At 38.9% G+C, this 72089-nt stretch overlaps 2 protein-coding genes across 2 annotated transcripts; both read right to left on the reverse strand.

Annotated features, from left to right (window-relative positions):
* Nucleotides 1-14515: 14515 nt before the first annotated feature.
* Nucleotides 14516-47617, reverse strand: LOC110627562 (clathrin light chain 1). The gene is made up of 4 exons (XM_043962299.1): nucleotides 47613-47617; nucleotides 46900-47475; nucleotides 15536-15689; nucleotides 14516-15383 (listed from the first exon to the last, which is right to left on the reverse strand). The coding sequence occupies exons 1-4, from the start codon at nucleotides 47615-47617 to the stop codon at nucleotides 14724-14726; spliced, it is 1395 nt and encodes a 464-aa protein (XP_043818234.1). The 3' UTR covers nucleotides 14516-14723.
* Nucleotides 47618-51868: 4251 nt separating this feature from the next.
* LOC110627980 (putative [ribosomal protein S18]-alanine N-acetyltransferase) lies at nucleotides 51869-53383 on the reverse strand. The gene is made up of 2 exons (XM_021774405.1): nucleotides 53074-53383; nucleotides 51869-52559 (listed from the first exon to the last, which is right to left on the reverse strand). The coding sequence occupies exons 1-2, from the start codon at nucleotides 53312-53314 to the stop codon at nucleotides 52330-52332; spliced, it is 471 nt and encodes a 156-aa protein (XP_021630097.1). The 5' UTR covers nucleotides 53315-53383; the 3' UTR covers nucleotides 51869-52329.
* Nucleotides 53384-72089: the final 18706 nt, after the last annotated feature.

The raw sequence follows: 72089 nt of genomic DNA on the forward strand, positions 1-72089 counted from the left end.
GTTGTAGATGGAATTCTCTTAGTAGAAGGGCCTCCTCGTGACTTTTGGAATTGAGCTGGTGGTGTTTGAGGTGGATTTGGACTTCTTTTCTTTTTGAATCTGATTTTTCCCTTTTTCCCGCTCTGCTGTCGGTTTCTGCTGTCAATGTGATTGGGGCAGGTGATTTGGGCAAATCACTTGCCCCAATCGCTTTTTGTGAGTCAGTCCAGTTTTTAGCTTTCTGTCTCTGCGAGTGATTTGGCCAGTCTCTGCGAGTGATTTGGCCAAATCACTTTGACCCCATCACTTTTCCAGCCTTTTCTGCACTTTTTCTCCAATTTTCCAATTTCTTCCTTTTCTATAAAAACAAGATAAAAACCATAAATTAAGCTGAAAAATATGTAAATAAGCAATAATAAAGATAATAAAAATGTGGCTATTTTATGTTTGATCAAATACCCTCACACCTAGCTTTTTGCTTGTCCTCAAGCAACACATAACTTAGTCAATCAAGCTCCTTTTTCCTTTGAGCCTAAATACCACTTAATCAGCCCCCCTAGACTCCTAAATTGAAGTATCACAGTATGGAATACATGCACTAAGGTTGTTCTCTCTTTTCCTTGTTTCTTTTCACCTACCATGCCCAAGAGAAAGGTTTTTGTTTCAATCATGCTTTATTCTTTTGTTTTAAGCTTGATGCAACCCTCTAAGAGTAACTTGCCCTTTTTAGGCACACTTTTTTATTCAGCAGCACTTATTCTTTTTCTTGCATGAAAAAGTCACCAACCTTTTTACGCAAAGGTGAATATTGGTGATACCCACCCTCGGTTACTCAGTTAGTCACTTGTTCAAGTGGCTACTAGCTCTGTTCATAGTTTATTTGACCATTGGAACAGGTTTAAGATTTGTGCTTTATGCTGGTTTTTTTTTTTCTTTTCATAACAGTTTGGGCAAATTAGCTCATAGGGAGTTACACTAACTTTTTATTTGCATGTGTTTATATTTTTATTTTCCTTGACCACAGCAAATTTAAGGATTCAATTCAAGAAAAGAACTTCCTAAGTGAAGGTAGCACACTGTAATTGATTCAATTTAGGCTTAAAGGGGTGGAAAATCAATGGAGTCATGAGATAGGAAGCTCTTTTAACCTTGTTATCTATGCTTAGTAGAGCAAAAGCTAAGACAAAATTCTGTGTGTGTGTGCAGAAAGTGAAAAAATGTGTGCAAAGGAAAAATGTGTGAAAAGAAAAAATTTTGGTGTGTGTCATAGGGCAAAAAGATGCAAAAAGAAACAAAAAGAAAGCAAAAGATAATGTAATCAATGCAAAAATAACCGAACAGTACTCCCACACCTATTGCAAACATTGTCCTCAATGTGTAAATATATATAAAAAAAACTTAAGAAGGAAAGGGAAAGGGACTTCCTGGCCTGTGGGTGATTTGGGCAGGTGATTTGGGCAAATCACTCGGCCAAATCACTGGCTGTCATGATCTGTGGGCAGAAAATTATCCACCAGCAGTTGTAGCAGGTGCTCCATGTGCTGCATTCTGTCTTCTATTCTGCTGAGACGAGCCTCCCCCGAATGGTCTTGAGGTGCCTTTTATGTCCTCCAAGGTCCATCCTATGGTTTTCTTGTGCTTTCTCAATACTTGTGGGAGGCTTTCTCCATCTTGTTGGCTTAGCTGATTGACAACTATGACTGGTAGTGTTTTTTCAGCTCCCAAGTAGGTGTATTTGAGGTGCACTAGTAGAGGTTTCAGATCTAGTGCAGTTGCTGTCTGGTCTGTTGCTTGCTGTCTGCTCACTGATTTGGGCAGATTGCCTGATGCTGGGTCTGGTGATTTGGGCAAATCACCCTTTGTCATGTCTGTCTGCTCCAGTGATTTGGGCAGTTCAGGATCTGCCTGTTCTGGTGATTTGGGCAGATCACCCGCAACCAGTAGTGAACAGTATGCAGAGTCTGTGTTTTTTTTGGAGCTGCTGCTGTCCATTTCTTCAGATCTGCATAAATCAGCATTGAGTGAGTCATCTAGATCAAAATCAAAGATTTCTTGACTTAAATCATCAATAACATCAAGACCATAAACAGGAGACACATCATTGGGGAATTTCATAGCATCATAAACATTAAACTTGATAACTTCCCCTTCAAACTCCATGGTTAATGTGCCATCATGCACATCAATTTTGGTTTTGGCTGTGCTTAAGAATGGTCTTCCAAGTAGGATGTCAGAGATGGTGTTGCCCTTATCCTCCTCCATGTCAATCACATAAAAATCTGCTGGGAATACTAGTTGGTCCACTTGTACCAACACATCTTCTAGGACTCCTTTGAGGTAGACAACAGATCAGTCGGCCAATTGGATTACTATGCTGGTTGCCTTGAGTGTACCTGCATTTAACAAGTTAAAGATGGAAAGGGGCATAACATTAATTGAAGCCCCAAGGTCACACATGGCCTTCTTTATCCCTATGTTGCCTATTTTGCATGAAATGGCAAACATTCCTCTATCCTTACATTTGGTTGGAAGCTTCCTTTGAATGACAGCTGAGATACACTCCCCCACACTTACCTTTTCACGTTCAGCAAGTTTCCTTCTATTGGTGCATAGCTCTTTGAGAAATTTAGCATACCTTGGTATTTGTTTGATAGCATCAAGTAGAGGTATGTTGATCTCTACCTTGCGAAGTATCTCAAGTATTTCTTTTTCCTCTTTTTCTTTTTGAGATCTTGCAAATCTTTTGGGGAAGGGAGGAGGTATCTTGAATTTTTCTGCTGGTTGCTGTTTCTGCTTTTGACTGGACTCTGCCTGATCTGTTGATTTGGGCAGATCGATTTTTGCCTTCTCTGGTGATTTGGGCAGATCACTACTGCTGGGCAGTTCAGTCTGCCTAGCGATTGGGTCTGTGATTTGGGCAGATCGATTGCCCTGATCACTTTCTGGCAGATTCTCTTCAGTGATCTGTTTTTGCAATTTTTTAGCCCTACTGTCTTGCAGCTCTTTTCCACTTCTCAATGTGATGGCACTAACATTATGTCTCGGATTTATTTCAGTTTGGGAGGGTAGCTTTCCTTGTGATTCAAGCTTACTCAAGGATGAAGCCATTTGTCCCACTTGTTGCTCAAGATTTTGCACCGTATTTGCTAGGGACTTCACAATCTCTTCAAGAGGTGCATTGGACTTTTGAGGTGCAGCTTGTGGTTGATTTCTTTGCTGGTGGCTTGGATATTGATTGCCCCTCGTATAAATGAAATTTGGATGGTCCCTCCAACCTGGATTATATGTATTTGCATAGGGATCATACCTTCTTTGCCCATTAAAGCCTCCAACAGCATTGACTTGCTGGTCCTCTTCTTGAAGGGAAGGACATAGATCAGTTGGGTGGTTGTTGACACATATTCCACATGGCTTGGGCTGTTGAATCTGCTGGACTTGTTGGGATTGACCCACAACAAGGCTACGGACAGCATTGGTGAGATCAGAAATTTGGGATGCTAAAATGGATGTACTCACCTCATTTACCTTTCTTGGTGGTTGCTCTTGGTCTCCAAATTGCTGAGAAGTTGCAGCCATGGTGGAAATTAAATCCCTCATCTCTCGAGGTGATTTATCTCGAATTGATCCTCCACATTCTGCATCTATAAACTTCCTTTCTGCAGGTAGTAAACCTCCATAGAAATACTCAATGAGAGACTTGTCAGAAATATCATGCTGAGGGCAGCTTGTGCACAGCCTTTTGAACCTCTCCCAGTACTCATATAAGTCTTCAGAATGCTTTTGCCTTATACCACTTATTTCTCGACGGGTGCCAATGGCTTTCGATGTTGGAAAGAATTTGTTCAAGAATGCTCTTACCATACTGGCCCATGATGTGATGGATCCGGGTGTCAAGTAGAATAGCCAATCCTTGGCATAGTCTTCAAGAGAGAAAGGAAAAGCTCTAAGTTTGACATGGTCTTCTGAAATTCCCTGAGGTCTCATGGTTGAGCAGACAATGTGGAATTCTTTTAAGTGCTTGTGGGGATCCTCATTTTTAAGGCCTCTAAACTTGGGAAGGAGATGGATCAGACCTGTCTTCAATTCAAAAGGTGCTGTCAATTGGGGATAAGTTATGCATAATGGTGCTTGGTCTTTAGCTGGCATATCCAGCTCTCGGTGTGTTCTCTCCCATGGCTGTGGTGCTTGGACAGGCAGGTTTCCAGCTTGAATTTCAGCTTCTTCACGTGCAGCAGGTTGTTCTGCCATTGCTGGATTTTCTGCAACAACCCAGAACTCAGTTTCTGGTGCAATTTCAACAGTAGCAGGTGCGGCAGTAGGTGAATTTGTTGGTGCAGAAATTTCAATAGCAGCAGGGGCAGTAGCAGCTCTGTTTGATGGTGCAGTGGCAGATCGGATGGTAGATTCCAGATTTGTTGGTGTTGCTGATGAAGATGCTTTTGAGGCTTGGTTCCTCAAATTTGCTTGCTTTCTTAAGCTCTTGGCGGTGCGTTCTATCTCCGGATCGTAAAGAAGGTTTTCTTTACGGCTAGACCTGGTCATAAAGGGAAAATACGTTAGTTTAAATCAATTCTCCGGCAACGGCGCCAATTTTTTATAGCGGTTGTCGAAGCCGTAAAAAATAAACCTATTAAACAATCAACAATTAACTTGTAGATAGTGGCAATAGGGTCGAACCACAGGGAATTGACACTAAGGATCTTCCTAATAATGACTAAGGAAAAATAACAAATAAATAAAAGAGGGGGGTTTTGTTTTGATGATTAAAACTGAATAGCAAGAGAAAGCAATAATTTAAATAGATGAGAAGTTCAATGGGAAAGAGATTCTAGTTGAAGTATGAATCTATTTCAGCCTGTTTAGAATTGATCATTGATTATTTAAGACTCCTATTTTATTTTAATAAATTAGTTTTAGTTATGGAAGACGCTTCTCACAACCAAATTCCTCCTTAGTTCTAGAAACCCAATTCTATCCTTGCCAACCGCGTGGTCAAGTCTAGATTATGCAACTAATTATATTTGTGTTCAAATAATATAAGCAATTACGGACCTAAAATATTCAAACAATTTATTACTCAAGCAATTTAAAAGCAATGGGCCCTTATTGATTCTAAAAGCAAAGTAACAATTATAGAAAAGATCAAGTTGCATAAATATTGAAAGCAAATAAGAGTTTAACAATGCAGTTTTAAATCTCCCAATTCATCACAAATCTGAATTTCCTCAACTTCAACTAGAAAAGAATGAATTTAGCCACTCATGGTGGACAAAATACACAAAGGAAAGAAGAAAGGAAGAGAAGAAGAGTCTGCTGTAATTCTGCAGAATTTCCGAGGAGGAGAAGATGCTTTGCTGGTCTGGAGGCTGCCTTCTTATAGTTGGAGAGTCCAAGTTCAATTAGAGTTTGGAATTCCTATTTTGACTTGGTCTTTGTGGTCTTTAATTCCTCTTTTGTCTTTGAATTTTGTTGTAGATGGAATTCTTTTGGTAGAAGGGCCTCCTCGTGACTTTTGGAATTGAGCTGGTGGTGTTTGAGGTGGATTTGGACTTCTTTTCTTTTTGAATATGATTTTTCCCTTTTTCCCGCTCTGCTGTCGGTTTCTGCTGTCAATGTGATTGGGGCGGGTGATTTGGGCAAATCACTTGCCCCAATAGCTTTCTGTGAGTCAGTCTAGTTTTTAGCTTTCTGTCTCTGCAAGTGATTTAGCCAGTCTCTGCGAATGATTTGGCCAAATCACTTTGACCCATCACTTTTCCAGCCTTTTCTGCACTTTTTCTCCAATTTTCCAATTTCTTCCTTTTCTGTAAAAACAAGATAAAAACCATAAATTAAGCTGAAAAATGTGTAAATAAGCAATAATAAAGATAATAAAAATGTGGCTATTTTATGTTTGATCAGTCATCTCAAAGAGATTGAGAATAATAGTGGGAGATCATTGTATTTTATAATGATCTTATGTGAATAAGTCACATTATTTGTCTTAACAGTCAGATGCAGTTCTGTTTTAAAAAGTGTAGCTTTCAGAACTCAGATTTGAACATTAAGTATGCTCAAATTATCATCTGTACGATATCTTAAATAGAGACATATGCTCCATTATGAATAGAATGTGATATCGTAGCATGTAATTCATACCACATGTGCTTGTGATCAATGATGGGAGTACAAACGCTAATCTCTGCTTGTTAATGTGTGAGGTCCTAAAGATTATGAGTAATCTTACTAATATCCTTAGGACTTTGATATGTTACTTAAGTCTTAATTTGGTGTTTGCTATCTTAGGATATTATCAGATGATTATGAATGATGTGATCTGATGAGATATTTCTAGAAAAATAAATTGAATCAAGGTTGAGAGTATCGAGATACGAGGAAGATCATGTGAAAGTATCACATTAGTTTTGTATTCATTGATATGTCAATTATGTTTATTTGTAGATAAAACATAATAATGATCATTGAGATTATATGGATATTTAATATGATAAATGATCTAAGGTATTGCATACTGAAAATACTTTGAATTTCGCCATTTGAGCGATTATATTACCCTAATAGACATAATATTTGAGCTCTCAAAGTATACACAGGTGTAATACCCGGCTAGAATCCGGCATCGGGATTCCTGCCTTCCGGCGGAATCTAGGGTGTTGGATCTCTCTAGAAGGGGTAAAATGTGTTTTCTCAAATGTCTTTACTGATTTCATGGTTTTTAATGGAAATGAATTGAGTTTTGAAAAGAGAAAAGACCAAGGAGGCGTTTGCCAGGTTCGGCCGCCGAAAGTGAAGTTCGGCCGCCGAACATGGAAAGGCTTCGGGAGTGCCTTTGGCCTCCGAAAGTCTTGTTTGAACGAGCCAAGGTTCGGCCGCCGAAAGTCAAGTTCGGCCGCCGAACCTACATGAGATTAGGGGGCACGTTAGGCCGCCGAAGGAAGTTTAGTCGGCCACCTATAAGAGGCCCTCAGACCGAAAATGGGAAAGTTTTCTCCCCATTCTCGTGCTCCGGTGTGTTCATGTCCTCCTTAAGTCGTTTTCATGCTTTTTCTTCAATCCTTCTCGTTTTTATGAGTTTTATGTGGATTTTGAAGAGTTTTAAGCTTGGATCAAGGATTTGGAGCTTGGAGACCCCAGAGCTAGTTTCCTCCACATCTCCAAGGTTCGGGTCACACCAACCCTCGGTCTCCAAGAGGTTAGTGTAGATCCTTGCTTTTCCTTATGTTTAATGAAGTTTTAAGTAAGTTTTAAGGAGATTTGATGTTTGAGTTTGGGTAGAAATGCATGTTTAAGGTTTATGTGGGTTTTATACCCAATGTATGTTATGTGATGTTTGTGTTGAGGAGTTTATGTTAGTTTATGCTCCTTTATGCTTGTGGGAGTGAGTATGCATGATTGGGAGAGAGTATGTGAGGATTTGGGTATATTTGAGTTTGGTTTTTGGCTTGGCAGAATCGGACCTGTCGTCCAGAGGGGACCAGGTTCGGCCGCCGAAAGGAGTTTCGGCCGCCGAACCTGCATGGGAGGCAGTCTTTAGGCTGCCGAATGTGCCCCCGAAGGAGGGACTTTCGTTTCTGTCCTAGGGTTTCGGCCGCCGAACCTGCCGCCGAACCTACCCGAGTTTCGTCTCTGGAAGGGACTTTCGGCCGCCGAAGGTGCCGCCGAAAGTGCCCTGTCCAGCCGTTTCTTGGGCGTTTTCCATGCATGTTTAAGTGATGTTTAGAGGGGTTTTTGGGGAGTTGTTTATGAGTTGTTAGAATGTGTTTGGCACCTCATTCGAGTCCACCTGTGTAGGATCGGACCCGAGAGACCGAGGAGGCCATCAGTGTTAGCAGTTGCAGAGTCAGTCAGCGTCTGCTAGGAGGTGAGTAGAACTAAACTTAATCTTTTATGCATAAAATCTAATGCCTAAAGCATGTTCATGCATCATGATTATATGTAGTAGGTTGATTGCACTAGTTTCACGAATATGACGCATTGCATTATTTGATGTTGATGGAGGAAGGGTGGACCGAGGCGACTTCAATAGCCCATATCTGTCACGAGTCTTGTCTTAGTCCTTTGAGAGCCGGACAAGTACATGTAGGAAAGTCCATGTGAGCTCTCTGTGGACCAGACACCATGTCATGTATGTTACAGGCCTTTGTGAGCTCCTATGGGGGAGCCGGGCACCGACAGAGGGATTTTTGATGTCATGTCCATCCTCTGAGAGGAAAGATGCATGCAAAAAGACAGACTCTCAGAAACCAGGGTCCGTGGGGAATAAATATTGCATAAGCCCCGAGGCGGACAAGATTATGTGATTTCTCTGTGTTATGATGCATTTCATGAAAGCATGTAATTAATGAACTGTTTTCTATGTTTCTACTCACTGGGCTTTTTAGCTCACCCCCCTCCCCTAACCCCAGTGTTGCAGGTTTAAGTCAGAGCTCAGAAGTCAGCAGGGTAAAGATAAAGTGACGTGTGTTTGTAATAGTATTAGAGTAGTACTTTTAGTGTGGACATGTATTGAAATTGATATTTAATGATTTGTAAGAGAAATGTAATGTAAAGTATAGTAGAGTTATGTTTATTGGATTAGTACTGTGCTTGGCCCTGAGACTTGGTTAGTCCCTGTGTAATACATGATGTATGTTATGCTAAATGTTGAGTCATGTTTGAACTAATCTTGTGGCATGTGTTGTTTACCACGTTATGTAATGGATGAGGACCCTAGAGGAGGTCTGATGTTTGTGGTTTGAGGCATGCACAGGTTAGGTTCTAGTTCTTTGGATGTAATCCCAGCTTGATGTATGTTATGTTGACCCAGCTAGAGTTTTGATGAGGGCTCTAGTAGGGGGTTCTTTTATGTTTCAGTTATGTTGCATACAGGTCGAGCTCGGTAATTACATCAGATGTTCCAGTTTTTATGTTAAAGTTTTGATCATGTATGGGATTTGACCAGGTGATAGGAGGTATGTTTGGCTCGCTACGGGTCCCGGCGGCCTTAAGCCGATCTGGATCCTAGCGCCGGTGGCGGTTCGGGCCGTTACAGAGGGGTATCGGTTTCCGGGCTGTTACAGAATGGTATCAGAGCTTTGGGCCTCGAGAGTACGGTGTGTTGCACATCGGAAAGAGGTTGGCTTAGAGGTCATAGAAGGGCAAGCACAATAGGAAGAATCATGTCCACTAGGATAGGATGTTGAGTCCTGTCTTGATGATGATGTGTAATGCCATGATTTTATGCATGTGCATTAATGTTATGTATGATATGCTATGTATGTATGTATGACATGTATGTAGGTTCATGTGTTTTCATATGAACCATATGATGCTAATGATTGATTGTATGCTCGTGTGTTGTTCTTTAGAGGAGCCAGAATGCGAGGTGCTCGTCGATCTGTGGAATCGACTGGAGTTCCATCTGAGAGGGAAGGTATGGACACCTTTCCCCCTGCTCTGCCTAGAGCGCAGTCGTGGGGAGTTAGCAGATGGGGAACATCAAGGGACCCTGGAAGGTCTTTTGATGCAAGCATAGAAGGAATGGCTCCAAGAAGGATGTCAGCTAGTATGAGAGAAGTAGAGTCGGATGTTCAGAGAAGGGATGTCAGTATGGGAGTCAGAGTACCTGAAGAAGGTATGGGAGATTCTTAGGAGGATGCTCAGACTCAGGATTCCAGGATCTCAGGTTCAGGAGGGATTGATCCCTCCACTCTGAGTACAGCCTCCACGAAAAGTAAGAAGTGGGGCAGAGGCCTCAGAAGGTCGAAGAAGAAGTTTTGGCAAAATTTGAAGGCTAGTTTGGGTTTTGGTGGCTCAAGCTTTGGCTCAGGCAGTTCAAAATGCTTGAGGTGCGGAAGGCCGCACAAGGGAGTCTGTCTCGCGGGGACGACAGCATGTTACAGGTGCAGACAGGAGGGGCACATAGCACGTGAGTGTCCTACTGCGCCCTGGTTGGCTCAGCCCCAGCGGACCGATACAGGTAGAGCAGCTCAGCCAGTAGCTCCAGCCGTGTGTCAGGTTAGTGGTCGAGGCAGAGGAAGAGGGTCAACCTTTTATTCGGAAGGTTCCCATGGAGAAGGTCCGTCAGCTTCAGCTCGGATCTTCACCCAAGCTCAGCAAGAGGCAGACACATCGAACATGGTGGTGCCAGGTATGCTCACTTTTGAATGTTCTGATGTGTATGTTTTATGAACCCTAGTGTTTTTCTCTTTCTTTAGTTGCTCTAGGAGCCGTCGAGAGGTTGAGTTGATAGCTTCTGGGCTAGAGTGTTCTCTTTGGTCAGTAGACTCTCGTGTGATTCATCTGTGGCAGAGTCAGTCTGCCGGTCCAGTTCTATGACAGTTGAGGGTAGATGCCTTCCACCCAACATTGAGGTCCTGGACTTGACTGTCTGGACGTCAGTTTAGGGTTGGACTGGTTTTTCTACTCGTAGTGCTATCTTGGCCTGCAAAGACAAGGTAGTCTGGTTTAGAGGACAGGATGGGTCAAAGATTTTCTTCGGAGGGGACACAGTAGGGATGCCTAGAGGTTTGATGTCAGCCTGTAAGGTTCGTAGGGTGCGTAGGAGGGGTTGTCAGAGGGTTCTAGCTCTTGTTTGAGAGTTCAGCAGTCAGGTCGGGGAACCAGCCTCAGTGCCAGTTGTTAGAGAGAGTTCTTAGATGTCTTCCTAGGCGAGTTGTCAGGTTTACCATCTGTCAGGGAGTTAGAGTTTGGTATAGGAGTGGTGTTTGGACGCAGAACCATTTCTACCCTTCCCTATAGGATGGCGCCTGCATTGAGGGAGGTAGCAGTAGAGTAGAGGCGAGACTTGGTAGACAAGGGGTTTTGTCCGACCTAGTACCTCACTCTGGATTGCTCCAGTATGGTTGTGGGAAACGAAGGATGAATCCTTGAGACTTTGTAACGACTGTAAGCGGTTAAACAAGGTCACTACCAAGGGCAGGTATTCCCATGTAGGATGGATGATCTATTGGGACAGCTAGTAGGAGCTGTTTGTTTTCACAGATAGATCGGAAATTCGGGTACTACCTGTGAGAGTTAGAGTTAGTTTTGGGTTAGTAGTGAGAAGAAGCCAGTTAGTAAAGATGAGAAGAGAAGAGTAAGAACAGAGAAGGAGGAAGATAGAGAAGGATCAGAGTAGCGCAGCAGAAGCTCGTGGAGTTTAGGAACCTGGGAGTTCTTACTCCAGCGTTTGGTGTCTCTCTTTGGAGAGAAGCTTTAGGATTCGCTTGCTTGCTTGCATGCTCGTGTTTGTTGTTTTAACATTCGGGGACGAATGTTTTTGTAAGGGGGGTAGAATGTAATACCCGGCTAGAATCCGGCATCGGGATTCCTGCCTTCCGGCGGAATCTAGGGTGTTGGATCTCTCTAGAAGGGGTAAAATGTGTTTTCTCAAATGTCTTTACTGATTTCATGGTTTTTAATGGAAATGAATTGAGTTTTGAAAAGAGAAAAGACCAAGGAGGCGTTTGACAGGTTCGGCCGCCGAAAGTGAAGTTCGGCCGCCGAACATGGAAAGGCTTCGGGAGTGCCTTTGGCCTCCGAAAGTCTTGTTTGAACGAGCCAAGGTTCGGCCGCCGAAAGTCAAGTTCGGCCGCCGAACCTACATGAGATTAGGGGGCACGTTAGGCCGCCGAAGGAAGTTTAGTCGGCCACCTATAAGAGGCCCTCAGACCGAAAATGGGAGAGTTTTCTCCCCATTCTCGTGCTCCAGTGTGTTCATGTCCTCCTTAAGTCGTTTTCATGCTTTTTCTTCAATCCTTCTCGTTTTTATGAGTTTTATGTGGATTTTGAAGAGTTTTAAGCTTGGATCAAGGATTTGGAGCTTGGAGACCCCAGAGCTAGTTTCCTCCACATCTCCAAGGTTCGGGTCACACCAACCCTCGGTCTCCAAGAGGTTAGTGTAGATCCTTGCTTTTCCTTATGTTTAATGAAGTTTTAAGTAAGTTTTAAGGAGATTTGATGTTTGAGTTTGGGTAGAAATGCATGTTTAAGGTTTATGTGGGTTTTATACCCAATGTATGTTATGTGATGTTTGTGTTGAGGAGTTTATGTTAGTTTATGCTCCTTTATGCTTGTGGGAGTGAGTATGCATGATTGGGAGAGAGTATGTGAGGATTTGGGTATATTTGAGTTTGGTTTTTGGCTTGGCAGAATCGGACCTGTCGTCCAGAGGGGACCAGGTTCGGCCGCCGAAAGGAGTTTCGGCCGCCGAACCTGCATGGGAGGCAGTCTTTAGGCTGCCGAATGTGCCCCCGAAGGAGGGACTTTCGTTTCTGTCCTAGGGTTTCAGCCGCCGAACCTGCCGCCGAACCTACCCGAGTTTCGTCTCTGGAAGGGACTTTCGGCCGCCGAAGGTGCCGCCGAAAGTGCCCTGTCCAGTCGTTTCTTGGGCGTTTTCCATGCATGTTTAAGTGATGTTTAGAGGGGTTTTTGGGGAGTTGTTTATGAGTTGTTAGAATGTGTTTGGCACCTCATTCGAGTCCACCTGTGTAGGATCGGACCCGAGAGACCGAGGAGGCCATCAGTGTTAGCAGTTGCAGAGTCAGTCAGCGTCTGCTAGGAGGTGAGTAGAACTAAACTTAATCTTTTATGCACAAAATCTAATGCCTAAAGCATGTTCATGCATCATGATTATATGTAGTAGGTTGATTGCACTAGTTTCACGAATATGACGCATTGCATTATTTGATGTTGATGGAGGAAGGGTGGACCGAGGCGACTTCAATAGCCCATATCTGTCACGAGTCTTGTCTTAGTCCTTTGAGAGCCGGACAAGTACATGTAGGAAAGTCCATGTGAGCTCTCTGTGGACCAGACACCATGTCATGTATGTTACAGGCCTTTGTGAGCTCCTATGGGGGAGCCGGGCACCGACAGAGGGATTTTTGATGTCATGTCCATCCTCTGAGAGGAAAGATGCATGCAAAAAGACAGACTCTCAGAAACCAGGGTCCGTGGGGAATAAATATTGCATAAGCCCTAGGCGGACAAGATTATGTGATTTCTCTGTGTTATGATGCATTTCATGAAAGCATGTAATTAATGAACTGTTTTCTATGTTTCTACTCACTGGGCTTTTTAGCTCACCCCCCTCCCCTAACCCCAGTGTTGCAGGTTTAAGTCAGAGCTCAGAAGTCAGCTGGGTAAAGATAAAGTGACGTGTGTTTGTAATAGTATTAGAGTAGTACTTTTAGTGTGGACATGTATTGAAATTGATATTTAATGATTTGTAAGAGAAATGTAATGTAAAGTATAGTAGAGTTATGTTTATTGGATTAGTACTGTGCTTGGCCCTGAGACTTGGTTAGTCCCTGTGTAATACATGATGTATGTTATGCTAAATGTTGAGTCATGTTTGAACTAATCTTGTGGCATGTGTTGTTTACCACGTTATGTAATGGATGAGGACCCTAGAGGAGGTCTGATGTTTGTGGTTTGAGGCATGCACAGGTTAGGTTCTAGTTCTTTGGATGTAATCCCAGCTTGATGTATGTTATGTTGACCCAGCTAGAGTTTTGATGAGGGCTCTAGTAGGGGGTCCTTTTATGTTTCAGTTATGTTGCATACAGGTCGAGCTCGGTAATTACATCAGATGTTCCAGTTTTTATGTTAAAGTTTTGATCATGTATGGGATTTGACCAGGTGATAGGAGGTATGTTTGGCTCGCTATGGGTCCCGGCGGCCTTAAGCCGATCTGGATCCTAGCGCCGGTGGCGGTTCGGGCCGTTACAGAGGGGTATCGGTTTCCGGGCTGTTACAACAGGTCACATAGTCTAATTGTTAAATATGAAAATTGCTGTATATATGTCATCATGCCCTATCAGGTGTGAGTGGGAGATGAAAAAAATTATACACCCAAGATAGAGGTGAAAATAAGAAGCCCAAAATAAGATTTTGTATCTTATTTATGATAGCCTAGTTTTAATTTATTTTATATAAATTAAAAAAATTAAATTTTAAATTTTATTTTGCCATGTAATTGCCTCTGAGAGAGTGGTGAGGATAACAGTCCACCAACTCCCATTCTCTCGAGTTAACCAAAAGAAAAAGCTCTTTCTTTGTTCTCTCTCGGTTCTCTCCCCCAGCTCTCAAGAAATATTTTTTCCTTCTAAAAATAATATTTTTCTGCTCTCTCCATCTAAAAGGCTATCTACCATCAGAACAGTTTGATGGGAGAATAAAAAGTTTGTTCTTGTTTTTTTCTTCTGGATGGGCTTTTTTCTTGTGGATGTCAAGCTACCTCCTAAATGCGTTGGGTGACCTTCTGTATTCGTGTGGAACAAAAGGATGTCGATCGTAGAATCTGAGGATATTCAGGTACTTAGGTTCTTATGGAATACGGTAACTCTAAGACTGTGAACTATATGCACAGTTCATAGAAAATACATGATTATGTATGGGCTGTATGATACAAAATGAAATGTGGTTTATATTTTAATTATTTCAATCCTAGAAAATTTATGGATTTTTCAACAAATGGGAAGGTTATAAATATGACCATTAAATGCAAATATGAATTAAATTTGTCTAAATAATGAATCAATGGAAAAATGGGAGGTATAATAGTGAAGGGACAAGAAAAAGAAACCAAATTTCAATGACGCCCAGAAAATCCCATAGGAGTTAAGGAAGAAGTTTGCAATTGGCAATAACCTAGATCTAAGTCAAGAAAACCTGACGGGGCTACAATTATTCTTTTAAAAATGGTTATGCAAAATATATAAAGAACAACAAGAAATTAAAAAAAAAATGGTGGTGTGTCATCATTCAGTTGTTGGTGGATCATTTGCAGCATCTTTATCTCCCTTAGCACCAATCGGTGTCTCTATTTTAGATGAGTTGGAAGCACCATCATCTTTAACAAGTAAAGCAGGCTGGGTGTGTGGAGCAGTTTCTGTTGTAGTAGGTGGTGTAGTAGGAGGTGCAATAAAATTTTTCTTATCTTTATCTTCATTCCCTTCTTTTGCATCCTTGCTATCTTTCCCTTCCTTTGTATCTTTGCCCTCTTTAGTATCCTTCCCTTGCTTCCCATCTTTCCCATCCTTCATATCTTTTCCCTCTTTAGTATCCTTCCCTTGCTTCCCATCTTTCCCATCCTTCATATCTTTGTCCTCTTTAGTGTCCTTCCCTTGCTTCACATCTTTCCCATCCTTCATATCCTTACCATCTTTTGCAGGCGGTGGAGGCATCATATGAGTTGGAGGAGTCTGTTTGAGCTTTGCAAAAATTTGTCTCATCCTTGAAAGGTCAGTGGGTTTTCCAGGTTTTGGACCTTGAATTACCATGATTGAAGCTCTGCTATTAGGATCTTTCCTACCTCTTTTTTCAATATTTGGCACCTCTCGAGGAATGATTTCAGCAATGGCTTTCCAATAATGTTTGTCTGCTTCTTTATGGAATTTCTCTTGGTTAGCCAGGTACAACTGTAGAGAATGAGTCATTTTATTACAATAATAAAGCTAAAATAAGTATTACAATAATAAAGCTAAAATAAGTACAGAAAGCATATGCAAACTAAAGTGCTTAACAAAAAGAAAAAAGTAAAAGCACGAAAAGTGACTTTCAGATGTCATACCTTCTCTCTTTCTCTATTGTGAGCCTTGTTAGTTTCAGAATTAAGTTGCCTTTTCTTATAAAATTCTCTTACATATTCTTCAGCTTCATTAATAATTTGATTTCGCATTTCCTTCTCTCTATTTTCTTTTTCCTCGAGATGGAGTGCGTTTTGTCTGTGCGAGATAGAGGTAAGAGATTATACTATCTACAAATTTCATGCCCACAATTACATGCAACAAATACTAACAATGAAATGGTTTCTAGAGAACCTTTTCACTATCCTATAAATATAAGATCAAGCAAAGCAAACATCAGTTTACACTCTCTCAACAACTGTAATGATTTGATCAATATATGTTTGTGCTTTATCTTTCTATCTAGTTTTTTTTTTAGTTATTATTGGTTGAACCCTTGTTAGAAATTATCATAGAAAGGTAATTGAAAATAAGACATAAAACAAGCTAAAAATGTAACATCCTCTGGGCCCACACCAGTGAATATTGTCCGCTTTGGGTTCACTCCCAGTGTCCTTCCCCTCACGGTTTTATTTCTGGGTCAAGGGATTTACTACTCTGTCTTCCCAAAACGCGTCCACTGGGGTCTCTTGGGGCTTGCCCTTATAAGGCTTCCCCCCTCCTTACCTCTTTTCGATGTGGGATACTTTTAATCCACCTCATGGGGTTCCTTCCCCCCATAAGGCCTGAGCGTCCTCGCTCAGCACACCTGTAACAGCCCTGAAACCGAACTGCCACCGGCAATAGGATCCAGATCGACTTAAGGTCGCCGGGACCCGTAGTAAGCCTGCTATTCTGTCTGTCTACCTGTGAAATCCCATACATGATCATACAGTGGCTGTAAAAACATAAACAGTTTCTTTAGGCTTAACCTGTGCATGCACTCTCTGTGTGCTCTACCAATCCCTACTAGAGCTCCTCATGGCTCTAGGCGGATCAAACTCATCATGTTAAGCCTGGTTTTGCTCACAACCATACAACACATAAAGCAACATACATAAACTGATCATGTGACTCCACAAAGGGATTACAAGTCTTATAAGTCAAGCACCATTCTATATACTGTACATATACACTATCTCTATACATTTACATGTCCACACTAGCTATTACACCACTCTGTACTCTTCCTGTACCCTGCTGAGTTCTCTCTGACCTCTGAACCTGCACAACTGAAGTTAGGGGAGAGGGATGCGCTACTATAGCCCAGTGAGTAGAATAGGAAGAAAATAACAGGTGATAAAACATGCTCTCATGGAATGCATCACATAATCACATCACCTCGGCCGGACGGATCAAAACTCCCTCTATCTCATCTGGGGTACCTAAGTACCATGTGCCTGGTCCCCGTAGGGCTGTTCCAGGTCTTTGTGTGCCTGGTCCCCGTAGGGCTGTTCCAGGTCTTTCCTCTGAGGGCTAATGAATCCTCACGAAGTCCGTGCCGTCTCACATAAACAATGTATAAGGAGCAGTGCCAAGTACAAGGAAAATGCAATGCAGCATCTTTGTGTACACTAATGCACTCACCCTATAGCATATTCATGATGCATGAAGCATGATAAAATATTTAGTTCTCATATTAAAACATTAAGTTAAGTTCCACTGACCTCTGGTTATCTCTGAACTCACTCTGCAGGTTCTGACACTGGACTCACTGCTGACCTCCCTGATTCCTCTGGTCCGTACCTACACAGGTGGACTCAAATGAGGGACCAAACTCACTCAAGAACATCTCTAAGAACCTCCCCCAAAACCCCTCTAAACAAACCAAAACTATCACATAAAACATGCAAAAGAAAGCTAGACAGGGCACTTTCGGCGGCAGGTTCGGCAGCCGAAACCCCACTCCAGAGACGAAACTCATGCATATTCGGCGGCACCTTCGGCGGCCGAAGGTCTCGTCCAGAGACGAAACTCACACACTTTCGGCGGCCGAACTCCCTCTTTCGGCGGCCGAAAGTCTTTGTCTAAACCGAAAGCCTAGCTTTCGGGGGCAACCTTTGGCAGCCTAAACTGCCTCCACAAGGGGTTCGGCGGCCGAACCTTCCTTCGGCGGCCGAACCTTCCTTCGGCGGCCGAACCTGGTTTTGCCCGAAGGGCCGAACCTGGTTTTGCCCGAAGGGCAGAACCCTGCTCTGTTTCATGCAAACTTTGCCCAAAAACCTACAAACATGCATCTCAACTACTCCCAACTAGCATATACACATATATATGCACAAAGGGGTCTAAAACTACCCTAAAACCCCAAACAAACATAGCACATAACACTGAATCATGTGTGAACACCTCAAAACACCAAAAACCTCACCTAAACCTAAACATGCATACTACACATACAAACTGTATAAAACCTTTTAAAATCATCAAAGAAGCTCAGGATCTTCACTTACCTCTTACACAACTTGAGGATGAAGGATCCTAACGTGGAGATATGAAGAAAAGCTCTGCCAAAGCTCCAAGCTTCAAAACTTGGTTCTTTTGCTCAAAACCTTCATAAGTCACCAAAACTCTTAAAACTCTTGAAAGATTTGATGAAAATCCTGGAAAACATGAAAGTCAACGTGGGAGAGGCTGAAACTCACCTCTGGCTGCAAGTGGAGGAGAAATAACCTCCTTCCACCGACCCTTGGCCCTTTTATAGGTGGCTGGCCAGACCACCTTCGGCAGCCGAACGTGAAGCCGCAACCATGCAATGTTCGGCGGCCGAAAGTGACCTTCGGCGGCCGAACCTTTGCATTTCTCCCTTGTTGCTTTTCTTTCAAAACTCAAGTCTTTTAACACTTCAAAACATGAAAACAAGTGAAAATACCTTGGAAAACATATGCATTACCCTTCTCGAGGGTTCCGACATCCGAGATTCCACCGGACGACAGGAATGCCGATGCCGGACTCGAGCCGGGTATTACATTCTCCCCCCCTTAAGAACATTCGTCCCCGAATGTCCCTAACACAACATAAACACATAGAAAAGGGGAAACTAACCTCAAAACAAATATGGGTATTGCTGGAGCATGGACTCCCGAGTCTCCCAAGTGCACTCTTCTAGGTTGTGGTGGTTCCACAGAACTTTCACCATTGGTATCTCCTTGTTTCTCAGCTTTCTGATCTGGGTGTCAAGGATCCGCACTGGCTGCTCTACATAGGTGAGATCCCTTAAGATTTCCACCTCAGGTTCACTAAGAACCTTCTCTGGATCTGACACAAACTTTCTCAACATAGAAACATGCCACTGACCCATAGAGGACACTCTATCTCAGACACTATCAAACCCAACCTCTCTGCAGCTCTAGAAGAAATGAAAGAGTGAGAAGCACCGGGGTCCATTAAAGCATACACCTCTGAACACCCGATGATGAGATTACCTGACACCACCGTGTTTGACGTGTCTGCCTCCTGCTGAGTCAGGGTGAAAATCCGTGCTGGGGCTGACGGACCTGCACCTCGGGAACCCATCCCTGATGAAGAGGCTGCCCCTCTTCCTCTTCCTCTGCCACTGCTTGGTGGTATGGCTGAAGCTACTGGCTGTACTACACTGCCCGTACTCATCTGCTGGGATGGTGCAACTAACGTCGCCTGAGGACATTCCCGTGCATAATGTCCCTCCTGCCCACATCTATAGCAGGCTGTGGATCCCAACTGACAAGCTCCTCTATGTTGTTTGCCACACCTCTTGCACACTGGAAAATCTGCGCCAGAACTGGAGCCACTACTCATTCCCAGACCCGACTTAAGCCTGTTCCAAAACTTGCCTCTCTTTCCTCTGAATGTCTCCCATCTCTTCTTACTTGCACTTGTTGTACTCTGTGAGGAGGAACCTGGTTTAACACCAGAAGACTGTGCCTTGACTACACCTTGACTCATGGCACTGGCCTCCATCTTTCTCGCAGCATCCACAATAGAGTGGAAACTTTCCTTCTCCGCATGAAGAATCAAAGAGAAATACCTGGGATGAAGCCTTGTGGCATATCTCTTTGCCTTCTTCTGATCTGTATCATATGCCTGACCGACATATGGCAACAATTCCAGGAACTTATCTGTATATTCATCAACGCTCATCTCCTCCGTCTGTCGCAACTGCTCAAACTCCACAACCTTTAGTTCCCTGGAACTATCAGGAAAAGCCCATCCAGCAAATTCGTTGGCGAACTCTTCCCATATCATACTCTCAAGTCTCGGGTCCACATAGTTCTTGAACCATTCTCTAGCTTTCTTGCACTTTAACGTGAACCCTGCCATCTCAATGGCTCTACCATCATCTGCTCCCAACTCACTTGTTATCATTCTGACTGCACTGAGATACTCAAAGGGATCATCTCCTGTATTGAATTTAGGAGCATCCAACTTTAAGTACTCGGTCATCTTCACCTTACTTCCCCCTGACGAACTGGGTTGCTGTGCTTCCACAACAGGGGCTACTGGTTCAGGAGGTGGTGGTGGAGGAACTGGTTCCCTCACTTCAGGCTGTACTGGACTTGGATGTACAGGTGGGGGTGGATACATGTGATATGGTGGATAAAAGGAAGGATAGGGCATATATGGCATGTAGGGTGGATATGGAGCAAAGCTGGAGTAATCCGACGTGCCTCCCATCGGATACTCTGGGCCCTGAGGAAAGGGTGGATAGCCAAACCCCGAGGCCTGCATGCCTCCCTGGGACTCCCCCATACCTTCTTCTGACCTTCCTACACCTATGCTTACATCTCTACTCTGATCCTCTTCCATCACACCTCTTTCTTCTACTGACCTTCCCCCTCTGCTTACTCCTCTCCTGCTCTCGTCAGAAGACCTTCTAGGGTCTCGTGACGTTCCTTCCCTGCTTGACCTGTGAGATCTTGCCCTTGGCAAGGCAGGTGGACGAGCAGCTGTACCCTCACTTACCGGTGGGACTCCAGTCAATCTTGCGGATCGACGAGTTCCTCGCATCTTCACTCTCTGGGAAAACAACAAAGCACATAATACATAAGCAACACATCAAAAACATGCACATGCATAACTCATGGCATTGCACATCAGCATATCGACAGGACTAACATCCTATCCTCGTGGACATGTTTTTCCTATGATGCTTGACCTGCTAAACCTCTCTATGAGCCCAACTCTCTCTCTATAGGTCCGACCATATGAACCTAGGGCTCTGATACCAATCTGTAACAGCCCGGAAACCGAACTGCCACCGGCACTAGGATCCAGATCGACTTAAGGTCGCCGGGACCCGTAGTAAGCCTGCTATTCTGTCTGTATACCTGTGAAATCCCATACATGATCATACAGTGGCTGTAAAAACATAAACAGTTTCTTTAGGCTTAACCTGTGCATGCACTCTCTGTGTGCTCTACCAATCCCTACTAGAGCTCCTCATGGCTCTAGGCGGATCAAACTCATCATGTTAAGCCTGGTTTTGCTCACAACCATACAACACATAAAGCAACATACATAAACTGATCATGTGACTCCACAAAGGGATTACAAGTCTTATAAGTCAAGCACCATTCTATATACTGTACATATACACTATCTCTATACATTTACATGTCCACACTAGCTATTACACCACTCTGTACTCTTCCTGTACCCTGCTGAGTTCTCTCTGACCTCTGAACCTGCACAACTGAAGTTAGGGGAGAGGGATGCGCTACTATAGCCCAGTGAGTAGAATAGGAAGAAAATAACAGGTGATAAAACATGCTCTCATGGAATGCATCACATAATCACGTCACCTCGGCCGGACGGATCAAAACTCCCTCTATCTCATCTGGGGTACCTAAGTACCATGTGCCTGGTCCCCGTAGGGCTGTTCCAGGTCTTTGTGTGCCTGGTCCCCGTAGGGCTGTTCCAGGTCTTTCCTCTGAGGGCTAATGAATCCTCACGAAGTCCGTGCCGTCTCACATAAACAATGTACAAGGAGCAGTGCCAAGTACAAGGAAAATGCAATGCAGCATCTTTGTGTACACTAATGCACTCACCCTATAGCATATTCATGATGCATGAAGCATGATAAAATATTTAGTTCTCATATTAAAACATTAAGTTAAGTTCCACTCACCTCTGGTTATCTCTGAACTCACTCTGCAGGTTCTGACACTGGACTCACTGCTGACCTCCCTGATTCCTCTGGTCCGTACCTACACAGGTGGACTCAAATGAGGGACCAAACTCACTCAAGAACATCTCTAAGAACCTCCCCCAAAACCCCTCTAAACAAACCAAAACTATCACATAAAACATGCAAAAGAAAGCTGGACAGGGCACTTTCGGCGGCAGGTTCGGCAGCCGAAACCCCACTCCAGAGACGAAACTCATGCATATTCGGCGGCACCTTCGGCGGCCGAAGGTCTCGTCCAGAGACGAAACTCACACACTTTCGGCGGCCGAACTCCCTCTTTCGGCGGCCGAAAGTCTTTGTCTAAACCGAAAGCCTAGCTTTCGGGGGCAACCTTTGGCAGCCTAAACTGCCTCCACAAGGGGTTCGGCGGCCGAACCTTCCTTCGGCGGCCGAACCTGGTTTTGCCCGAAGGGCAGAACCCTGCTCTGTTTCATGCAAACTTTGCCCAAAAACCTACAAACGTGCATCTCAACTACTCCCAACTAGCATATACACATATATATGCACAAAGGGGTCTAAAACTACCCTAAAACCCCAAACAAACATAGCACATAACACTGAATCATGTGTGAACACCTCAAAACACCAAAAACCTCACCTAAACCTAAACATGCATACTACACATACAAACTGCATAAAACCTTTTAAAATCATCAAAGAAGCTCAGGATCTTCACTTACCTCTTACACAACTTGAGGATGAAGGATCCTAACGTGGAGATATGAAGAAAAGCTCTGCCAAAGCTCCAAGCTTCAAAACTTGGTTCTTTTGCTCAAAACCTTCATAAGTCACCAAAACTCTTAAAACTCTTGAAAGATTTGATGAAAATCCTGGAAAACATGAAAGTCAACGTGGGAGAGGCTGAAACTCACCTCTGGCTGCAAGTGGAGGAGAAATAACCTCCTTCCACCGACCCTTGGCCCTTTTATAGGTGGCTGGCCAGACCACCTTCGGCAGCCGAACGTGAAGCCGCAACCATGCAATGTTCGGCGGCCGAAAGTGACCTTCGGCGGCCGAACCTTTGCATTTCTCCCTTGTTGCTTTTCTTTCAAAACTCAAGTCTTTTAACACTTCAAAACATGAAAACAAGTGAAAATACCTTGGAAAACATATGCATTACCCTTCTCGAGGGTTCCGACATCCGAGATTCCACCGGACGACAGGAATGCCGATGCCGGACTCGAGCCGGGTATTACAACACCGTACTCATGAGGCCCAGGCTCTGATACCAATTGTAACATCCTCTGGGCCCACACCAGTGAATATTGTCCGCTTTGTTTTCACGCCCAGCGTCCTTCCCCTCACGGTTTTGTTTCTGGGTCAAGGGATTTACTACCCTGTCTTCCCAAAACGCGTCCACTGGGGTCTCTTGGGGCTTGCCCTTATAAGGCTTCCCCCCTCCTTACCTCTTTCCGATGTGGGATACTTTTAATAGCCTTATAAGGGCAAGCCCCAAGAGACCCCAGTGGACGCGTTTTGGGAAGACAGGGTAGTAAATCCCTTGACCCAGAAATAAAACCGTGAGAGGAAGGACGCTGGGCGTGAAAACAAAGCGGACAATATTCACTGGTGTGGGCCCAGAGGATGTTACAATTGGTATCAGAGCCTGGGCCTCATGAGTACGATGTGCTGAGCGAGGACGCTCAGGCCTTATGGGGGGAAGGAACCCCATGAGGTGGATTAAAAGTATTCCACATCGAAAAGAGGTAAGGAGGGGGGAAGCCTTATAAGGGCAAGCCCCAAGAGACCCCAGTGGACGCGTTTTGGGAAGACAGGGTAGTAAATCTCTTGACCCAGAAACAAAACCGTGAGGGGAAGGACGCTAGGCGTGAACCCAAAGCGAACAATATTCACTGGTGTGGGTCCAGAGGATGTTACAAAAAATATCAACATTTATACAAGGTAATTGATCAAGAAAAACAAAGTTATTAGTTTAGAAGTTTTTTGGATTTTGATGAAAACATAACAAACACATGATAGAAGAAATGTGCTTAAGAGCAACACAGTGGGGTAAGCAGTTGCAATGTGCATCAAAAAATTGCATTTTTAAGGGCATTGTCATGTTAAATAATCAAGATTAGTACAAATATCTGAAGAAATAATGGTTTATCATAAAAACTAATCCAAATTTTGATGCCTTCCAATGTGTTAAAAATAATATTTTTTTTTCATGACTTCTTCTAGAAGGTTTGAGTATTTAATGTTCATTGGATATCTAAAAGTCTTATTGGATAATTAAAAGTTATTTTCATTTTCTAGGTATGTTCTTCATTTTTTGTGCTTCTCATTAATGCTATACTTTTTCATAAAGTTTCCTATGCATATAAATATCATTTCTATCAATGAAAATTTAAGATATTTTCTAGCAAATTCTATAATTCTCTTCATCTTTCATCTATTCTCCATCTTTTTTTTTTTATCAAACTCTATCAATTGGTATTATAGCTTTATTCTGAAGGGATTATGAAGATTATTCAATCAAGTGTTAAAGTTTTTAAAGGTTAAAGGAGTATAAGATGTCTTCAAGCAACATCTTTGGTTGATGTCTTCAAGCAACATCTTTGGTTGATGTCCTCCTTAAATTTTTAGGAAAATTATCACATATGGTCAATAAAGTTAAAGACTTATCTTCAATCGTTAAACTCATGGGAAGTTATTGAAGTAGGTAATAATCCAACACCTTTTGACAATAATTTCACTGCTTCTCAAAGCAAGGAAATTGAAGAGAACAAGGCAAAGAGACCAAAAGCTCTAGCTTTGAGGCATTGAAAATCAATCAAATTTTTGAATTTAAAAAGAGAATTTGAAGGGAATGCTAGAGTGAAATCAATCAAATTTTTGAATTTAAAAAGACAATTTGAGGCATTGAAAATGAATAAAGGGGAAAGTGTAAAGTGTAAAAGATTTCTCCTCTAAGCTTCTTAATGTTGTTAATAAAATGATATTGTTTGGAGAAGATTTTTCGGATGAGAAGGTGACAGAAAAGATCTTGATAAGTCTTCCTATGAGGTTTGAGTCCAAGGTTTCTACAATTGAAGAATCTTATGATCTTAAAACTATGAGTGTTTCTGAGCTTTTAAGCAAGTTGCAAGTTCAAGAGCAAAGGGCTATTATGAGGCAAGTAGATGTCATTGAAGGTGCTTTTCAAGAAATGGAAGCAAGGCAAGAGATAAGAGAAGAAGGGAATAAATGACAAGGGTGACAAAGGCAAAGGCATAGCAATGACTTCAGATTCAGAAAAAATGGGGAAGTTTCCTCTATAGCTCTCTTTCTTTAATGTATAAAGAAGGCCTAGCAATGGGATTGCCTAGTATAAAACAACCTGATAATGTGTACTCTTATTATTAAATCGGGAACCAACATCGGATGTCTTTTTCTAATGGATCTTCATGGAGAGCTAAGGAGAGATTGGACCTTGTTCACACTGATGTATGTGGCCCTATGAAGGATGAATCTTTGAGCAAAAGTAAACATTTTGTTTTATTTACTAATGATCTAATCATAATGACTTGGATCTATTTTATAAGTCATAAATCACAAGTATTCAGTGTATTCAAAAGATTTAAGAAGATGGTTGAAACAAAGTCCGAATGCAAACTTAAAGCATTGCGGTCAGATAATGGAAAGGGGTATAATTCAATGGAATTCAAGAAGTTTTATGATGATAAAGGAATTTCTCATCAACTTTCAATTGCTTACACTCTTGAGCAAAATGGTGTCACTGAAAGGAAGAACAAAATTGTTCTGGAGATGGTAAGATGCATGCTAGCTAAAAGAAGCTACCTAATTCATTTTGGAATAAAGCTGCTCATAATCAGTTTATTTGCAAAATCGACTACCAACTGCTGCTCTTAAAGGAGCAACTCTAATTGAAGCTTGGAATGGTGTTAAACCTTCAATTGTTCACATGAAAATCATTGGCTCATGTTGTTATGTTCACGTTTCATCTATCAAAAGAAGCAAGTTGGAACCGAAGTATGAAATTTGCATCTTCTTGGGTTATGCTACCTAATTCAAAGGCTATCGAATCTACAACATTAAGGAGAAGAAGGTTGTTATTAGTCGAGATATGATTGTGGATGAAAATTCTTTTTGGAATTGGAAGAAACAACAAGTTGAAAAATGTTCTAGCTCAAATAAGGTCAAGTTTATCTATGTGGTAGCTAATGATGATGTAAAAGCCAATGATGATGAGGAAGTTAGTGATGATTCTCCTAGTTGAAGTAAAAGCAATTCAAGTTCAGATGATGATAAGCCATTAAATCCAAAGATGAAGTCTCTTACTGAAATTTATGAGGGATGCAAATTTACAATTGAAGAGCCAATATGCTATGAAGAAGCAACTAAGGAAGAAGGATGGGTCAATGCTATGAATGAAGAATTAAATATGATAGAGAAGAATGGAACTTGGGACCTAGTTCCAAGGCCTAATGGGAGAAATGTAATTGGACTCAAATGGTTTTATTGAGCTAAGTTGAATCTTGATAATTCTTTAAACAAGATCAAAGCTAGATTGGTTGTGAAGGGATATGCACAATAGCCCGGTGAGGATTATGGTGATACTTTTGCTTCAGCGGCAAGGCATGATATAGTTTAGGTGCTAGTGGCATTAATAGCTCAATACAAGTGGAAAATCTATCACCTTGATGTAAAATCTGCATAATGGTGATTTGCAAGAAGAAATCTATGTTGATAACCTCCTTGCTATTCCACTAAAGGAAAAGAAGAAATAGTGTACAAGTTTCACAAAGCTTTGTATGGGTTAAAGCAAGCTTCTAGAGCTTAGTATAGCAAAATAGATTCTTATCTCATTGAGTGTGGATTTAGGAGGAGTCTTAATGAAGCTATTCGATATACTAGAGGTGGTGATAATGAAAAAGAAATTAATTATTTCCTCTATGTCGATGATTTATTAATAACAGGTGACGATGGTGATCAAATGAAGAAGTTCAAAACTGAAACGGAAAGGCTCTTTGAGATGACTGACTTGGGTAAGATGAAATACTTTCTTGGTATGGAAATTCACCAAAATTTTGAAGGTATTTTCATATCTCATGAAAAGTATGCTAAAGATCTTCTCAAGAAGTTCAAAATGGAAGGGTGCAAGCACATGTCAACTCTCTTGATGGTTAATAAGAAATTATCTAAAGAAGATAAAGGTGCAAGGGTTGATTCTTCAACATATAAAAGCTTAATTGGGAGTCTTTTGTATTTGACCATCTCAAGGTCTAATTTAATATTTTCAAGTAGTCTACTTTTAATATTCATGCAAAATCCAAGAGAAACACACATGGGAGCTAAAAAAGGGTTCTCCGCTATATAAATGGAACCATTGATCATAGAATATGGTTTGAAATTGGAATTCCTATGAAACTAAAAGGATATTCAAATAGTGATTGGGTCGGTAGTATTGATAATTTCAAAAGCATTTTCGGGTATGTATTCTCACTTGGCTTGGGTGTTTTCTCACGGAGTTCAAGAAAGCAAGATGTAGTTATTCTTCAGCAAAAGCAGAGTATATTTCTACTGCAAGTGCTACAAATCAAGCAATTTAACTTAGAAAGGTGATGCGAGACTTGGAGATTATTCAAGATGAAGCTGCAACAATTTGGTTGGATAATAAATCAACAATTTCTATGGCTAAAAATCCAATATTTCATGGTAGAACAAAGCACATCATAGTCAAATATCATGCTCTAAAGAAAACAGAAGCTAATGGAGAGGGGAAACTCAAGCATTGCAAGTCTAAAGATCAAGTTGTTAATATTTTGACTAAAAGTTTATCTAAAGCGAAATTTGAAGCGTTTAAATTGCAAATGGGTGTTGTGAAAAATCTTAAAGATGAGTGTTAAAATTAATTTTATTTTCATTATTTCTTCTAGAATGTTTGAGTATTTAATGTTCATTGGATATTTAAAAGTCTTATTGGATATCTAAATTTTATTAGATAACTAAAAGTTATTTTCATTTTCTAGGTATGTTCTTTGTTTTCTGTGTTTGTCATTAATGTTATACTTTTTCATGAAGTTTCCTGTAACGACCCGGAAACCGGTACCACTCAGTAACGGTCCGAACCATCACTGGCACTAGGATCCAGATCGGCTTAAGGCCGCCGGGACCCGTAGCAAGCCGACTATACTCTCTGTGTACCTGATAAATCCCATACATGATACAAAGATACTCAACAATCCTGTAAAACTTTGTAGGCTTAACTACTGCTACTCAGATATAGCAATCTGAAATGGCCCTCAGGGCCTATACCAGGGACTACTATCTGCTGTGGATCAAGGGATTAAAACCCTTTTACTCTGTAACACAATCCACTGGTATCACATCAAAGCCATACATTAAGCCTAACTCACACATTTCTCATCAAGAAACGTAAAACAGGATTCATGTACAAGGGATTAATCATACTTCACACTATAGCAAGGATACTAGGAAAAGCACAAGTCTATCCAGTATACAACAGTACATATCTATACACATTACATTACCACTAATCTTTGAGTTACATCATGTCCACTACTTTATTACAACCATACATTCATGCATATCTTCCCTCTGTACTCTTGCTGACTTTAACTTCCCATAGCTATCTCAGAACCTGCAAAACTGGGGTTAAGGGAGTGGGATGAGCTACTACAGCCCAGTGAGGAGGAACAATAAAAACAGTTCATTCATTACATGCTTTCATGAAATGCATCACATCACAAACATATCATCTCAAGGATGAACTTGTCACCAATAGCCCTCAACTACATGTGATAATCTGACCAACTGTGCCAGGGAGACGATGTCATCACCTGGTCTACTCTTATCTCTGCTCTGATATCATAACATGACCAACTGTGCCAAGGAGACGAGGTCTCACCTGGTCTACACTTAACTTGATTTGACAGCCCAGCTGTCTCACTCATAGTACCAGGAGCGACCTGGACTATCCAGGGGCGACCTGGTATGGCTATCTCATGCCATAAATCTGTATCTGCTCTCTGTCAAGGGCTAAGGATCATCCAACATTCATCCACATAAACAACAACGTATATGCAATGCATCATCGTCGTGAAGTCTAATGCAATACAACCTAATACATAACATGGCAGTTTATGATGCATGGATCATGCTAGAATCGTGTCATTTCTCAAGAGAAAATATGTAGTTTAGTTCCACTCACCTCTAGCCAATGCTGGCTAACTCTGGGCCAACTCTAACTCTGGAGCCTCCTCGGTTCCTCGGTCCAATCCTACACAGATGGACGTAAATGAGGTACCAAACATACTCTAACATAACTATGAACATCTCTCCAAAAACCCTCTAAAACATCACAAAACATGCATGCAAAACAAGCAAAGGAAGGCTGGACAGGGCACCTTCGGCAGCACCTTCGGCGGCCGAATGTCTCCTCCAGAGACGAAAGTCAGGCATGTTCGGCGGCCTAACTTGGACTTTCGGGGGCCGAACCTGAGTTTAGCCAGAACTCAGTTTCGTGCACAAGGACGCCTGCCAGTCCCTCCATCACCTGTTCAGACCTCAACACATGCATTTAACCCTTCTAAAACATGCATAAACACTTCAACAAGCCTAAGGGAGCTTCAAATAACTTTAAACTCCAACAACAAGCTCACAAGACACACATCAAACATAAAGGATTCATAAACCCTATGATGCACATCTCATGCAAACTCATGCCTAGCTCCCTTTTCCCTTTACAAAACTCATAAAAACATCATAAGAACCATGGATCAACACTTACCTCTTGAAGAACAAAGGCTGAGATGATCCAAACTCAAAGATATGGAGAAACCAAGCTTCAAAAGCTTCAAACTCCAAAACCTTGTTTCAAGCTCACAACTCTTCAAAACAAGGGTAAAACTCATTAAAACCGTGAAAGATTTGAAGAAAAACCATGAAAAGACTTTAAGGAGATCAAGACCTCACCTAGGTCAGAAGGAGAGAAGAAACCTCCTCCTTTTTCTGCCATTCGGTGCCCTTATAGATGAGCAACCGCCTCAGGTTCGGCTGCCGAATCGCATGCAAAACTATGCAACCTTCGGCGGCCGAACTTAACCTTCGGGGGCCGAAACTAGGGAACTTTAGGCGGCCGAACTTAACCTTAGGGGGCCGAACATGGCAAAATGCCTCCTTGGCCATATCTCTTCAAAACTCAATCCTTTTCTACACTAAACCTTTAAAACACTTGAAAATATTTTAAAAAACTTTCTCTTACCCTTCCAGAGACCTCTGACATCCTCGAACTCCCCCGGACGGTAGGAATTCCGATGTCTGAATCTAGCCGGGTATTACATTCTTCCCTTCTTTAAAAACATTCGTCCTCGAATGTTAAAACAACAACACTAAACATACAGGGAAACAAAAAGAAAGCCTAACATCGTTCTCTACCAAGAGACACAGATACCCCTAGAGTAAAACTCCCGGGTTGGCTATACTGTCTGACTTTGCTGACCCTTCACTGCTTAAGCTATGTCTACACTAATTGTTTACCACGTACACAATCGACTTGACTCTTTCATATGACTACTAACTTTCCTTTTCTTTGCCTTTTCTCAGCTTATTCACACTCCTCTGGTTATACTACCCTTTACTTCTCTTTACTTATCACTTCTGTCAGTACACAACAACTGACTTGAATCTTTCATCTGACTACGGATCTTCCTTTCTCTTTGATGCTTCTCGGCTTTATAACTCTACGGAAATGCTAGATGACTTGGCTATCACGTTCTCTCTCTCTACTTACTTTCAATGTTATATTGTGACACATCACAATGAAACCGACATGCCCTGAAATTGCACTCAGCTTACAGAACTTGACCTCTATGCCATGTTCTCTGAAAATCTACAACATTTCGTAGATAACGGGCATGCTTCTCTGTTTCTCTAAACTATTCTACGATTTTGCTGCGCACTCTGATCCTTGCCCGCTTTTCTTCTTCTTTACTATACTGGTTTCTTCTCTTTTGATCCCTTTTTAACTACACTGGACTATCTCTAGCGCTCTAGCTCTCTAGCTCTCTAGCTATCTGTTTCTGTAGGATAACTTGAAAAGCAACTTCTGACTGAGGGCAGCTAACATCTCATCTGCCTCACCTAGGACATACTGTCTTGTATACTCAGAGTCGCTGAGCAGTTTTACCCCTTACCTCTGGTTTAGACTCTTCACTATCATAAAGATCTCACCTCTACGCAACTGCTATATTGACTTTTCTCTAACTGACTTTGGCCATATAATTCCCAACTCTTAGATCTATTATGGAAAACAACCAGCTTCTACTAGCTGGTCCTATAGATCATCCATTCTGCATGGGAACACCTGTCCTTGGTAGTGATTTTGTGCAACTAGTCACAGTTGTGACAAAATCTCAAGGTTTCATCCTTCGTTTCTCACAACGATACTGGAACATTCTAGGGTGTGTGGTACTAAGTCGGATAGAATCCTTTACTACCAAGTGCACATTATTCTACTATCTCTCTTCATTCTGTAACTGCTTTTCTAGCTCTTATAGGTTTCAACTCTTACATGCTACAGGTATCATTCCAAAGGAAAAGGTGAAGATGCATCTAGTCTCCATTCTCACGTAACTTTCAAACTCCACTGGGTTTACTAATGGTAAACCTGCTAACTCGTCTGGGATAACATATAACACTCTTTCTCTTTTCCTGTCTATGAATACTGAGGCTGGTTCCCTGACCTGGCTATGCGCTCAAACAAGAGCAAGAAAACTCCTGACTAACTTCCCTAACGAATTCACGAGCCTGTAGGGTTGATATCAAACTGCTGGGTATGCTAAACTGTCCCCCTCTAAGGACTAACTCTGACCCATCCGAGCCTCTGAACTCTGAACTGTCCTACCTTGTCTTTGCAGACTTAGGTAGTACCTCAAGTAGCTAGCCAATCCGCCCTAGGTTGACATCATCAGTCACCCCTAGAACCATAAGGTCAGCTGGACGGCATCTACTACTCTCAACAAACTCTGAACTGAACCGACAGACTGACTCTGCCATAGATGGATCACACTCTTGGGCCCTCTGACCCAAAGAGAACACTCTACGCCAGAAGTTATCAACCCCTCCTCTATTTATGGCTCTCAAAACAACAGGGAAAGAAACATCAGGGTCCACTATAATCTACACATCTGAACACCCACAAGTGAACGTATTTAACGTCACCGTGTTCAATGTGTTAACCGCCTACTAAGTCAGGATGAAGATCCAAGCTAAAGCTAACGAATCTTCCCTCGAGAACCGACCAAAGAAAAGGAGAACTCTCTTCTCTTGCCTCAACCCCTGTCCTAAAACATGGCTAGAGCTACAGGCTGAGTTACACTACTAGAAGTCATCTGCTGGGACTGTGCCAATCAGGGCCGCAGTAGGACATTCACATAACATGAGTCCTTCCTGCTCGCATCTATACATGCCGTAGTCCCATACCAACAGACTACTTTTGTGTACACTCCATGCCGCACGTATCCAAACCAATCTGAATTAAAGCTCAATCGCCACCTAATCCCAGACTAACCTGAACTCTCTATTTATTCTCTGCTCTCTTCTCCCTTATATACTCTTCTCTTTGCTTACTTTTCTCTTACTTACCTTTATTCTTTTTCTTACTTTTCACCTACGCTCTGCCTTATTTCTGTACTTAAGGTCTACCCTCAGAGATGAGAGATCACTCTCTCTCTACTTGGATTTCTATAATCCACGGCTATTGCTCTCGAGTTCTTTCCCGGCGCACTAACCTTTAACGACTCACTCGTCTCTGACCATCTAACTCTATTACACTTTACTATTTTCACATCAACTGTTAGTCTATACACATCAGAACACTCAAAAGTGAGTTTACCTGGCACCACTGTGTTCCGTGTGTCTGTCTCTGGCTGATCCTGGGTGAAAATCCGAGCCGGAACTAACGGACTTCCACTTAAGGCACCTCCTGAAGAAGGGACTATCCCTCTTTCTCTACCTCTGCCCTGTACCGAGGCTGGCGCTTCTGGTGGAATTATATTGTCTGCGGATGTCTGTGGGAACTGTGCTGACATGACCGTAATGGGACACTCTCGTGCCATGTGCCCCTCCTGTCCGCACCTGAAACATGCTGTTGTCCCAGCCCGACATACGCCTTTGTGCCTCCTACCGCACTTCACACATCTAGAACTATCCCAACCAGAACTCGAACCCTCGCGACAACCTATGCCAAACTTTACCCTATTCCAAAACTCTCTTTTCTTTGACCCTTTCAGGCCTCTCACTTTCTTTTTATTCTTTGCAGCAGCTTCACCCAAAGGAAAATGATCACTAGTCTCTGGGTAAGTTTCTACACTCATGTTTTCTGTCTGCTCAGGCTGCACAAATTCACTCTCCTTACGCTCCCTTGGGCTATCTGGACAAACCCATCCTGTAAACTCTGTAGCAAACTGCTCCCAGGATAAGCTTTCTACCCTCGGGTCCACATACTGGTTGAACCATTCCCTTGCCTTCTCACATTTCAATGTAACCCCTGCCATCTGTATGGCTCTACTCTCATTAGCTCCCAACTCATCGGTTATCAGCTTAACTGTAATACCCGGCTCGAGTCCGGCACCGAAATTCCTGTTGTCCGGTGGAATTCGGGGTGTCGGAATTCTAAAAAGGATAGGATTTATATTTTACTAGGTGTTATAATGTGTTTAAATGTTTTAAGGATTAAGGGAAGTGAGTTTTGAGTTGAAATGACCTAAGGCAGTTGAGCCAAGTTCGGCCGCCGAAAGTAAGTTCGGCCGCCGAAAGTGTTTGGCTTCCGAAGGGAAGTTCGGCCCCCGAATGATGCATGATGTTGCATGCGAGTGGGCAGCCGAAATTGAGTTGGCCAGCCAGCTTTTGGGCATCCTTAGTCAGCATTTTGGACAGGTGTTATCACCAGTTCATGTCCAGACGTTGGCCACGTCTCCCCTGGTTTATTTGCTGAGTTTGAGCAGCTCATGCAGAGTGTTTGATCGCTCACAAGGGTTTGAATGGTTTGAAGCAAAAAGTGAGTTTTGGAGAGTTAGTGAGGGTGAAGAAGAGTTGAGCCGTTTTCCTTTGTTTCGATCACTCATCTTCTTGTTCTAGGAGGTAAGTGATGTTCTTGTTTATGTTTTGATGTTTTCTGAAGGTTTTAGGGGGATTTGTGGAAGGAGATGTATGCTTAGGTATTAATGCTAGTTTTGATGCTTTATGCCTGTATCTATGTTTATGTGTTATGTTTCCTTTGTTGTTTGGGGTTATTAGATAGTTTTGGACCCCTGTGACCATATACTTGAGTATATGTGAGTGGAGTAGAGGAGGTAAGCATGTTTGGAGAGATTGAAGTGAAGGAGAAGATGGTTTGCCGTTGAAGCTGAGTTCTGGATGAACTCAGGTTCGGCAGCCGAAGGTTCATTCGGCCGCCGAACCTCCTGCATGGTGACTTAGTTACCACAACTTGCCCCCGAGTGTTTTTGCATGTTCGGCTCTATTTGGGGGATTCGGCCGCCGAAGGTGCCGCCGAAGGTGCTTGAGTTTCGTCTCTGGAGAGGACATTCGGCCGCCGAACCTGCCGCCGAAAGTGTTCTGTCCAGCTTTCCTTTGCTTGCTTTGCATGACTATTAGAGTGAGTTTAAGGGGAGTCTTGGGAAGTTTAATAGAGGTATTGATACGTTAGTTTGGTCCCTCATTTGAGTCAATCTGTATAGGTACAGACCAGAGGAACCAGAGAGAGCAGCAGTGAGTACTGCTCCAGAGTTTCAGAGCCTGCAGAGTCAGTCAGTCCAGAGCCAGAGGTGAGTGGAACTAAACTTATGACTTTTAATTGAACTACAAACTGCTTTTTAGCATATCTCATGCATCATGTTTATGCCATAGGTTGATTGCATTAGTAGTCACGAATATGTTGCATTGCATCGTTATTTGGTGATGTGAGTGAATACTGAATGATCCAATAGTCTCAGACAGGAAGTCCAGGAGCCTTTGACTACGCCCTGGCAGGTATATAGTGAAGTCCAGGAGCCTTTGACTACGCCCTGGCAGGTATATAGTAAAGACCAGGAGCCTTTGACTACGCCCTGGCAATGGTAAGTTCGCAGGTGTTATATACACATATACATATATGACAGGAAGACCAGGTGCTCGATTCTACGCCCTGGCACAGAGTTACTGGGACTATGTGGTGACAGGTTTACTCTTAATGTGGCTTGTCTGTGATATGGTGCATTCCATGAGATCATATTTTACTGAGATGTTTTACTGTTCTACTCACTGGGCTATAGAGCTCATCCCACTCCCTTAACCCCAGTTTTGCAGGTTCAGTGTACAGTGTACAGGGACAGTCCAGCAGAGGACAGGAAAAGGAAAAGAGATCTGTAATAGCTTAGAGTGGACATGTAATGTTAAAGAGATGTAATAGTTGTTGCTTGACCTAGACCTAGTGATGTATGTTTTGTACATGATCTGTCTATGTATATATGTTTTCCTGTATGTGAAAACCAGGCTTAACAGGTATGAGTTAACCCATCTAGAGCAAGCTCTAGTCAGGGATACAGAGTACAGAGTACATGAGTACAGAGTACAGAGACAGTGCATGCACAGGTTAAGCCTTGGTTCAGAAAAGAGTTTTATTTTCACATAAAATGTATGATCATGTATGAGGTTTACAGGTACACAGAGAGTATAGCAGGCTTGCTACGGGTTCTGGCGGCCTTAAGCCGACCTGAATCCTAGCGCCGGTGACGGTCCATTTTGGGGTCGTTACAGATTTGTATCAGAGCCCTAGGTTCACATGATCGGACCTATAGAGACAGTGTTGGGCTCAGACAGGTTAGAAGTGGTCAAGCACAATAGGAAATCATGTCCACTAGGATAGGGTTTTGAGTCCTATGAGTGTTGTATGTGTATGATTGATATGTGATGTTTATGTGCTAAAGTGGTATGTTATATGTTGTGTTTCCAGAGTAAAGATGCGAGGAACTCGTCGATCAGTTCGATTGACTGGAGTCCCACCAGAGAGTGAGAGACCAGCTGCTCGTCCTCCTGCATTGCCAAGGGCAAGGTCTCAGAGATCTAGTAGGGAAGGTACGTCAATAGACCCTAGAAGGTCTGTCGACGAGAGCAGAAGAGGTACAGTTAGGGGAGGAAGATCAGAGGAAAGAGGGGAAGCTATGGAAATTGATCAGTCTAGAGATGATAGCATGGGTATAGGCAGTTTTGAGGAAGGTATGGGAGAGTCGCAGGGAGGTGCTCAGACCTCAGGTTTTGGCTATCCAGAGTATCCGATGGGAGGTATGTCGGAGTACTCGAGTTTTGTGCCATATCCTCCTTACATGCCTTATCCTTACTATCCACCATATCCGATGTATCCATCTTCCCCTACCCATCCAAGTGCAGCACACCTAGAGCCAAATGAACCAGTACGACCACCAGAACCAGTAGCCCCTGTTGTTGACAGGCATGAACCTAGCTCATCTGGAGGTAAAGTCCAAATGACGGAGTACTTGAAATTGGATGCTCCGAAATACAACACAGGAGATGATCCATTTGATTACCTCAGAGCAGTTAGGATGATCACCAGTGAATTGGGAGCAGATGATAGGAGAGCCATTGAGATGGCAGGTTTCACAATAAAGTGCAGGAAAGCCAGAGAATGGTTTAAGAATTATGTGGAGCCGAGAATGGACAGTATGTCATGGGGAGAGTTCGCCAATGAGTTTGCAGGGTGGGCTTTTCCTGACAGTTCAAGGGAGATGAAAGTAATTGAATTTGAACAGTTGCGACAGACAGATGAGATGAGTGTTGATGAATTCACAGCTAAGTTCCTGGATCTGCTTCAGTATGTGGGTCAAGCCTATGATACTGATCAGAAGAAAGCAAGGAGATATACGATGAGACTGCATCCCAGGTATGCTTCCTTGATTCTTCCAGCAGAAAAGGAGAGTTTCCATACGATAGTAGACGCAGCCAGGAAAATGGAAGCTAGTGCCAATATTCAGAAACAGTCTCAGGCACAAGCTTCGGGTTCTAAAGCCCCCACACCAAGTAGCAAAAGATGGGATCGAGCAAAAGGAACAAAGAGTAAGTTCTGGAATAAAGTCAAGTCAGGTCTGGGAATAGGTAGTGGCTCAAGCTCTGGCACAGCTCCAGTCTGCAGACGATGCGGAAAACCACATGGAGGAGTTTGTCGGTTGGGATCTACAGCTTGTTTTCGATGTGGACAGGAAGGGCATATTGCTCGGGATTGTCCGCAGATGACTTTTGCACCATCCCAGCAGATGAGTTCAGGCAGTGTGGTACAGCCAGTTGTACGGCCAGTAGCTCCAGTCATGCCTCAGAGTAGTGGCAGAGGTAGAGGGAGAGGGGTAGCCTCTACCTCAGCAGCAGGTTCCCGAGGTGGAAATCCGGTAGCCCCAGCACGGATTTTCACAGTGACACAGGAGGAGGCTAACACGTCGAACACAGTGGTGTCAGGTAATCTCATCATTGGGTGTTCAGATGTGTATGCTTTGATGGACCCCGGTGCTTCTCATTCCTTTATTGCTTCGAGAGCCATAGAGAGATTGGGTTTGATCAGTTCTGAGTTAGAGTATCCTCTCTGGGTCAGTGGACCTAGATGTGACCCATCAGTGGCAGTGTCAGTCTGTCGTTTCAGTCCAGTGTTTATAGAGGGTAGATGCCTTCCAGCTGACCTTGTGGTTCTAGATTTGACAGATTTTGATGTCATTCTAGGGATGGATTGGTTATCTGCATATAGTGCTACGTTGGACTGTCGAGAGAAGCTAGTGAGTCTCAGAGACCAGGATGGGTCAGAGTGTGTCTTCAGAGGAGACAGGAGAGGTACACCCAGAGGTATGATTTCAGCCCTTCAGGCTCGTCGTTTGCTTAGGAGGGGTTGTCAGGGGTTTCTAGCTCATGTGAGAGAGCTAGACAGTCAGGTGAGGGAACCAGCCACAGTACCAGTAGTCCGAGAGTTTCTCGATGTGTTCCCAGACGATTTGCCAGGACTACCACCTGATAGGGAGATAGGGTTTGAAATTGAATTATTGCCAGGTACCAGACCTATCTCTATTCCTCCCTACAGGATGGCGCCAGCTGAGTTAATAGAGTTGAAAGAACAGTTGCAGGACTTGGTAGATAAGGGTTTCATCCGCCCTAGTACCTCACCTTGGGGTGCTCCAGTGCTCTTTGTCAGAAAGAAGGATGGATCCCTTAGACTTTGTATCGACTACAGACAGTTGAACAAGGTCACTAGCAAGAATAGGTATCCCTTACCTCGGATTGATGATCTATTTGACCAGCTAGCTGGAGCAGGTTGTTTCTCGAAAATAGATCTGAGATCTGGGTATCATCAGTTGAGAGTCAGAGAGGCAGATGTGCCTAAGACAGCTTTCCGGACCAGATATGGGCATTATGAGTTCTTAGTGATGCCGTTCGGGTTGACTAACGCCCCTGCAGCATTTATGGATCTCATGAACAGGGTATTCAGTGAGTTTCTGGATCACTTTGTCATTGTGTTTATCGATGATATCTTAGTGTATTCCAGAGATGCAGAGGAGCATACCCAGCATCTGAGGATCATTCTGCAGACACTGAGAGAGCATGGTTTATATGCCAAGTTCTCGAAGTGTGAGTTTTGGTTACGGAGCATTGCCTTCTTAGGACATGTGGTATCAGCAGAGGGTATTGAGGTAGACCCCAAGAAGATAGAGGCTGTAGCTAACTGGCCCAGACCCACGACAGTGACTGAGATTAAAAGCTTTCTGGGACTGGCAGGTTACTACAGGAGGTTCGTTCAGAACTTCTCAAAGATAGCAGCTCCTATGACCAAATTGACTCAGAAGAACCAGAAGTTTATCTGGTCAGACCAGTGTGAAAAGAGCTTTGAGGAGCTCAAGAGGAGATTGACTACAGCACCAGTGCTAGCTCTGCCTGTTAGTGACAAGGAGTTCACAGTGTTCTGTGACGCATCTCGAGTGGGATTGGGTTGTGTATTGATGCAGAGTGATAGAGTCATAGCTTATGCTTCTAGACAGTTGAAGAAGCACGAGTTGAATTACCCTACCCATGACCTAGAGATGGCAGCAGTTATCTTTGCACTTAAGATGTGGCGGCATTACCTCTACGGGGTTAAATGCGAGATCTTCACCGATCATAAGAGTTTACAGTACATCTTAAGTCAGAGAGAGCTGAATTTGCGGCAAAGAAGATGGGTCGAATTGCTCAGTGATTATGATTGTAAGATCCAGTATCATCCGGGTAAGGCGAATGTTGTCGCAGACGCCCTAAGCCGGAAATCACTAAGCAGTTTATCCCATATAGCAGCAGAGCGGAGACCAATTGTGATGGAGCTTTATAAGCTCTTTGCCGAGGGATTACAGCTAGAGTTGTCTGGTACAGGTGCGTTGATAGCACAGATGAGAGTGACACCTGTGTTTCTGGAGCAGATAGCTCAGAGACAACACGAGGACCCTGAGTTGATGAAAATTGACAGGACTGTTCAGTCAGGCAATAATGCAGAGTTCAGATTTGACAGTAAAGGGATCCTTCGCTATGGGAGTCGACTTTGTGTACCAGATAGGGGCAGTGTGAAGGAAGACATTATGAGGGAAGCGCATAATGCGAGGTATAGTGTTCACCCAGGAGCCACCAAGATGTATCAGGATCTGAAAAGGGTCTATTGGTGGCCAGCCATGAAGAAAGAAGTGGCGCAATTCATGACAGCCTGTGAGGTTTGTCAGAGGGTGAAATTAGAGCATCAGAAACCAGCAGGAATGCTTAACCCATTACCGATTCCAGAGTGGAAATGGGAGAACATAGCCATGGATTTTGTAGTGGGTTTACCAGTAGCGTCCAACAGGATAGACTCGATATGGGTGATTGTGGACAGACTCACGAAATCTGCTCATTTTCTTCCAGTACGGAGTAACTATTCTGTGGATAAGTTGGCACAGGTCTATCTGGATGAGATAGTGAGATTACATGGAGTTCCAGTGTCTATAGTTTCAGACAGAGGACCTCAGTTTACCTCTCGCTTTTGGCGGAGTCTGCAAAGTGCGATGGGCACGAGATTAGAATTTAGTACTGCTTTCCACCCACAGACTGATGGACAGTCAGAAAGGACCATCCAGACCATAGAGGATATGCTTCGACTATGTGTGTTAGACTTTGGCGGTTCTTGGAGGCAGCATCTACCTTTGGTGGAGTTTGCCTACAATAACAGTCATCATGCTAGCATTGGGATGGCTCCTTATGAAGCATTGTATGGGCGGAAGTGCAGATCACCTATTTGCTGGGAAGAAGTAGGAGAGAAGGCTCTTGCAGGGCCAGAGTTAGTAGACATTACCAGTAGAATGGTGCCCATGATCAGAGAAAGAATCAGAACAGCTCAGAGTAGACAGAAAAGTTATGCAGACGTTCGTAGAAAGCAGTTAGAGTTTCAGGAAGGTAATTGGGTATTGCTGAAAGTGTCTCCAATGAAAGGAGTGGTTCGTTTTGGAAAGAAAGGTAAATTAGCTCCACGGTACATTGGACCCTTTGAGGTGTTGCAAAGGATCGGAAATGTGTCGTATAAGCTGGATTTACCTGCTTCTATGGAGAGAATTCACCCGGTATTTCATGTTTCTATGCTACGACAGTTTGTGTCAGATCCGAATCAGGTTCTGAGTGAGCCTGAGGTGGAGATTCAGACAGATCTCACCTATATAGAGCAGCCAGTGCGGATTCTGGACACGCAGATCAGACAGCTAAGGAACAAGGAGATTCCGATGGTGAAAGTATTGTGGAACCACCATACCCTAGAAGAGTGTACGTGGGAGACGCGGGAATCTATGCTCCAGCAGTATCCATATTTGTTTTGAGGTTAGTTTTCTCTGTTTCATATGTTCATTGTGTGGTTTAGGAACATCCGAGGACGAATGTTCTTAAGGGGGGAAGAATGTAATACCCGGCTCGAGTCCGGCACCGGAATTCCTGTTGTCCGGTGGAATTCGGGGTGTCGGAATTCTAAAAAGGATAGGATTTATATTTTACTAGGTGTTATAATGTGTTTAAATGTTTTAAGGATTAAGGGAAGTGAGTTTTGAGTTGAAATGACCTAAGGCAGTTGAGCCAAGTTCGGCCGCCGAAAGTAAGTTCGGCCGCCGAAAGTGTTTGGCTTCCGAAGGGAAGTTCGGCCCCCGAATGATGCATGATGTTGCATGCGAGTGGGCAGCCGAAATTGAGTTGGCCAGCCAGCTTTTGGGCATCCTTAGTCAGCATTTTGGACAGGTGTTATCACCAGTTCATGTCCAGACGTTGGCCACGTCTCCCCTGGTTTATTTGCTGAGTTTGAGCAGCTCATGCAGAGTGTTTGATCGCTCACAAGGGTTTGAATGGTTTGAAGCAAAAAGTGAGTTTTGGAGAGTTAGTGAGGGTGAAGAAGAGTTGAGCCGTTTTCCTTTGTTTCGATCACTCATCTTCTTGTTCCAGGAGGTAAGTGATGTTCTTGTTTATGTTTTGATGTTTTCTGAAGGTTTTAGGGGGATTTGTGGAAGGAGATGTATGCTTAGGTATTAATGCTAGTTTTGATGCTTTATGCCTGTATCTATGTTTATGTGTTATGTTTCCTTTGTTGTTTGGGGTTATTAGATAGTTTTGGACCCCTGTGACCATATACTTGAGTATATGTGAGTGGAGTAGAGGAGGTAAGCATGTTTGGAGAGATTGAAGTGAAGGAGAAGATGGTTTGCCGTTGAAGCTGAGTTCTGGATGAACTCAGGTTCGGCAGCCGAAGGTTCATTCGGCCGCCGAACCTCCTGCATGGTGACTTAGTTACCACAACTTGCCCCCGAGTGTTTTTGCATGTTCGGCTCTGTTTGGGGGATTCGGCCGCCGAAGGTGCCGCCGAAGGTGCTTGAGTTTCGTCTCTGGAGAGGACATTCGGCCGCCGAACCTGCCGCCGAAAGTGTTCTGTCCAGCTTTCCTTTGCTTGCTTTGCATGACTATTAGAGTGAGTTTAAGGGGAGTCTTGGGAAGTTTAATAGAGGTATTGATACGTTAGTTTGGTCCCTCATTTGAGTCAATCTGTATAGGTACAGACCAGAGGAACCAGAGAGAGCAGCAGTGAGTACTGCTCCAGAGTTTCAGAGCCTGCAGAGTCAGTCAGTCCAGAGCCAGAGGTGAGTGGAACTAAACTTATGACTTTTAATTGAACTACAAACTGCTTTTTAGCATATCTCATGCATCATGTTTATGCCATAGGTTGATTGCATTAGTAGTCACGAATATGTTGCATTGCATCGTTATTTGGTGATGTGAGTGAATACTGAATGATCCAATAGTCTCAGACAGGAAGTCCAGGAGCCTTTGACTACGCCCTGGCAGGTATATAGTGAAGTCCAGGAGCCTTTGACTACGCCCTGGCAGGTATATAGTAAAGACCAGGAGCCTTTGACTACGCCCTGGCAATGGTAAGTTCACAGGTGTTATATACACATATACATATATGACAGGAAGACCAGGTGCTCGATTCTACGCCCTGGCACAGAGTTACTGGGACTATGTGGTGACAGGTTTACTCTTAATGTGGCTTGTCTGTGATATGGTGCATTCCATGAGATCATATTTTACTGAGATGTTTTACTGTTCTACTCACTGGGCTATAGAGCTCATCCCACTCCCTTAACCCCAGTTTTGCAGGTTCAGTGTACAGTGTACAGGGACAGTCCAGCAGAGGACAGGAAAAGGAAAAGAGATCTGTAATAGCTTAGAGTGGACATGTAATGTTAAAGAGATGTAATAGTTGTTGCTTGACCTAGACCTAGTGATGTATGTTTTGTACATGATCTGTCTATGTATATATGTTTTCCTGTATGTGAAAACCAGGCTTAACAGGTATGAGTTAACCCATCTAGAGCAAGCTCTAGTCAGGGATACAGAGTACAGAGTACATGAGTACAGAGTACAGAGACAGTGCATGCACAGGTTAAGCCTTGGTTCAGAAAAGAGTTTTATTTTCACATAAAATGTATGATCATGTATGAGGTTTACAGGTACACAGAGAGTATAGCAGGCTTGCTACGGGTTCTGGCGGCCTTAAGCCGACCTGAATCCTAGCGCCGGTGACGGTCCATTTTGGGGTCGTTACATTAACCATTCTAAGATACTCAACAGGGTCATCACCAGTCTCAAATTTGGGAACATCCAACCTCAAATAAGCTGTCATCTGCACCATACTTTCCCCAGGTGAACTAGGCTTGGGTGTTTGGACAATTGGGGCTACTGGTTCTCCTGGTGGTGGAGGAGATGCAACATGCCCTAGGTTAGGGTTTACTGACCCTGGGTAACAAAAGAAGGGTGGAAACATGGTATACTGTGGATATGACGGGTAAAAGGAAGGATAAGGCATAAAGGTGGGATATGGGTTATATCTAGGAAACTCTGATGTACCTCTCATCGGGTACTCTGCCCCCCACTGATAGGGTGGATACTGAGGTGGAACAAACCTCGAGGCCTGAGTGCCTCCTTGGGACTCACCCATATCTCCTCCCAACCTACTACTAAAGCTATCATCTCTACTCTGCTCATTCTCCTCTATTTCTCTCATAAACCCGGACATACCACTCTGGACAACTCCCCTTCTACTCTCATCAACAGACCTGCTAGGGTCCCTTGATGTACCTTCTCTGCTTAAACTATCTGATGTTGTCCTTTGCAGAACGGGGAGATGAGCATCCATGTCCTCATCCTCCGGCGGAGCTCCTGTCAATCTAGCAGATCGACGAGTTCCTCTCATCCTGCCTCTGAAAAAGCACAACAGCACACACAATATCATCAAATGATCCATGTGAAAACACATGAATCCTTAACACATATCAAACATATCAATAATGCACATGCAACTCATCATGGCATTTCACATCAGCATGCAAGACAGGACTCCACATCCTATCCTAGTGGACATGATTTTAACTTATTGTGCTTTCCTTCCTATACAAGACAACACCTCTTTCCGATGTGGGAATCTGATCCTTGAGCATCTTCGCTCACCACACCGTACTCGAAGATCTACAAATCTGACATCTTAACCTCTTTCCGATGTGAGATAGCTCTGATCCCGGAGTATACTGACTCAGCACATCGTACTCTAGAGGCCCTATGCTCTGATACCAATCTGTAACGACCCGGAAACCGGTACCACTCAGTAACGGTCCGAACCATCACTGGCACTAGGATCCAGATCGGCTTAAGGCCGCCGGGACCCGTAGCAAGCCGACTATACTCTCTGTGTACCTGATAAATCCCATACATGATACAAAGATACTCAACAATCCTGTAAAACTTTGTAGGCTTAACTACTGCTACTCAGATATAGCAATCTGAAATGGCCCTCAGGGCCTATACCAGGGACTACTATCTGCTGTGGATCAAGGGATTAAAACCCTTTTACTCTGTAACACAATCCACTGGTATCACATCAAAGCCATACATTAAGCCTAACTCACACATTTCTCATCAAGAAACGTAAAACAGGATTCATGTACAAGGGATTAATCATACTTCACACTATAGCAAGGATACTAGGAAAAGCACAAGTCTATCCAGTATACAACAGTACATATCTATACACATTACATTACCACTAATCTTTGAGTTACATCATGTCCACTACTTTATTACAACCATACATTCATGCATATCTTCCCTCTGTACTCTTGCTGACTTTAACTTCCCATAGCTATCTCAGAACCTGCAAAACTGGGGTTAAGGGAGTGGGATGAGCTACTACAGCCCAGTGAGGAGGAACAATAAAAACAGTTCATTCATTACATGCTTTCATGAAATGCATCACATCACAAACATATCATCTCAAGGATGAACTTGTCACCAATAGCCCTCAACTACATGTGATAATCTGACCAACTGTGCCAGGGAGACGATGTCATCACCTGGTCTACTCTTATCTCTGCTCTGATATCATAACATGACCAACTGTGCCAAGGAGACGAGGTCTCACCTGGTCTACACTTAACTTGATTTGACAGCCCAGCTGTCTCACTCATAGTACCAGGAGCGACCTGGACTATCCAGGGGCGACCTGGTATGGCTATCTCATGCCATAAATCTGTATCTGCTCTCTGTCAAGGGCTAAGGATCATCCAACATTCATCCACATAAACAACAACGTATATGCAATGCATCATCATCGTGAAGTCTAATGCAATACAACCTAATACATAACATGGCAGTTTATGATGCATGGATCATGCTAGAATCGTGTCATTTCTCAAGAGAAAATATGTAGTTTAGTTCCACTCACCTCTAGCCAATGCTGGCTAACTCTGGGCCAACTCTAACTCTGGAGCCTCCTCGGTTCCTCGGTCCAATCCTACACAGATGGACGTAAATGAGGTACCAAACATACTCTAACATAACTATGAACATCTCTCCAAAAACCCTCTAAAACATCACAAAACATGCATGCAAAACAAGCAAAGGAAGGCTGGACAGGGCACCTTCGGCAGCACCTTCGGCGGCCGAATGTCTCCTCCAGAGACGAAAGTCAGGCATGTTCGGCGGCCTAACTTGGACTTTCGGGGGCCGAACCTGAGTTTAGCCAGAACTCAGTTTCGTGCACAAGGACGCCTGCCAGTCCCTCCATCACCTGTTCAGACCTCAACACATGCATTTAACCCTTCTAAAACATGCATAAACACTTCAACAAGCCTAAGGGAGCTTCAAATAACTTTAAACTCCAACAACAAGCTCACAAGACACACATCAAACATAAAGGATTCATAAACCCTATGATGCACATCTCATGCAAACTCATGCCTAGCTCCCTTTTCCCTTTACAAAACTCATAAAAACATCATAAGAACCATGGATCAACACTTACCTCTTGAAGAACAAAGGCTGAGATGATCCAAACTCAAAGATATGGAGAAACCAAGCTTCAAAAGCTTCAAACTCCAAAACCTTGTTTCAAGCTCACAACTCTTCAAAACAAGGGTAAAACTCATTAAAACCGTGAAAGATTTGAAGAAAAACCATGAAAAGACTTTAAGAAGATCAAGACCTCACCTAGGTCAGAAGGAGAGAAGAAACCTCCTCCTCTTTCTGCCACTCGGTGCCCTTATAGATGAGCAACCGCCTCAGGTTCGGCTGCCGAATCGCATGCAAAACTATGCAACCTTCGGCGGCCGAACTTAACCTTCGGGGGCCGAAACTAGGGAACTTTAGGCGGCCGAACTTAACCTTAGGGGGCCGAACATGGCAAAATGCCTCCTTGGCCATATCTCTTCAAAACTCAATCCTTTTCTACACTAAACCTTTAAAACACTTGAAAATATTTTAAAAAACTTTCTCTTACCCTTCCAGAGACCTCTGACATCCTCGAACTCCCCCGGACGGTAGGAATTCCGATGTCTGAATCTAGCCGGGTATTACATTTCCTACGTATATAAATATAATTTCTAGCACAATTCTCTTTATCTTTCATCTATTCTCAAACTATTTATTTCTATCAAACTCTATCACAATGTTTTCTTTATGCCCATCAAGCCTCTTCCACCATATTTCATGAGCAACAGCTTTTAAGTTGAGCAAAACCACAAAATTCTATAGTAAATATGCCCTTTCAATAATTAGCAGCACACAAACTCTCAATGTCACAATAAACCATATATTAACATTGACAAGACTTTGAATGACAGCTCCTACACAAGCATTGATTCACCATCAAAATGGCCTAAAGAAGTCCAATATTAAGGCAGTTAAAACTAGTATACTTGACAAAATTACTGACGAGTATTTAGATTGCAAAATCAAACTCTTATTCAATATAATTCCAATCAAATATTATCTTCCAATAAGCTGACCATGCTCATATTTTCTGGTTTTATATTAGGTTCCACACACTAGACTCTGAAAAAACTACACTGCAACCAATTTAGAAATAGGCCTTTCTTATAAACAAACAACTGTGTTGATCATTTTACCTTAAAATTTAAGCAACAATTATGATAATGGCAGTCATGCAGTAGAATAGGCACAAATTCTTGATCCTAGATTTATTCATGAACAATTAATTTCAAACATTCAATAGGCTTGCAGATTTAATTAAAAAAAATTATTCTTTTGAATCTCTCTTGTCTTCTTACTCGAATATATAGTTAAAATCATGAAATTTAATGAGCCAATTATACAATCATTAGATACAGATCAAACCTGATGTATGAGACGAAGACAAACACTGATGATGCAATCTCTAAATAGAAAGAAACTTACCGTCGCCACTCACGTCGTTGAAAGCCTTCCTCCTGCATCTGAGTTGGATCGGGCAAAACTGGTCCACGAGAGGCAAAAATGTCACAATCATCCTCTCCATACCCTTTTATATTCCCATTAGTTTCAGGTGTCGCCATGGTCTCGAAAGGCGAGGTGAACTGGTTTGCTTCAGGCATCCCAAACTCATGCATCTCTTGAGAATGCAAATGGTTATTATTGGTTAAGTCCACAGTGGACGTAACACTGGTAGGAGGATCAACATTGAGGTCATCGGAGATGGATGGCAACTGGTGGCCAGAGAAAGCATCGTCTTGGGAGGTGGGGGCAAGAAATGAGGAGTCGTATCCCATATAGCCATCATAGTCAAAGGGGCGGGAATTGGATGACATTTGATCATTTTGGATGTTGTTGGTGGAGTCTTCTACATCGGCACCGACTGAGTCGAAGGTAGATGCCGTTGTCAATGTTAATGAATCCTTTTCTCTACCTCTATAGGTAGTAACGGTGGTGGTAGATAGTGAGCAATGGTGGGTGTTAGTTGAGAAATTTTCTATTTCTAAATCGTTGTGTTCGGATCTGTAGACTTTGAATAATAAAGTTATATAACAGTTATGAGACTGAAATATGTTATATTGGTGTAACAAAGAGTAAATATTTGATTGTTTTAAAAAAATGGTAAAAGAAATTATTTTTCCATCCAATTTTAAGTGTACTTCATCTATCAATTTACTTTGATTTTGATACTAAAATTTTAATTAATATCAATATTGTATATTAAAGTTATAAATAAACATAAATTATTAAAAAATCTCGAAAAAAAAATACTCTAATTAACAGTTGTAAATCAATTTCATCGTGATCAAAATTTTAAGAATTTATTATTTTGTAATTGATTACTATATATATATATATATATATAAATTTATTACTATATATATATATATATATATATATATATAGAGAGGTATTTAATATTTTAAACTTATTCACGGGTCACTCTTTTATTCTATTATTATGAAATTCTAAATTTTAGGTTTTCAAAATTTTATTTGATTTTAGATTTTGAATTTATTAATAAAATAAAATATTATAAATTTAAAAATTTAGAACTTTTTATAATGATTACTATATATAATGTAGCTGAAAATAAAGTTAAATTGCCATTGGTCATTTGGAAAAGAGAAGATGTGAAGTAATTGGCGTTTATGGACAACTATTTCGACGCTTAAGTCAGTAAACTGATAACATGAGCGAACATACTGAATTTTTTTGAGATTAGAATGAATGTGTAAAAATGTATATTTTGATCTCTGTATACATTTGCTTTTATACTGTAGTGAGATGGAGTTAGTTATCGAATTTATTGGAAATCCGACTGGTACCGGCTAGTGGATAGAGATCATGTGTTTATAATTATAGGTGTAGTGGAGATTTGCTAGATTGTATCGTACTAACGATAACTTTTCATGAATGCTCAACCTACTCAGGAGATGGCAAATCTTGATAGAGCATCGAATGTTACGGCATTCTGGTCTTCATTTCTATGTGTGAGACTTCTACGATCACATGTCAGCTTATTAGACTCTTACCATGTGATCCTGTCCTATGACAACAACTCATGACTTGTTTTGGACAATTATTATGTCGCATCAGAGGTTCCCCACTAATCTTCGATTCTTCATATTCGAATATTACAATTATCTTCATAATCTTGGACACGTGGCATGTACGAATTGACTTTGTATTTTGTGTTTATTTTTACCAAGTATTGTAGGATCAGTATTCAATCAAAAAATATATCCAGAACTTTCATCACACGCCAAATAGAACTTAAATAACTTTAAAAAAAAATTATTTAAGCGGCGCACAAACACCCAACTAAGTGCCTAGCAGATACCCACCTCGTAGCTCTCCTGGTGGTTACCTGCCTTGTGGCTTCGACATGAAATGCCTTGAAAATTTTTGTTAATGGGACTAACGCGCGGTCATCATGCTGGCGAATATCTGCCTTGTGATCTTGGCATAAAATGTCTTAAATAATTTTATTAAATGAGACTAACATCCGATCATAAGCCTAGCAGATATTCGCCCTGTGGCTCTAACCTAAAAATGCCTTAGAAATTTTTCATTAGAGGGACCCACTGACACGGAGTAACTAGTGTTGGACTTTACGGTAGACTTTGATCGGACGTAACTTTTGTTGTCGACATCCTATGGAGACCCACGATAGCTTTTCAAAAAGGAAATTTTGAGACGTACAACTTTTAAAAGTGTGATAAAGGCCACAAGCCTACCACAAAGTTCGATATGAAAATTTCACCGTTTAGGGAGTCAATTTTGCATTTTAATTATTGTTTTAGATATTTTTGTAATTTTGCATATTAGGATTTTTTTTTCTATTATAAATAGTCTTTCCTTGACTATTTGGAACTCACTTTTAATCTTTTAAGAATTCCAATAAGACTTTTCGGCTTCTAGCCTCTCTTTTCTGTTATATCGTCTTAGCCAAACGTTATTACCTAAAACTCCTGACGGAGTCTAATCAGTCCTTTATCAGATTAGTATCAGAGCGAAGTTCATCCATGGCAGACAACCAAGAGGTGCGACTTGCTGCAATTGAGGCATCTTTAGTAGAATTGAGGGAGATGATCGAATAGTTAGCCCTGCAGTAGGGAATCCACCAACCCGCCGCCGCCGAACGCCCCCAGCTAGTTCCAAATCTTGTGGTCGCCAATCCCCAATAGAATTATCAGGAAGGTTACAAAATAAAGATAGACTTTTAAAATTTTTCTGGTTTGTTGGATGTAAAATCTATTCTTGATTAATTGGCGGAGGTTGAACGTTTCTTCGAAGTTATGATTACAAAATAAAGAAGCCATTTGCATGGACTTTGATGGTTTCATCAATCAATTTTCGACCTACAATCTTAAGGATAAGGTTGTTTCGTAGGAGGGAACTATTGATAGAACTGGCCTATCAAATGCAAGCTTAGGCCATGAACCAAGGGCTCCTACCGAAAGATTTAGAATTTGCATTGTTGAAGAAAAGACAAATTAGTTGGTTATGCTATTGGAGGATTCCTTGGGTGACAGAAGGAGCATAAGAATCTGAGATTGTTTATAAATAATTAGTTTATCAGCAGAGGGGATATGCTTTTGGGGTTATTTTCTCTTTGCTATATCTATTGGGCTAGCTGAAGCTAGAGAATATTTCTATTCTGATATTTTTGTAAAGGAGTCATTCAGCTAGAGAATATTTCTATTCTGATATTTTTGTAAAGGAGTCATTCTGCCATTTGCCATTGGTTTCAATACAATCAACCTTCAATTTTCTTGATTGTTACTATTTAAATTGTCTTTTTTGCTCTTAACTTTATTACATAATCTTTAATCATGGACTTGAAGTTATGTAAGGTTTTCATTCTTGAGCTCTTCACTACCACAAACGTGCATGATCTCAAGGGAACCAAAATTAGGGGTCTACACCTCCCTTCACTTTGGTAACTAGTTGCTTATTTTTAGTTGACCTTTTTTTTCACTCTAAATCGATTACCATTTACTCAAGTAACTTATCATCCACTTTAGGTGATTTTGCTAGCTTAGTTGACTCAACATCTACTATAGTGACTCATTATCTACTCTAGGCAACTTACCACTCACTTAGAGGGTTTATTACTCACTGTAAGTGGTTTATTGCTCACTTAGGAAAGCTATTACGAGAAAAATTATGGCAACACATCGCCTAAGTTAACATAAATGTTTTCATGCCAAGGCAATTCACATTATTAAGGCTTCACATTATTAAGGCTCCACCACATGGCAGATGATGCGTGCATAAAAGGTCATTATTTTTTCAATAATTTGAAGCGCATCGAAACTATTATAGTATTTAAATATTCAATATGCAAAGCGGCAAATCAAGAGAAATTAAATTATCATTGATTAATTTAAGATTTATGAGATAAGAACTATATTTGAGAAGTATAGAAGAATAAGAAAACAAGCACATCTCTTTAACCAATATGGACGTGCAATAAAATTTCAGCTTGCATAATACATATATGGTCGAAATGCACTTAGTCCCATTTTGTTATTTTGGTATTTTAGTATTTTAATAGACTTATTTTAATTTAATTAAACCCATTTTAAGTGGCTAAATTCGTGCAGCCCATAAGGAGATATAATTCTCCTAGTTCATTTAGGAAAAATATTTTTATTATAATCTATATCGAGGAAGGTTACTATCAATTAATTCAAGACTTACGAAATAATAATTATATTTGGAAAGTATGAAAAAATAAGAAAACAAGCGACACTCTCTTCAACAAATATGGATGCAGAACATAAGTTTAGCTTGCATAATGCATGTTTAACCGAAATGCACTTAGTAATATTTTATTATTTTAATATTTTAATACACTTATTTTAATTTAATTAACCTCATTTTAGATGGTTAAATTCGTGCAGTCTATGAAAGAGAAAGATTTCTCCTAATTTTATTTTTATTATAATCCATGTTGAGAAGAATTTGACTGTGTGACCAAGAATCATTCTAATATTGGAGTTAATCTTTTTACCATTAAAATTAGAGTTTAGAAGACTATAAAAGATCCCTCTATGTGATAGCCACGCTCAACTATTGTTTATGAACAACTATTTTCTTTAATTAATAAAATTCTAGTAAAAATTTTATTTAAGCAAAAATAATTCGCATTTTATGGACACTAATAATTTTCGGGATTTTATGGACACTAATAATTTTCGGGGCGATTTTATTCTTATTCGTTTATCTTTTTATTTATTTATTATTTAATAGTATAGTAAAACGTTTAAAAATTAATTTTAATATGTGGCTTGATATAATTATGCGTTGTGTTGTGTGTTGGAGTTTTAAATCATCAGCAAAGCTTTCTCATACAGAACACAATGACATAATATCTAATCATTCTTAACTTCATGGATTAATGATATGGATCCCAAAAACAAAAATAATTGTATTCAAATACAATATAAATTCTATTAAGTACAATAAGCATCCAACCTTATTCAGAATCCTCGAGTCCCACTCAAACTAGACTTCTTTCAAGATGGTAAGCTTCCGCTATTACACACCTAAACATTAAAAGGTGCATATATGATGTTTTTTTCACATTCCTAATCTAAAAGAGCTCACAGTACTCATTCCAGGTATGCTGTTATCTTTATAATCAATTATATATTCTGTAATTTTTATTATTGATTTAAATATTAGAGAGGTCGTCCAAGACAACCATGAGCGTATCTTGGGATGGAGTAAATAAAGGATACATAAAAGAAAGGAAGAAGAGCAGGAAAGAAAATTTGAGCTTTACCGTTGCAGACAAAAGAATAAACTTGTAACTTACAGTGGTGCCAACATGTGTCGGTTCAAAATTCAATGAAGTATTGTCCACTATTCAGAATCAAATTCCAAGTACATTTTGTAGGCGTCTCGGCCTGGAGAGTAGTAACCTTCTATCAAATCTTCAACTTGAAAACCAAGTTTCTTGTATAGACTCATGGCTGGAGTCCTCAAGGGATCAACGTGTAACGATATGCGATGGACCTTTCTTGACCTGCATTTCTCAATTGCTGCTTTCAGCAATGCCTCTCCATGGCCTTGCTTCCTGTAATTGTCCCTCACTGTGTTTGTTTCCCACATCAACAATTAAGCACATCCATGTAAGAAATCCAATTTGACAACAGGAACACTCATACAAGATACGAGAAATATTTTACATTCTAAGAAAAATGCGTAAATACAAAATGGGTTTAGTTCATCGTTACTGTAGCTATCTTTAATACTGGGATGTCTAGAACTTGAATCGGAACCAATTGTATTTAGAAAAAAAAAAAAAAGAAAAAGAAAAAGAAAATTAGAGAATTGGGACCATTTCTAAAGCTCCGGTGCCCCCCCCCCCCAAAAAAAAAGCATTCTCAAAATTTCTCAGGGAACTTTCATCGAACGATTTATGGGTGCGCTAAAATTTGACTGAATAGCTAATCAGAGATAACAGTTTCACCAAAATGAAACAATAGAGTGCAATTAGAACTTCCTCGGCTAATTTTTTGTTTCTTGTAAAATAAAGAGAATTGGTAGAAATAAAATGTTTGAGCAACAAGACAGTCTAAAAGAGAAGAGATGTGGAACCAAAACCTGCAAGCTTAGTAATAGAAGCAAACAAAGAAGAAGGCCAAGAATACATGACATAACCAACAACTTCACCGTCCAACTCCAAGTAAAGCAACCCAGAATTCTTCTTTTTCAGTTCTTCAGAAAAGAAATTAGCAAGAGATTCGTGTTTGGGAAAGATCTTTCTCTCCATTTTCACGATTTCTCCCACAGCCTTAGCCCAGTTGGTTGAGTTTCTTTGCAGTTCCACGATAACACTCCCCATTGCTAATGAAGCTTCCGTTGGGCTTCTCTACTAAACTCTTAGGGATCTTTGCAATTAGCAGAAAAGGCTAAATAAAATTCCAAAGTCTTAACGTTTATTCAAAATCGAAATAATTCAATTTAATATTTTTAATAAAATCAAATTTTAACCTTTAAAGTAAAGACCAAATAATTGAGTAATAAAATTTAAATTATTTGCACAAATTCATGATTTTAATCAATTTTTTTAAATATTTTTAATTAATTTAATTGTAATAAAATGATTAAATTAAACTTAAAAATGTTATAATTATAGTCCTTAATCCTTAATTTTAATAAAACTATAACTTAATCTTTATATTTTAGCAATTTACTTTTTATAATATATATACAACTTGAGTCATCCATCACCAAACCGAGTAGTATTCTGTCTAAATTAAAAACAATTGATGAAATTTAATTAATTTAAAAAATTAAATTTAATTTTTATTTATTTTGATTCAATTTAATTTTTAATTCTAAAAATTTTAATTATTTTCATTTGGTTTAATTTTATATAAATAAAATATAAAATTATTCATTTTAAAATTGCATTAAGATAAGATAATAATTAATGCACTATTTATTTTACCTATAATTTATTTTATAGCTCTATTATAATAATTTTTAAAAAAATTATATACTTAAATAACTTAATTATATAAATAACAATTCTGATATTTATATGTGTGTGAAGAAGAGAGAACATTTAGATTTTCATAGTTACCCATGGCATTTTTATATTATTCTAATAAAATATTAATTTTATGGAGTTAAATTTTTATATAAACTTATTTATTGAATTAATAATTTTAATTGGTTAAAATTAATTTATTTTTGAATTATTAATTATTTATTGATGGAAATTCTATAGGAACAATATCTGATAAACAATAATTCTCCTCAAAACCCTATAAATTTTCTCCAAATTTATTATTCTACCAGCATTTTCATCTTCACCCAGAATTAAAACTCCTGCTCTCCAGAACTTAACTATTCCAACTAAAGATCGGTATTTTTTATATTAAAATTTTACTATTTTTAAGACCTTACACAATAGATTTTTTTTTCTATCAATTTTTTATATGGTAGAACGCATATTTAATAATACATTAATAATAAATAAATTCAAATAATTTTTAAAATACATATTTTTATTTTAATAATATTTTTTTATTAATTTCATTATTCACTATTCATTCCCATTTTTATACACATATGATAGTTTAATAAAAATTTAAAATATAAAAAAATTATAGTATAAAATATATAATATTTTATTTTATTTAGGTCAATTAATTTAAAAAAGCCAAACATTTTGATCAATTCACGTATATATTCTAAATTTTTAATTTTAGACAATTAAATTATACTTTTAAGATTTGTCATAATTTTATCCATGAACTCAAATTGATTTTGACCAAAATATGATATTGCCACATTATCATCCTACTTGGTATTTCTATTATTTTTTAATTTATATTTTTTACTTGTTGGCTAAAATAATCCAAATGGTTATATGGATTCACATTTATATCCCAACCTTTTTAGTTTGTTGAATAAGATAATCCAAACTTTTCATAAAATTTACATTTATATCCTAATATTTCAATATTAAATAGTTACAAAAATAATTATCAAGACACTTAGAAAATCAATGGTTACATCCTTAGTTAAAGTACCAACAGATAAGAAAAAATTAAATTGTTCGGTAGTTTTTTTCGTAGTTTTGGGAGTAATGGAGAGAATAAAATTGAAACGAATGACAATAACAATAATGAGTAATGAAGGTTAGATTAGAGAAGAAGACAGTTAGAAAGAAATAAATAATTATTTTCTTCTCCAAACTAATCTCACTTACTTTTTTTTTATTATTATCACTCTATTTATTTAAATTTTATCATCTTTCTTATAATTAGAGCTGTAAAAAACACCGCTGATCAATTTGACTTTTTTTTCTATGCTGATACTCTTGATCAAAGATTTTATCGTTGATCTCTTGTGTGTTTTGATAATTTCATTATCACTTTTCAAGATTTAAATATAAATGTAAATTTATATTATATAAAGTATTAAATTATTTCAATTTTTAGTTTTGGATTATTTTGTCTAAAAAATTAAAAATATAATTAATTAAAAAATTATAAAAAAGTCATGTGAAATGACATGTGATATATTTAAATTTTAGTCAAAATTGACTTGGGGTCATGGACGTGACAAATCTTAATGGTTTAATTTAATTGCTCAAAATTAAAATTAAAAGTTTATGATATAAATATGAGTTTGATCAAAACATTTAGAATTTTTGAGTTAATAGGCCTTTTATTTAATATTATTAGATAGTTTTTTTATCAAATTAATCAATAAATTAATATATATTAAAAGTATAATTATTATATAGATGAACAAAAAAAATATTAAATATCTCAAATAATTTATAGAGAATGTAATTAACATGTAACGACCCGGAAATCGGACCGCTACCGGCGCTAGGATCCAGATCGGCTTAAGGCCGCCGGGACCCGTAGCAAGCCTGCCATATAACCTGTAAACCTGTATAATCCCATACATGATCAACAATACTCATAAACCTGTAAACATTTTCATATAACAACCAAGCTCAACCTGTACATAAACATAAACATAACATAAACCTCCACTGGAGCCCTCATCAAAATGCTCCAATAGGGTATCTCATCATACATAAGCTTGGCTGAAACATAACCTCATATCTCATATCAAAAAGACCATGTACATACAAGTGGGATTAACAATCTGTATTGGTCAAGCACAACTCTATCCTCAATATTCAAATTACATAACATAACTTAAAACACTTTTACATTACATCATAATACAATTGTCATGTCCACAATCTAACTATTACAAAAAAAACATGCTTCAACACTCTGGCTAACCTCCTGGTCTACCCTGTACCTGCACATCTGGGGTTAGGGGAGAGGGGTGAGCTACAAAGCCCAGTGAGCAGAATAGTAAAACATTTAAAACATATGATAACATGAAATGCATCACATCACAGCTAATCACATCAAGGATGAACTTGTCACCAATAGTCCCCTACATGGACCAACTGTGCCAGGGGCGTAGAATGGGCCTCACTGGTCTTTCTCTTACATAACATAACATAACATGGTCCAACTGTGCCAGGGGCGTAGAATGGGCCTCACTGGTCTTCCGTATCGTATCATCATCATCATAGCATAGGGGGACTAATGGATCATTCAACATCCATCCACATCATCAAACATAATATGCAATGCACATATTCGTGAGTCTAATGCAACACCCTATTATCTCATGGCATATATGATGCATGAACATGCTCCAAAAAGTTATATTTCATTTATTTAAAAACTTAAGGTTCATTCCACTCACCTCTGGCTGAAGCTCTACAGACTCTGAAGCAGCTATCTCACTGCTGAGGTCCTCGGTTCCTCGGGTCCGAACCTACACAGGTGGACTCCAATGAGGGACCAATCATACATAAACATAACTCTAATAAACTCCCCAAAAACCCCCTAAAACATCAGGAAAACATCACATAGAAATATGCATGAAATGGCTGAACAGGGCACTTTCGGCGGCACCTTTGGCGGCCGAAAGTCCTGGACAGATCCGAAAGTCTCTTTTCGGGGGCAACTTCGGCAGCCGAATGCTGCCTCCACAAAGGGGGTTCGGCGGCCGAAACTCCCTTCGGCTGCCGAACCTGGTTTCTGCCAAAGGGCAGAAACTTGGTTCAAACCAACCTCTTGCCTCCCAAAACCTCTAATCATGCATAATCTTGCTCTACAACATGCATACTTCACATACATCACACCTAGGGGTCTCAAACTATCATATACCCCATCTACAACACTTCCAACAACACATAAACAAGCTACATTGTTCATCAAAGCATCAAAACGCATAAACTCATCAATAAGCCTAAACATGAATCTTTACCCATAAAATCACTTAAAACTCACTTAAAACACATGAGGAGCTTAAGATCGGCTCTTACCTCTTGAAGATCGAGAGGGAGACGACCTAAACTTGGAGATCCACGAAAATGAGCTCCTGAGTTCCCAAAGCTCCAAAACTTGTTTCAACAGTTCAAAACCTTCAATGCAGGCTTAAAACTCAAGAAAAATGGTGGGGATTTGGAGAAAAACACTAGATTTGCAAAGGGAAGGTCAGAAGCTTGCTGTGGCCGAAAATGGGAGAAAGTTCGCCCATTTCGGCTAAGTGCCCCTTTTATAGGCGGCTGGCCAGGCCACGTTCGGGGGCCGAATGTGCCTCCGCATCCATGAAATGTTCGGCGGCCGAACTTGACTTTCGGCGGCCGAACCTGGACTGCCCTCACTCATGCTTTCGGGGGCCTAACGTGCCTCCAAAACGCATGCACGTTCGGCGGCCGAACTTGACTTTCGGCGGCCGAACCTGGGTTTTCCTCCAAAGACTTTTCATGCAAAAACTCATTTAATTTCATACTTAAAACCATGAAATACTTTAAAACATTTTATGAAAACATGATTCTACCCTTCTAGAGATCTCCGACATCCGAGATTCCACCGGACGGTAGGAATTCCGATACCGAAGTCTAGTCGGGTATTACATAACATATTTAAATTTTTATAAAAAATTATAAATTTAATATTTTTATTTTATCAAATTAATTAATAAATTAATATATATCACAAGTATAATTATTATATAGATAAACAAAATAGAAATATTGAATATCTCAAATAATTTATAAAAAATGTAATTAACATATGTAAATTCTTATAATTTATAATTAATATATTTAAATTCTTATACAAATTATAAAAGAATAACTTTAATGTATTTAATATTATTAATGTAAAATACACATAACAATGAGTATAAATCTTTAATGAAATTTTTTAATATATTTAATATATAATATTTATATGTGACATTTTATGTAGTGAAAATTTATTTATAATAAATATTTTTTTAATATTATATAAAGTAAATTTACTTTTAATATAAAATTTAAATTAAAAAAATATATATTTATTAATATAAAAATTTAGGGGTAATATTATAACTCGCTATTAATTTTTTTAGATTCAATTTATACTTTTTAATTATATGATAAATTGAAAAAAATTTAGTTTTATTATATAAAATTTAAAATTTAAAATATAAATATAAATTAATGTTGCTTTCAAAAAAAATATAAATTAATGTAAATAATAAATATTTTAAGAAATAATTTTAATAAATCTTTTGAGGAATAATTTTGGGTAGCATAATAAGTGGACTATAAATTTATTTTTTTTAAATTAATTAAGATAGATTGTTAAAATTGAAGCTAAATTCTAAAATTTTAAGATTTAAATTAAGGATAGTAATATATTAGATATTTTCAGACACCCGATCCGACTGAATTCTAATAAAATAGATTTGAATAATTATAATTAAGTTTGGGACGAATTCTTATTTAAAAAATAATATCGGTGGGTTGAAATCGAGTTTGGATTTTATATATAAATATTTATTATCCGTATCGATTTATATAAATAATTAATTTAATATAAAAAATATATTTTACAATAAAATTTATAAATTTTTTATATATTTTTATTTAAAAATTAAAATTTAAATATTTTTTAAAAATATTAAATTTTTAAATGAAAATTATTAATGAAAAATATTTTATACTATAATGGCAGTGATTCAACAGTATCCTGGAAATCCAAGAAAGTGTAACCCACAAATTGTAATCTCTCAGAGTTTGTCATTTTCGAAAACCCAAAAGAAACGGTCCATGTGTTTAAGACGGCAAAACTCTGAGTGAGTTGGAGTTTTATATATACTTATTTAATATTTCAATCTATGTATATAAATAAATAATTTAATATAATAAATATATTTTATAATAATATTTATAAATTTTTTTATATATTTTTATTTAAAACGTCAATTTAAATATTTTCTAAAAATATTAAATTTTTAAATAAAAATTATTAATGAAAAAATATTTTTTATAAAAATTATTAATTAAAATATATAAGACTAAATAAATTTGATTTTATTCGAATAATAATAATCACATTTGAGATAAATTTAAATAATTTAGATTAATTTTTAATCGGGCTCAAAAGGGTTCAAATATTGCTAATAAATCGAATTCGGAGCTTAGATAATTTAATTTTCAAAGATATCCTTGAATTTTTCAGTGTTTCTGCTGCAAAATTTTTCATGTTACAATACATTATTTGCATCTGGCAATAGAGACCTTCCATCTTCCAGAACGAGACTGATAGCTGGTCTGCAGTACTTGCCACTTACATGAAATGCAAATTTTGCATGGTCCGAGGCTTCTGATGTGAGGGATTAGGAGCCACAATGTGCTGCGACCTTTTGCTTGATAGGAGCACACGAGTAGGACAAGTACCTCTTTTAGTATTTTTCCTTCCTTCCCTCATCTCTAAGAGGAACTAGTGACCATCTGCATTAGCTTTTTGTTGATGCAAGTAACATGCAGGATATGACTTTTCCTTTCCTTTTCTATTTTTCTTAACTTTGATGTACAAGATGTCATAAAAGAACAATTTTCAAGATCCTGAAACTGCATTTTATTCAATGCAGTAGGTATTTTCTCACTGGTTGACTCTCCCTCTGCTATCTTGCTTACAGTTTTCCTTTCAAAATGTGTACTAGCAGAAGCACAAATCCTGGGATCTCTTTCATTTATAGAACCCATGCAGGCTGTTCGAAGTGAATTATAGCATTTCCCACCTGGTGAACAATATTGCAACTCCCGCTTGCCATTGCGGATTCTATACCGATAACTCCATCCCAAAGCTAAGAGATGCTTTTTTGCTTTCATGGTCATTTGTTCTATATCTTCTCTCTTCATCTTGCTTCTAAATCTCAACTCATATCCTAATCTATGAGTCAAACCCATCATCCACAAGTATACTATCGTATTTGACAGCATATTTGATATCTCAATCATGTTTAAAATGATCAATAACAGTTCCTGGGTGCCATGAACCTTTAAACCCTTCTTCCAGACTCCTTACCTACAAAGTTACAAATTTTAACAATAATAAAAGTTTTATTGCAATTGAAAAAATTTAACTTAAAGGAATTTATGTCTATTAAAATAAAAATTTAAGGATAATATTATAGTTTGCTATTAGTTTTTTTAGATTCAATTTAACATTTTTAATTATTGGACAAATTGAAAAAATTTAGTTTTATTATATAAAATTTAAAATTTAAAATATAAATATAAATTAATGTAAACTATAAATCTTTTAAGGAGTAATTTTAATAAATTTTAATAAATCTTTTGAGGAATAATCTTGCCTAGTATAATAAGTGGACTATAATGATTTTTTTGTTAAAATTGATTAAAATAGATGGTTAAAATTAAAGTGAATGTGAAAAAATTTACTTTATTATCTAAGATTTTAAGATTAAAATTTTTTAAGATTAAAATTAGAATGGTCGGGTATTTTTAAATTTAGATAATTATAATTGGGTTTGGGAGAGATTAAATTTAAAAAATAATATCTATTACAGATTTAAATTAGATTTGGATTTTATAGATATGGTATCCACTACTCAAATCCGTTTATATAAATAATTAATTTAATATAAAAAATATGTTTTATTATAATATTTATAAATTTTTTTATATATTTTTATTTAAAAATTAAAATTAAAATATATTTTAAAAATATTAGATTTTTTAAATGAAAATTATTAATAAAAAATATTTTTATATAAACTATTAATTAAAATATATAAGAATAAACGGAATCTATTTTATTGGAATAATAATAATTGAGTTAAGAATATATTTTATATAATAGGTATTCATGGTCCGAAAATGTTTATATAAATAATTAATTTAATAAAAAAATATATTTTATAATAATATTTATAAATTTTTTTATATTTTTTTATTTAAAAATTAAAATTAAAATATATTTTAAAAATATTAAATTTTTAAATAAAAATTATTAATAAAAAATATTTTTATATAAATTATTAATTAAAATATATAAGACTAAATACGATCGATTTTATTTGAATAATAATAATCGGATTTAGAACGAGTTTTATATAATTGGTATCCACTGTACTAAACTATTTATATAAATAATTTATTTCATATAAAAAATATATTTTATAATAATATTTATATTATAAAATTTTTTATATATTTTTATTTAAAAAATTAAAATTAAAATATATTTTAAAAATATTAAATTTTTTAAATGAAAATTATAAATGAAAAATATTTTTATATAAATTATTAATTAAAATATATAAGACTAACAGGTTCGATTTTATTTAAATAATAATAATCAGATTTGGGATAGATTTTATATAATAGGTATCCATTGTTGGGAAACTATTTATATAAATAATTAATTTAATATAAAAAATATATTTTACAATAATATTTATAATTTTTTTTTATATATTTTTATTTAAAAGTTAAAATTTAAATATGTTTTAAAAATATTAAATTTTTTAAATGAAAATTATTAATGAAAAATATTTTTATATAAATTATTAATTAAAATATATAAGGCTAAACGAATTCGATTTTATTCGAATAATAATAATCGGATTCAGGATGGATTTTATATAATAGGTATTCGCTGTAGGAAACGGTTTATATAAATAATTAATTTAATATAAAATTTAAATTAAAGAAATATATGTTTATTAATATAAAAATTTAAGGACAATATTATAGTTTGTTATTAATTTGTTTAGATTCAATTTAATCTTTTTAATTATAAGATAAATTGAAAAAATTTAGTTTTATTATATAAATATAAATATAAATTAATGTAAATAATAAATATTTTAAGGAATAATCCTAGTAAATTTTTTGAAGAATAATCCTGAGTAGGATAATATGTGGACTATAAATTTTTTTTTTGTTAAAATTAATTAAAATAGATGGTTAAAATTGAAGTGAGTGTGAAAAAATTTACTTTATCATCTAAGATTTTAAGATTAAAATTAAAATTATCAGGTATTTTTAAATTTGAATAATTATAATCGGTTTGAGACGGGTGGGTTTGAATTTTATGTATAAGGTATACACCACTTAAACCTGTTTATATAAATAATTAATTTAATATAAAAAATATATTTTATAATAATATTTATAAGTTTTTTTATATATTTTTATTTAAAATTAAAATTAAAATTAAAATATATTTTAAAAATATTAGATTTTTTAAATGAAAATTATTAATAAAAAATATCTTTATATAAATTATTAATTAAAATATATAAAACTAAACGTGTTAAGATTTTATTCGGATAATAATAATCGGATTCGGGATGAATTGAAATAGTTTAAATTAATTTTGAATTGGGTTGAAATATTGTAATAAGATTTTATTTATCATCTTTTAAGTAATTATTGCATTAAAATTAACTTTTATATATCTTTGAAAACTCCAACCCAAAGCTAAGATTTTGCATTCGAAAACTCCATCCCAAAGCTAAGAGATGCTTCTTTGCTTTCATGGTCATTTGTTCTATATCTTCTCTCTTCATCTTGCTTCTAAATCTCAACTCATATCCAAATCTATACCAGTCCACAGCTGCTTCAGGGCAATATTCAGGCTCCATAGCAACTACATCAGACTGAAAACAGTTGGTTGTGCACTGAAAACAGAAGGCCAATTAGCAGGGCAACTAAGATTAGTACCCTCAGCTTGGGACATTGAGGAAAGAATATCAACATGAGATTTTGATAAATTTAAACAGACTTCATGAATAGAGTAGTACAACTAAGATTGTCTTTCTCTCACAAATCATACCAAAGTTGCTTTATGGAAATTGGAATATAATTTTCTTGCTCAGTTTCCTCAACAACCTCAAGAAACAACCATGTCCCACATTCTTCCAAGTCCCTGCGACCTCACTCCAGTCCTGGGTAATCCTTATTTGATCAATATGTTACGTCATTTCATCACCCAAATCTCTGGGAAAAAGATCTTCCTCTCCTCTAAACCATCTTCATGATCAAAGACCACACCTTCCCACCAACCTTCACTATAACAGACATCCACACAATGGAGATCCCATTTGCCAAACTGAAATGGGGTGGGAACGGCCTAATGCGTCCACGATAATCACACGTGTTGATGGTGGCACGATCATTCTCATTCCGACGCTGTGAAACATGCACGTGATCAATAAGATGGTCAAACGTATTTGACAGCATATTTGTTATCCCAATCATGTTTAAAATGATCAATAGCAGTTCCTGGGTGTCATGAACCTTTAAACCCTTCTTCCAACTCCTTACCTACAAAGTTACAAATTTTAAAAAATTTAAATTAAAGGAATATATATTTATTAATATAAAAATTTAAGGACAATATTATAGTCTGCTATTAATGTTTTTAAATTCAATTTAGCCTTTTTAATTATAAAACAAATCGAAAAAATTTAGGATCTGATACGGATTCCATTTAAACAATAAATTATTCGTCGCGGGTTCAGATCATATTTGAGTTTTATTTATAAGGTATCCATCACCCAAATCCGTTTATATAAATAATTAATTTAATATAAAAAATATATTTTATAATAATATTTATAAATTTTTTTATATATTCTTATTTAAAAATTAAAATAGAAATATATTTTAAAAATATTATATTTTTTAAATGAAAATTATTAATAAAAAATATTTTTATATAAATTATTAATTAAAAATATATAAAACTAAATGAATTCGAATTTTATTCGGATAATAATCGGGTTTGGGACGGATTCAAATAGTTTAGATTAATTTTAAATCAGGTTTGAAACAGATTCGAATATTGCTAATATAAATCAGATTTGGGTTCAAATAAGTTAATTTTCGTGAGTACTCTATCCATTTACATTTCTAAATAAAATATAAAAATAAATTAGTAAATATTTAAATTTTTTTATCCAATAAACTTTATAATCCAATATGCCTTATAAAAGAAGTTGTAACGAGTCCTATTTTAATTTGAAATAAACAATTAGTTTTAATTTTATTTTAATTTAAATTTTGTTTATCATTTTTAAGTAATTATTGCATTAATTTTAAAATTAACTTCTATATAAGATTTCTTTTGCAAGCTAAAATTTTTCATTTATTAATTTTTATTTTACCTATATGTATTTTGAAACAAACGTAAAAAAAACTTTACATAAAAAAACAAACATAGAATCTGTGGTAATAAATGTTGCAGTTCAAATTCCCATTAATGTCAAATGTGTTTGAACCACCGTTGCTGTTGTCCCTTTTCTCCTTATTCAAAGTTGAATCCTCAACTGAGCTTTTCACATTGACAGCCCCATGAACGGTTCACATTCTGAATCAACTGGTTTCACCTATTGATAAAAACATGCAAAAAGAAAAAAAGCAAAAAAATAATAAATAATAAATTAAACAGGATATATGAGTTCTGGGCAAATGAAAGACATTATCAACAGAGAGTTACAGAATGCATAGACTCATCATTGCAGCTACAGTTATTGCTCTCAGGAACACTGTTCATATAGCAAGGTTCAGTACTAAGGTAGAAATTCTCAGCAGGATGTGAAAGGAGAAAACAAACTACACCAATTTGCTAAGAAATACAGCTTAATTACTCATTTTCCAATCTCATGGGACAGGATTTACAGATATCTGTTAGAAGGTAAATGATGATGTTTCATCTAAGGCTCCATAAAGATAGGTGTGAATTTCAAATGATTTTATGAGGAAGTGACACTTCATTTAAATATGAGAAAATCTTTCAATAGATTGAAAAGTTTTTGGAAAATCTTACAAATTTTTTTGAAAAATTTGTAAAATTCATAAAATTTAAATATATTGAAAGATATAATGAAAATTAAGTTATATAACTTAATAATAGGTACAAATATATCAAATAAATATAAAATGCATAAATTTTAAATATTATATGTAGTTTCAATTAATACTATGAGAATGATCGTTTAGGGTAGATTTTTAAGTAGAAATTTAAATATATAAGCCGCTATAAAAAAATTTTAGAGATTATGACAGTTTTTTGCTTGAAAAGTTGAAATGAATGCTAGAAATAAGTATGGAAGAAGTGTGGAAGAACGCTGAAGCCTAGAGCTGGAGTCTGAGGATGTCAGGGTCATAGAGTTTTCAGGGACCAAAACTGTAATTTTCCAACATTGGAATTCCTAGAAAGCAATATTAGGATAAAATAGTAGAAATTAGTAGGAAGATAATGGCCGAGACAATTTGTTGTAATTCCTTTCCATGTATTTGTTTTAGGGGGGGTGTCATATGAGACATGTTGATGTTTCCTCCTGCCATAGGCCAAGTTGTTCTTAAGGCTCTTTAGGGGGGAGTGACTAGTTGGCCACCAGCTGGGGCTGGGCCCAGTTGGCTACCGTAGGCCTATGGAGATCCAAGTTGTGCCTTCACTCCTTGTAGACCATCCCCCCTGTCTACAAGGGAGGTGAGAATATTGTAACGATTGCATCGATGATAATGTATAATTACTATTTTGCCCCTATAATAAAATAAGTAGCCTGTTCATGAATTTCCATGTTCAGTTCTTATCTTTTGTACCTACTGTGAGGCTTCTGATGGAATGCTGTCTGTTGGCTTCGTTGTTCGTTTATATAACATTGACTAATCAGGGTATTCATGTTCACAGGATATTGGGTGATTCTTAAGGCTGACTTGGCTTGAAGGTGTTCAAGTCAAGTGCCGCACGGTTCCTGGCGATTGCTAAAATCTGAAACCGTGACAATTGGTATCAGAGCAAGAAAGATCTGCGAGCAATATAAAGGAATGAAGAAGTTTGGCATATGCACGAAGACCATCGAGAGAAGGGTGAGAATCGTGCTGCCTGGTTGGTTGTCTGTACCACTTAAGAGGAGAAGGCGTTGGAGATTGATTCTGGTTAGAAGTGCTTTGAGGCACTAGAAAGAAAAAAAAAAAAAATTGAACGTTGTTGGCTATGATAGCCAAATTGGAGAGAGATTGAGGCCATCTAAAACCTCTTTCATGCGAATGACACCCAGTGGGGTGATCTTGAGCATAAAGTGGGGAAAGGGGGAGGTAGTGACCTCCCAATTATGAAGCTACGAGGAGTAATAACACATTGTGAGGCAAAGAAGACAAAAGCATGAGCCTTCGAGCTAGACTGGCCATATTAACTAGAGGTGCTGCACGCTCCATCGGGACACCATTGGGAGAGAGGTAATAGCCTAGTACTGCACACTCCATTGGAAATGTCTTCTGGAGAGAGGGTAATGACTAGGTGCTACCTACTTCCTTTTAGTGGCCCTTGGAGAGGGAGTAATGACCTCAGGGTATAGTGATAAGGGGGAGGATGAGCCAATAGAACTTGAGGCCATCTGAGAATCCTGAGACCATTTCACTCAAAATTGAGGCAAGAGGCCTCACGAGACAAAATTAAGGCAAGAGGCCTTCTGAGACATAATTGAGGCAAGAGGCCTCCTGAGATAGAATTGAGGCAAGAGGCCTCCTAAGACAAAAGTGAGGCAAAGGCCTCTCATGTATTGTTTTGCTTGCAGGAATGGTGCAAGAATATTAAAGATAACATAGGAGAGACTATGAGCAATACTTCAGAAGTGAACTAGAGGAACATTTATTAATGGCGTGCATTACGAGCTAATGCCTATGAAGTAGGCGAGGGTGGAATCCCAGAACCTCAATCTGTGTCGTGGGATGTAGGTAAATGATTTTCTCTTTAATATGAACTTATTTATTAATATTATTGAGAATTGTGATTGTGCATATATATAAAGAACAACATTTATGTGATCGAACTACAAAGCTAAATTTATTCCAAGGATGAAAGTGTAAAGTCTTATGGATAGAGAGCGTTCCCACTGGACATGAGAAAAGGGATATGAAATGGTAAGCTTCAATTTTACTACAAGAATGTAACATTCGTTATTCAAGAGAGTTGGTAAACTCCAACAAAGTGTTCATAAGGAAAGCACATAAAGGAATTGTTTAGCATAGATGGCTAACACAAAAGAATGTGGCACTTGATTTTTAATAGAGTAAGCGGATTATGTCAACAAATTCAAGAGACGTGGATGAGCTTAAAACCTTCCTGAATGTGGTGTAGAGCAAAGGATGACTAAGATTGAGTTGATTCTATTACCAAGGAGTTAAAGAGATGTTCAACTTTGGTATCTAATTGATAGCCGCCTATGAAGATGGGCTAAAGCAGTAAGTGGGGGAGCGATCTGAAATGTGATTAACAAGATGACATAGAAGTGGCATAACTAAGTAGTATGAAGTGTTCTCTATGAAGAAAGCCATATTATTCTACAAATTGCTTGGGCAAAAATGCTTCGAAGGTCTTGAAGGACTTGGTGAGTAAGGGAGGAGGGAACATAAGGTATAAATCATAGAGTTGTCAACTCTAGGTTGTTTGTACTTTCTTGTTCCTCCTCGTCTAAGGTAGTATTGTTCGCGTGAAGGGATCAAGCATGATGGAAATATTCTGCGACTTGTGTGTCAAATAAGGGACATGGGATGGAGGAGGAGATCTTTAAAGTCTCATGGAGGACTTTAAGAGAGGAAGTAAGAATCGGAGCTAGTATAAAAACAACATATCATTGCCCGGTGTCAGGTATATTGGAGTTGATGCTACAAAGCGGGCACAGATACAAAATTCGTGGACCGTTTACACAATTGCTAGAATCAAGGACATCGAAAAGCAAGATGGACTTCACAATTCCTTCCTGTAGTGAATCCGAGACGTTAATGGGTGTGGCGTCTCCCAAGAAAGACACAAGTTATCTCTGTATTGTCCAATAATTGTTACTTGATAAAGGAGAGGTAAGCAAGAGTAGTGAAGAAGAAACTAGTGGCTATCCAGCACGAGGGGGTGCAAGAGTAAACTCGACAAAAAGTAGCATTCGATGAAGTATTGTCTATTTGTGAGTAAGTGGAACAAAATAAGTAAATAAATAAAGGTGGTCATTATGAGAAATGAGTACCATGGTTATCAACTGGTATGATATTCTTTTATAAATTACTTGATCCTGGTGCGTAATTAGTGAGCAAGTTATTGCTCCTATAATTCTTGCTATGTTGTGCAACGTTGTTAGTGCAGAAAGAAGAGCCTTGAGGGATCCATGTGAAACACTGGTGTGGATGAGATGGTGATAGATCAAAAGTGGTAGTTGCCTCATCTCTCAAAAACATATCCTTTACAAGAATACAGAAAACGAGCATCAAAATAGGAAGGGCATACCCTAAAAAGGAAAATAACAATTACAAGAGTATGAAACAATGGATGATAGGTGCCAACCAACTATGATTGCCGAGCACATGTTCGTTCTCTTTGAGGTAAGTGAACATTTTGATCGGACAACCAAGAGGCATGTAGGGTGACATTGGGCGAGAGTTGTATCAAATTCCATTGAGAGCAACAGGGCTGTGAAAGCAAGTAATTCACTCGTCCTACGACAAAAGAAGGAGGATAAGTGGAAACTGGCAAAAGTGAGAACCAGTGAGCTAGTCAAAGGAGTGTGGGGCTCAAGGTAATGAGGAGAGATTGAGATCCTTAGTGACAATTCAGTACGAGAGAAGGGAATTTAACAAGAGGGAACTCTCTCACATCAGACAAGTATAATGCTTTGGTGTTTCCTGATATTATTCTTTGTCTTACTTCATTTTAGTTATTCATTTTGAGATATTTTGTGTATTATTGAGTCAGGTTCCTCGTGATGTGGGACTTGACAAGTTGGTGCTAACAGATATGGTGAACATACAGGGTATAGCTTCCTTAAAAAGAGGATTGGAAAATAATGTATAATTAAAAGGACAAATTTAGTCCTACCCTTGTTGTTGAGCAGGAAAGAGACCTCAGGGCTAAACAAAAGTTCTCACAAGTGGATCAACGTGGAAGAGGACCGAGATAGGTCGAGAAGCACAGGTTGCTTAAGCCAAGTTGGTGAGGCAAGTCGATGTTGAGAGCTATGATGAAAGCGGCATAATAAAGGGGGTATCTTCTAGTAATTTCTTATTATTGAATCATAATGATGATATTAATTGCTTTATGTATAGTCAATGTTAGTAGCTGTTTTGAGTAGTCTTCTGCGGCTCATAGGGTTCAGTGGTCGTGGTTATTTGGTGTGTGATGTGCGTCGTTTTGTAAGCATTTTGCATTAACTACATTATTGGGGAGAGAGAAAAAGGAGATAAAATGAGCATAATACCGGAGCTTATGAAGGGAAGACTGTAAAACGGACAAAAGAGAAAGAGAGTGTGGAGTGATCTCTATTGACAATGGAGACACCAATTTCTTAGGAGGATTCGCCGAGCTTCGCTGCAAGTGGGATAACGTGGTGTTATGTCAAGGGAATGGGTAAAATCAGTTCAAGTCTTAGTGGTCAAGTGCAGTTGGCACACCTGTTGAGTTGTAATGGGTTGTATTTTAGATGACTTGCTATACTAATTTGTATTTGAATCTGACATGGGTGGTACTAATCTTTCTTATGAGACTATTACAGGTTAATCACGATGTCGTGTGGCACGAGTGTGTGCAGGTTGATAGATTTGTTGCCCGATGGGGTCGTGCTTTTGAGGCGAGGAGTAAGGTCGACAATTAAAGACGAGTAATGGCGAGACAGGTTTAGGAGAAAAGAACTAGTGATCAATGACTTCAGGCAATAAGTTCGTGCAGAGAAAAGAACCAATGATCAATGACTTCAGGCAATAAGTTCGTGCAGAGGAGGAGAGCAATAATTTCTAGCACCGTTTGCAGTAGTCTAAGGAATCAAGGGCAGAACATTTACCACCAGAAGATAGAGCTTTTGTAGTCTCATCAGCATTAGGAAGTAGCAGTCCACAGAGATCAATTGGGAGGAGATACTAAGGATTAAGGCTGTCCAACAATTTAATTGAGCAGGACTGGGATCAAATCACACTGCAAGCCTAAGAATGTCGGACTCAAAGATTGAGGAACCCCAACAAACCCAGTCGACGAGGACGTCGACCGTTTAAGTGGGGGAGTGTCAGGGTCATAGAGTTTTCAGGGACCAAAACTGTAATTTTCCAACATTGGAATTCCTAGAAAGCAATATTAGGATAAAATAGTAGAAATTAGTAGGAAGATAATGGCCGAGACAATTTGTTGTAATTCCTTTCCATGTATTTGTTTTAGGGGGGGTGTCATATGAGACATGTTGATGTTTCCTCCTGCCATAGGCCAAGTTGTTCTTAAGGCTCTTTAGGGGGGAGTGACTAGTTGGCCACCAGCTGGGGCTGGGCCCAGTTGGCTACCGTAGGCCTATGGAGATCCAAGTTGTGCCTTCACTCCTTGTAGACCATCCCCCCTGTCTACAAGGGAGGTGAGAATATTGTAACGATTGCATCGATGATAATGTATAATTACTATTTTGCCCCTATAATAAAATAAGTAGCCTGTTCATGAATTTCCATGTTCAGTTCTTATCTTTTGTACCTACTGTGAGGCTTCTGATGGAATGCTGTCTGTTGGCTTCGTTGTTCGTTTATATAACATTGACTAATCAGGGTATTCATGTTCACAGGATATTGGGTGATTCTTAAGGCTGACTTGGCTTGATGATGGAAATTTTGTTCTTAAGCCTGCTGAGATTTTAGATACAAGGTGGGTTCGTCTTGGTAATCGTTTTACAGAAGAAAGCCTTGTTCGTTGGAAGCAATTGCCCCCTGAAGATGCCACTTGGGAAGTTTCGTCGGACTTGTCTGCTCGGTTTCCAAATTTGAACCTTGAGGACAAGGTTCCTCTTCAAGGGGAGGGTACTGATAAGCCCCTCAGAAGGTCATCCAGAGCTACTGTTCCAAATAAGAAGTATTTGGACTAAGGGTCCTACTGCTTTTCTATTTTTGCTGCTATTTTTTATTTACTGCAATTAATCTTTTAAGTTGTTTGTTTTACTTAGTCAAGTAGCACGAAGTTGATCGTGGCAATAATATCTCTTTGTGCTAAAGTGAGGCCTTAAGAATAGGACTAAGTAGTTTTATTTCTTCCCTATTTATATTCTTCTGTAGCAGCAGTAATCTTCATGAAGGAAATACCAGTAATTTTATTAATTTTTCTTCTATTAATTTTCTTGGCTTTGACTGGGACCTATCATTTTAATTTTCTTGGCTTTGACTGGGACCTATCATTGGTATCAGAGCCACAATTTTTTTCCATTCTTCCTTTCAAATGGCTACAAACAAGGAAAGAATTGAAAACCTCGAAACTGGGCTTGGTCAAGTCCAGGACAATCTGTCACGATTTGGGGACGATCTACAATATATCAAGGCGGCGCTCTCCAAATTGACAGAAACTTCTCTTGCCAATAAGGAGGAATCAAGCTGCGAAGGCGACCGAGCTAGCCAGATACGTGCTACTCCTGAAGTCTTGAAAGACGGAGGGAAGTCACTATTCTCAGCTAAGCTCGCCAAACTCGAATTTCCCAAATATGCAGGAGACGATCCGACTGAATGGTTCACCAGAGTAGATCAATTCTTCGAATACCAGGGAACACCAGATGCTGAAAAAGTTTCCTTGGCATCATATCACCTCCGCGGAGAAGCTAACGAGTGGTGGCAATGGCTTCGACGAACTTATGCTGAGGCCGGAAAAGGAGTATCGTGGGAAATATTCTCCGAAGAATTGTGGTCCCGCTTTGGGCCCACCGACTGTGAAGATTTTGACGAATCTCTCTCCAAAATTCGTCAGACTGGTGAC

This window comes from Manihot esculenta, chromosome 12 (genome assembly GCF_001659605.2).
Source record: "Manihot esculenta cultivar AM560-2 chromosome 12, M.esculenta_v8, whole genome shotgun sequence".
Classification (NCBI taxonomy): Eukaryota; Viridiplantae; Streptophyta; class Magnoliopsida; order Malpighiales; family Euphorbiaceae; genus Manihot; species Manihot esculenta.

What these genes read in the sequence shown, in the direction of transcription:
- LOC110627562 (XM_043962299.1), bottom strand. An exon ending in CAACGACGTGAGTGGCGACG is followed by an intron (nt 15,690 to 46,899) that starts GTAAGTTTCTTT and finishes TATCTCGCACAG; the next exon opens with ACAAAACGCACTCCATCTCG. An exon ending in ACAATAGAGAAAGAGAGAAG is followed by an intron (nt 15,384 to 15,535) that starts GTATGACATCTG and finishes CATTCTCTACAG; the next exon opens with TTGTACCTGGCTAACCAAGA.
- LOC110627980 (XM_021774405.1), bottom strand. Translation starts at nt 53,314, where the DNA reads ATGGGGAGTGTTATCGTGGAACTGCAAAGAAACTCAACCAACTGGGCT. An exon ending in TTCTATTACTAAGCTTGCAG is followed by an intron (nt 52,560 to 53,073) that starts GTTTTGGTTCCA and finishes AAACAAACACAG; the next exon opens with TGAGGGACAATTACAGGAAG.